The 72,089-nt window shown below is 43.5% G+C and overlaps 1 protein-coding gene across 2 annotated transcripts; it reads right to left on the bottom strand.

Moving 5' to 3' along the window:
• Positions 1-36,807: 36,807 nt before the first annotated feature.
• PPP1R3B (protein phosphatase 1 regulatory subunit 3B) lies at positions 36,808-52,461 on the bottom strand. 2 transcript variants are annotated; one of them, XM_075862298.1, is made up of 3 exons: positions 52,349-52,461; positions 49,403-49,521; positions 36,808-39,735 (listed from the first exon to the last, which is right to left on the bottom strand). In XM_075862298.1, the coding sequence occupies exons 2-3, from the start codon at positions 49,435-49,437 to the stop codon at positions 38,877-38,879; spliced, it is 894 nt and encodes a 297-aa protein (XP_075718413.1). In that variant the 5' UTR covers positions 49,438-49,521; positions 52,349-52,461; the 3' UTR covers positions 36,808-38,876. The 2 variants fall into 2 exon arrangements, with proteins under 2 accessions (XP_075718413.1, XP_075718408.1); XM_075862293.1 differs by lacking the exon at positions 52,349-52,461 and adding an exon at positions 51,799-52,076.
• Positions 52,462-72,089: the final 19,628 nt, after the last annotated feature.

Raw genomic sequence — 72,089 nt, 5'->3', positions numbered from 1 at the left:
ATGAGGTTTGCACACATGTTAGATGGAATTTTGGCCCACTCCTCTTTGCAGATCATCTGTAAATCATTAAGATTTCGAGGCTGTCGCTTGGCAACTCGGATCTTCAGCTCCCTCCATAAGTTTTCGATGGGGTTAAGGTCTGGAGACTGGCTAGGCCACTCCATGACCTTAATGTGCTTCTTTTTGAGCCACTCCTTTGTTGCCTTGGCTGTATGTTTCGGGTCATAGTCGTGCTGGAAGACCCAGCCACGAGCCATTTTTAATGTCCTGGTGGAGGGAAGGAGGTTGTCACTCAGGATTTGACGGTACATGGCTCCATCCATTCTCCCATTGATGCGGTGAAGTTGTCCTGTGCCCTTAGCAGAGAAACACCCCCAAAACATAATGTTTCCACCTCCATGCTTGATAGTGGGGACGGTGTACTTTGGGTCATGGCAGAATTTCTCTTCCTCCAAACACGGCGAGTTGAGTTAATGCCAAAGAGCTAAATTTTAGTCTCATCTGACCACAGCACCTTCTCCCAATCACTCTCAGAATCATCCAGATGTTCATTTGCAAACTTCAGACGGGTCTGTACATGTGCCTTCTTGAGCAGGGGGACCTTGCGGGCACTGCAGGATTTTAATCCATTACGGCGTAATGTGTTATCAATGGTTTTCTTGGTGACTGTGGTCCCAGCTGCCTTGAGATCATTAACAAGTTCCCCCCGTGTAGTTTTCAGCTGAGCTCTCACCTTCCCCAGGATCAAGGATACCACACAAGGTGAGATTTTGCATGGAGCCCCAGATCGATGTCGATTGACAGTCATTTTGTATGTCTTCCATTTTCTTACTATTGCACCAACAGTTGTCTCCTTCTCACCCAGCGTCTTACTTATGGTTTTGTAGCCCATTCCAGCCTTGTGCAGGTCTATGATCTTGTCACTGACATCCTAAGAAAGATCTTTGGTCTTGCCCATGTTGTAGAGGTTAGAGTCAGACTGATTAATTGAGTCTGTGGACAGGAGTCTTTTATACAGGTGACCATGTAAGACAGCTGTCTTTAATGCAGGCACCAAGTTGATTTGGAGCGTGTAACTGGTCTGGAGGAGGCTGAACTCTTAATGGTTGGTAGGGGATCAAATACTTATTTCTCTGTGCACAATGCAAATAAATATATATAATTTTGACTATGTGATTTTCTTTTTTTTTTTATATATAATCTATCTCTCACTGGTAAAATTAACCTAGCCTAAAAATTCTAGACTGTTCATGACTTTGACAGTGGGAAAACTTACAAAATCAGCAAGGGATCAAATACTTATTTCCTCCACTGTATGTCTTATAACCCTTGTAAGTTCATTTCTATACAGCGTGTTGGGCATAGAAGATGTGCTTAAAAATATGTGTGTATATAGTTTGTTATGTTTGTACTGTGATCGTGCTTGGGCAACACTGCGTCGGTCTCACGGTGAGGTTGATAGATGGCTTCATGTAAAGTTTTAACATTTAATGTTAAAGGGCTGAATATCCCGCAAAAAAGAAGTCAGGTGTCTAACTTGATGAGAAGGGAGGATGCTGACTTGGTCTTCCTACAGGAGACACATTTTAAAACCAGTAGGATCCCATCGCTTCATACTAAGCCTTATGATAAATGGTACCACTGCACCTATCATGCAGAGTCCAGAGGCATTTCGATTGCCATACGGAATACTATACCCTTTACTCTTGAAGCCTCGCAAGTTGACCCATTGGGTAGATATATCTTTCTCAAAGGTACTATTTCAAATATGAAAGTTACATTGGTGAATCTCTATGCGCCGAACGTGAGACAGGCACAGTGGTTGATGAAGGTATTACGACTGTTGCAACCTTTCTTTGAGGGTTTAGTAGTAGTGGGAGGGGATTTCAACCTGACATTAGACCCGACTATGGATTCTTCCTCAAAAACATCTCATATTGCGCATAAGACCCTTAGACGCCTTAAAGTTTTGTTAACTAAATTCCAGTTGATAGACGTATGGAGACTTCACCACCCGTCTAAGAGGGATTACCCACATGATTCGTATCGCCGCCTAGACTATCTATTCCTATCTAAACAGTATCTGCCCCAATATAACCAAAAAACACAGCATGGATCTAAAAAGGCTCAGAAAAAGTAAGGTGCGGCCATCAGCAAGCATGTATTCACGTATGAGCCAGATCCTAGGGCGTATACCCATAAAGCATCCAAAGCATAAATATATAACCTAAAGAAAAGGACGCCAAAAGACTGAAAATGTAGAAAAATAAGGAAACACTTTATTTGAGAATAACACATAAATATACAATGATTAAAAAAGAATCCATAAACCAACAGGTAAAAAAGACATACAAGCCATGCAATTTGATGTAATAAATACAGTCTGCATAGACAAAGAGTACTGAAAGCCAAATGGCTTAACCTGGCACTAAATATTTCGGCAAGCCGTATATAAGTTGTGATGAGTACAAAGTAGAAATATATATCATATACAATGGTCAAGGTAAGAGTACTCAAGTACGTAATGACAGCGCCGCAAAAACCATGGGCAATGCTAAAGTATAACATATAAAAGATAGTCACAATAAATAATGACAATACACATACCCATTGAAAGCCCAGGTTAAGAGTGCACAGCGAGATGTCTGCCCCAACACGCGTTTCGGCGCAACTGCCTTCGTCTGGGGGTAGCATTGAACAATGTATGTTCCACTTCTTATAGAGAAACGCTGACCAATCAAGAGGTATCCTAATCAGGGATCCCAGATGTAACAATGTAATAATAATATAACGCCGCATAATTACCGATCGCTTCCTCGAGGTGAAAACAAGATGGCCGCGCCAACCGGAAGCGCCGATCACGAGGGGCCGGAGCCGGATACACGTCACCGCGTCAATAGACGCGGTCACGTGGGTCCGGAGTCCGGCGCGTCATGAGCGGCGAAACGGAGGCCGACCACCTGAACACCAATCAGAGGGAGCGATGCAGCGAGAAAGTGAGTAACCCTGGATACACAATGTTTGTAAACAGCGGCCGTGATCCCTAGTAAGGTTTAAAGCGCCAATGAAGAAAGTTAAATGTGACCCTACTGCAAAGAGACATATGTACATAGAACATTGTTGTAAAAGATATATCACAAAAGTAACATAAGTGCAACAATCATAAGAGAGAGCTTGAATAGACGAGAGAAAAAAATAATGAATGAATGAATGAGTGCAGTGTGCATGGAGGTGAGAATGTGTATGTGATTGATGATGGAAGTGAAAATGACAAGGTGAAAAAGGTGAATGAATGAAAGTGAAAAAAGTGAAAGAAGGAAAAGTAATGTGAGAAACACTTGAATCATAATTGGACCATAAATCCATAATGTAAAAAGAAAACATTGTGTTGTTTGAAAAAGTGCATAATGATGTGCAATAAGTACATAATAAATAATGTGTTTATTCATATACAAATGTCATTATAAAAAATCTTTTTACATGGGTAAACAGTAATAAAACACTTATTGTTATATTTGGCAAAAGAGTGACCTAAGAATATTCACAGAGATAAATCTGCACGCTGATTGGTCAATACATATCATAAGGAGACAAAATCAGTAATAATGTACAGCGACGTCCCAAGAAGTGGAAAACAAGAGATCCAGATATAATGAGAAAGATAACTCATATCGAGAGTCTAATCTGTGAAAAACAAATACAAAATGTTAAAATCACAAAGACACACAAGATCCTTTATCTACAACAATAATAGAATCCAATACCACTAAAAATTGCTGACAGTCAGAGAAATGATGAAAACCCTGCGGTCTCATTGAGACCTGCAGGGTGCATAGTTTGGAGCCTCCAAATCCACTTGCATTCAAGCTGGAGTAGACGTTTTTTGAGATCACCTCCACGCATACCAAGGTTGATATGATCAATGCCCCTGACCTTTAGCATCTTAGAATCACAGGCATGATGTAATCGGAAATGTCTAGGGATTGTCTTAAGCTGTTCAACAATATCTGTGGTTTTTACATTGTCAATATCCCTGACGTGCTCCCTAACCCTCAACCGCAACTCGCGGGTAGTCATACCTACATATATCTTGGGGCATGGACAAAGGGCATAATATATGACCCCCCTGGTGCCACAAGATATGGGCCAACAAATCTTAAAGTTGTGACTGCCACTAGAATCCACAAAACTATCCGAGCGCTCTACATTTGGGCAGCTAATGCAGTCACCACACGGTTTGCAACCCCATTTTGGCCCCTTGGTGCCAAAAACCTTACCAGGTTTAATAGGTGAAAGGTAACTACGTACCATGGTATCGCGCAGATTGGGAGCTCTGCGCGGCGCCATGGCAGGGTAATGAGGTAGCACCTTCAGCAAAACAGGGTTGGTCAACAATATGGGCCAGAATTTGTTCAGGACGCTGCGCATATCTGTCCACCGTGAGTTATAGGTGGTAACAAATCTCACCTTCGATTGTTTGCCAGTTTTTGGGGTAACTTGAAGTAGTTGTTGACGATTGACTTTTGACGCTCGATGCCGGGCCATACGTATACTACGTTGACTGTAACCCCTTTGAGTAAACCTATCTCCTAATTCCTCAAAGCGATACTTGAGATCTTCCTCGGTAGAACAGATCTTCTTGATACGCAAAAATTGACCCACTGGAATCGCATCAATGGTGTGTCGAGGGTGTAGGGAGGTGGCATGCAATAGTGAATTAGTAGAGGTCTCCTTCCGATGAAGATCTGTCTGTAAGAGACCATTACCATCTTTTTTAATTAGGATGTCCAAAAAGTCAATGCTAGAGTGACTCCATTTGCATGTAAGTTTAATGTTAAGCGAGTTGCAATTCAAAACATCAATGAATGAGAGGAGATCATCAGAAGTACCCTGCCAGATCATGAAAATGTCATCAATGAACCGTGCCCAAAAAGGGACACGGCTCATTGATGGCCCATGATCTGACAGAAAAAGGTCCCTTTCCCACAGCCCCAGGAACAAATTGGCATATGAGGGTGCGCAAGCTGCCCCCATAGCCGTCCCCTGGAGCTGTAGGAAAAACGAACCAAATCTTGAGATTTTCAATGGCCATTTGGAACAACAATGCACCACATGGGAGAAAGAAATCGAGTCAATTAAAATCAAGAAATTGATTCGTGATCATGATGATTATACCCAGAAACGGATGTATAGATGGAATCGCCGTACACCAAATTTGAGTGTCAGCCGTTCTCCATCTATTTCTTCCTTATCATCTCTCAGCGATCAGTATGATACGACTATACGTAACACGGGTCCAGGACGTATCAGCACTAGACAGAAACGAAAGGTCAACTACAGTAATTCAGTATATCCGAAAAGGAGGGTTAATAGAGGAGTTGACTATAATTCCAGACAAGCGCACTCTAACCCAATTTTGGAACCCAATTTGGGTCACCAACACCTGAAGGTAATAAACCTCTCTAAACACTCACTTACTTCTAGTGATATGTCTCTGTTGGAAAGGGGGTTGACTTTTTCCCCCGCTTCTTCTTTTGACCATTTCTCAGCAGTAAAAGATTTACAACTATTCGGCAGATCCCTGATTTTTAAGAGGTGGTACTTTAGGGAGGAGGATAACATCTTTACAACTTCACAAGAAAAAGAGACATTGCGTGCGTTGGAAGAATTACTTAGCCAAGAAGAATGTACGCCTAAAGGTAAGATACCGGAGTGTGTTAAGAATAAGTCCACCAAATTTCCCCCTCTTTCTATCTGTCCAGCTGTTGACTTATTCGTGAAGCTTGTCTCCAAAGAATGGAGTACGATATCCAATAAAATTGGCCATGATAATCTGAACCGACTTGAGAGAAAAAGCCTTGATAAAATAAAAGCCTGGGACGATGTGATAGTGAAACCGGCGGATAAAGGGGGCAATGTAGTTCTCTGGCCACGTCAATCGTATGTTCATGAAGCTAACCGCCAATTACGAAATGCCGTTTGCTACCAAAAGCTCACTTTCAACCCCCTGTCATCTTTCAGATTGAAATTTCAGAAGATTCTGCAGGATGCTGTGGAGAATGGTACAATCACGAAGTCTTTATGTGACTCATTATATGTACCGGAACCTACAATACCAACAATGTACCTTTTGCCTAAGATTCACAAAGATGCAAAGAACCCGCCAGGTAGGCCCATTATTTCAGGCACTGGGGGTCTTACTGAAAAGGCATGTAAATGGATCGATTTTCATTTAAAACCTCTGGTTGAGTGTCTTCCATCCTACCTACGTGACTCGGCTGATTTGCTGTTAAAGATTGAGGGGATTCATATGGATCCAGACCACTTACTGGTTACATGCGATGTTGAGTCCCTTTATACCAGCATTCAGCATAGTGATGGCTTGCATGCAGTGAAAAATTTTCTGCAGATGAGTGACATTGAGAGTGAGATTTCTCAACTTATTCTATCACTCTTAGATTTTACACTCAAACATAATTTTTTCACTTTCAATGGTTCGTTTTTCCTACAGCTCCAGGGGACGGCTATGGGGGCAGCTTGCGCACCCTCATATGCCAATTTGTTCCTGGGGCTGTGGGAAAGGGACCTTTTTCTGTCAGATCATGGGCCATCAATGAGCCGTGTCCCTTTTTGGGCACGGTTCATTGATGACATTTTCATGATCTGGCAGGGTACTTCTGATGATCTCCTCTCATTCATTGATGTTTTGAATTGCAACTCGCTTAACATTAAACTTACATGCAAATGGAGTCACTCTAGCATTGACTTTTTGGACATCCTAATTAAAAAAGATGGTAATGGTCTCTTACAGACAGATCTTCATCGGAAGGAGACCTCTACTAATTCACTATTGCATGCCACCTCCCTACACCCTCGACACACCATTGATGCGATTCCAGTGGGTCAATTTTTGCGTATCAAGAAGATCTGTTCTACCGAGGAAGATCTCAAGTATCGCTTTGAGGAATTAGGAGATAGGTTTACTCAAAGGGGTTACAGTCAACGTAGTATACGTATGGCCCGGCATCGAGCGTCAAAAGTCAATCGTCAACAACTACTTCAAGTTACCCCAAAAACTGGCAAACAATCGAAGGTGAGATTTGTTACCACCTATAACTCACGGTGGACAGATATGCGCAGCGTCCTGAACAAATTCTGGCCCATATTGTTGACCAACCCTGTTTTGCTGAAGGTGCTACCTCATTACCCTGCCATGGCGCCGCGCAGAGCTCCCAATCTGCGCGATACCATGGTACGTAGTTACCTTTCACCTATTAAACCTGGTAAGGTTTTTGGCACCAAGGGGCCAAAATGGGGTTGCAAACCGTGTGGTGACTGCATTAGCTGCCCAAATGTAGAGCGCTCGGATAGTTTTGTGGATTCTAGTGGCAGTCACAACTTTAAGATTTGTTGGCCCATATCTTGTGGCACCAGGGGGGTCATATATTATGCCCTTTGTCCATGCCCCAAGATATATGTAGGTATGACTACCCGCGAGTTGCGGTTGAGGGTTAGGGAGCACGTCAGGGATATTGACAATGTAAAAACCACAGATATTGTTGAACAGCTTAAGACAATCCCTAGACATTTCCGATTACATCATGCCTGTGATTCTAAGATGCTAAAGGTCAGGGGCATTGATCATATCAACCTTGGTATGCGTGGAGGTGATCTCAAAAAACGTCTACTCCAGCTTGAATGCAAGTGGATTTGGAGGCTCCAAACTATGCACCCTGCAGGTCTCAATGAGACCGCAGGGTTTTCATCATTTCTCTGACTGTCAGCAATTTTTAGTGGTATTGGATTCTATTATTGTTGTAGATAAAGGATCTTGTGTGTCTTTGTGATTTTAACATTTTGTATTTGTTTTTCACAGATTAGACTCTCGATATGAGTTATCTTTCTCATTATATCTGGATCTCTTGTTTTCCACTTCTTGGGACGTCGCTGTACATTATTACTGATTTTGTCTCCTTATGATATGTATTGACCAATCAGCGTGCAGATTTATCTCTGTGAATATTCTTAGGTCACTCTTTTGCCAAATATAACAATAAGTGTTTTATTACTGTTTACCCATGTAAAAAGATTTTTTATAATGACATTTGTATATGAATAAACACATTATTTATTATGTACTTATTGCACATCATTATGCACTTTTTCAAACAACACAATGTTTTCTTTTTACATTATGGATTTATGGTCCAATTATGATTCAAGTGTTTCTCACATTACTTTTCCTTCTTTCACTTTTTTCACTTTCATTCATTCACCTTTTTCACCTTGTCATTTTCACTTCCATCATCAATCACATACACATTCTCACCTCCATGCACACTGCACTCATTCATTCATTCATTATTTTTTTCTCTCGTCTATTCAAGCTCTCTCTTATGATTGTTGCACTTATGTTACTTTTGTGATATATCTTTTACAACAATGTTCTATGTACATATGTCTCTTTGCAGTAGGGTCACATTTAACTTTCTTCATTGGCGCTTTAAACCTTACTAGGGATCACGGCCGCTGTTTACAAACATTGTGTATCCAGGGTTACTCACTTTCTCGCTGCATCGCTCCCTCTGATTGGTGTTCAGGTGGTCGGCCTCCGTTTCGCCGCTCATGACGCGCCGGACTCCGGACCCACGTGACCGCGTCTATTGACGCGGTGACGTGTATCCGGCTCCGGCCCCTCGTGATCGGCGCTTCCGGTTGGCGCGGCCATCTTGTTTTCACCTCGAGGAAGCGATCGGTAATTATGCGGCGTTATATTATTATTACATTGTTACATCTGGGATCCCTGATTAGGATACCTCTTGATTGGTCAGCGTTTCTCTATAAGAAGTGGAACATACATTGTTCAATGCTACCCCCAGACGAAGGCAGTTGCGCCGAAACGCGCGTTGGGGCAGACATCTCGCTGTGCACTCTTAACCTGGGCTTTCAATGGGTATGTGTATTGTCATTATTTATTGTGACTATCTTTTATATGTTATACTTTAGCATTGCCCATGGTTTTTGCGGCGCTGTCATTACGTACTTGAGTACTCTTACCTTGACCATTGTATATGATATATATTTCTACTTTGTACTCATCACAACTTATATACGGCTTGCCGAAATATTTAGTGCCAGGTTAAGCCATTTGGCTTTCAGTACTCTTTGTCTATGCAGACTGTATTTATTACATCAAATTGCATGGCTTGTATGTCTTTTTTACCTGTTGGTTTATGGATTCTTTTTTAATCATTGTATATTTATGTGTTATTCTCAAATAAAGTGTTTCCTTATTTTTCTACATTTTCAGTCTTTTGGCGTCCTTTTCTTTAGGTTATATAAGTATCTGCCCCAAGTTTGTTCCTCCTCAATCGGGAACATTACCATTTCGGATCACGCTCCAGTCTGTGTAAAATTCACCTTAAAAGAATTGCCTGCCAAAGGGTGGAATTGGAGACTTAACGATACTCTACTAGAAAATTCTAAAGATGTAGCCTCATTAGAGAGTAAACTGATGGAGTTTTTTACATTCAATGACGATCCTCTTATTTCACGACCTATACTCTGGGAGACACACAAGGCATTTGTGAGGGGGGAACTTATTGCTTTGGGATTACGTGTAAAGAAACAGAGGTCGCAACTTATAAATTATGTTTTGAACCAAATCTCCTCCCTAGAAAATGTGCATAAAAGATCGCAATTGAAATCAGTTCAGACAGAACTCCAAAATCTCAGACAGAAACTGAAAAATATCCTGAACGTACGTGCCGCTAAATCCCTTCAATTACTTAAATATAAGTCATATGCTCATGGGAATAAAGGGAACAGGATGATGTCGAACCTTATTAAACAACAAAGGGGGAAAATATTTATCTCCTCTATTAAAGACAAATTGGATAGGAAAATTACGAAAACTGCCCAAATAGCTCAAGAATTCCGGAAGTATTATTGTGAGCTGTATAACCTTCAAACAGAATCTGCTCAGTCTAGTGAGTTTTCACATGTTGATGCCGTACGCAATTATTTAAAGTCCATCGATGCTCCTTCTTTGACAGAAGAGGAGCAATCTTCTTTGGTGGCACTGTTCACTTTAGAGGAACTAGAAAAAACCTTGATGTCTATTCCGAACGGGAAAAGTCCTGGGCCTGACGGGCTCCCTATCATTTATTTTAAAAAGTTTAAACAAACCTTGTTATCTTACTTTTTATCCGTCTGCAATGATATTTTGAAAGGTTCATTCTTCCCGGCCCAAACACTGGCAGCCAACATCACGATATTTCCTAAAGAAGGGAGGGATCTGGAAAGGTGTAGCAATTACAGGCCTATCTCCCTATTAAATGCGGATTTAAAATGGTGGGCAACAATACTAGCGACACGAATTAGTTCCTTTCTTGCCAAATTGGTAGGAGTAGAACAGGTGGGATTTGTACCAGGGAGGGAGGGCAAGTTTAATATTACAAGAACCATACATGCTCTATTTTTTTCAAAACAACATAAGATACCTCTGATGCTGCTTGGCACAGATGCAAAAAAGGCCTTCGATTGCATTGATTGGACATTCTTAAAAGCTGCTCTTAATAAATTTGGTTTCCCGCAACAATTCATAGATGCAATTTTTTCGTTATACACGATCCCCACAGCAAGAATTCAAGTGAATGGCACCTTTTCAGATTCTTTCCCTATCAGGAATGGAACACGTCAGGGATGCCCTTTATCTCCTACCTTGTTTATACTGGCAATGGAAACATTGCTATTAAAGATACGACAAACTCCCACCATTAAAGGCCTTAAGGTGGGAAATTTTGAACATAAAACCGCAGCTTTCGCCGACGACTTGTTAATGTACATAACAAACCCCTTGGACGCTCTCCCACAAATTCTACAGATCTTTGAGGATTTTGGCCTGGTCTCTAATTTCAAGATCAATTATGACAAGTCGGAGGCGCTTAATATTACACTTCCTCAATGTACGTTTCTAGCTGTCAGTACTCAATCTCCTTTTAAGTGGTCTGAATTGAAATATTTGGGATTAAAAATTACAGCAGACCCAAATATGCTTTTTGATAGAAATTATAACCCGATATACTATAAAATAAAAGAGTTCTTAACGAAACTTAAGGTCCCATATATGTCGTTGTTAGGCCGTAAGAACCTCCTTACCACATTTGTTCTCCCTCAGGTTCTCTACATCTTACAGTCCTTGCCCATCGATATACCCACATTTTATTTTTCTAGGTTTCGACGATTGCTCATGGAGTTCTTATGGAATAAAAAACGTCCTAGACTCGCATATACGCAACTCATACGGAAGAAGGGTACAGGAGGGATGTCAATTCCTGATCTTTCTAACTATTATAGGGCCATACAATTAGGGAGATGGACACAATTAGCTAACAACAATATCTCTCTTCCACATGTGGATATAGAAAGGTACTTACTGGGTAATGGTCTAAATTCTTATCTATGGGTAGTGACATGACCAGGGGGCTGATCAGAGTATGCCAAGCCTCTTCGGCATTACACTTACACGATAGTGCGTTCTCGATGCTGATGCCTCTTTCCATATTACCTTGTCTTGTCAATAAGAAATGTACTCAGGTACTGGAGACATGGTCACAGCTTCATTCACTAAAAATAGCTAGACTTTATGATACAGTTGAATTGCCTTCATTGGAACAACTACATAGAGAAATGCACATTACACAGCCTAATGCCCTGCAGATGTTAGATTTTTCATCTACGTGTCAGAAGTTGATGACATCATTGGAGGTTCGAAAATCGGACCCAACTTGGTTGGAAAATTATACTTTGTTGCCCACAACCCCTAAAAAATATCTTTCCAAGATATATAAGGAGCTGGTTACCTCCATGTCAAAATCTACCCCAGGCTTTATTCTCGCTTGGGAGAAGGAACTAGGTTGTATCTTTTCTGAAAAGGAGAGTTCTAGCATTCTGCGACATGGTTTCTCCAGGTGTGTTAGAATGCAAGAAAATTCATACAAAACACTTACACGATGGTACAGAACTCCTGAATACTTACATAACATTTCAGTCTCTCCAGTGAATACTTGCTGGAGGTGTGAGAAGGAGGTAGGAAACATGTCCCATATCTGGTGGTCATGTATGAAGGTACAATGTTTCTGGAGGGAGGTTGAAGCGTTAATTTTAGAAGTGTGTTCTATTTCAATATCGCTCACGAGGGAACTGGTACTACTTTGGTTGCCTCAGGGATTTTTCTCCTTCTTCTAGAAATCTCCCTACTTTTATAATATCTGCAGCTAAATTACTGATCCCTTCTAAGTGGAGAGAGACTTCTCCCCCGTCACGAGCTCACCTCGTGTCGAAATTACACCAGATTTGCCGGTTAGAAGAGCTGGCTGGATGGGAAAATAAAAACAGAGGCTCTTTCCTGAAGGTTTGGCAGCCCTGGTTAGACTATAGGGATAAGGTTTAGATGTGAGGGAGGATATTCGAAGCTTGTATAGATTACTTCCTAGACCGGGGCAGTTAGATAGTGATATTTATTATTACACCTCAGTACTTTGGTTAATGGTGATATGAGAATCTGCCTGAGATACGATCACAGTGGTTTCTTTGTTTGTGTGTCAGTTCAAATGTATGTCCTGGAAATAAGTAGACGAGCATTCTGAAGAATTGATGCTATACATTAATAACAGATGTCATAGTATGTGAAATTACATGTTGTAATAAGATGTGAGTGTCCACTGATAAACAGTGCTACTGTACTATGCATAACTGCTGTCTTTCATATGTACATCACTGTTTGATATTGATTCTGTGTCTACTTTAATAAAAAGAGTTTATACAAAAAAAATAAAAAAATTATATATTATATTTCACCTGCTGAAAGCAGGTTATCTTGATGTTCCTCCGTATAACATTTTTCCCCTGTCTGTTCTTTTACACCAGGTGTCTTCCAATATGAAAAATGTATTAGGTATTAATATATCTCTATCAATATCACCCCTTCAGGGTAATAGATCTCTGGTTCCGATGAGTGACCTTCATGTGTGCTTGTGCTGGAACAGATTTGGTATTAAATGCTTATCAGACCTATTTGTTAAAGGTGGAATAAAAACATTTACTCAATTGCAAACGGAATTCAACCAACCTAGGGGAGAACTTCTGGCATACTATCAGGTTAGATCCGCAGCAAAGGATATTGCTAGTATAAAAAAATTGAACTATGGAGAACCACTTTTTGACAAATTTCTTAACTACATGCCGGCATCCTAAGGGAAGAAATTACTACAAAATGAAGTCATAGTCCAGCATTTCTACAAACTCAGCTGTTTATATGTCATCGAGCATACTACACTCCTGTAATATTATTGAAAATAAAATACTAAAATTATGATAAAAGTTTGAAGTGTTTACGTGATAAAGCTGATCTCATCCATGTTGTGGCAGTGCCCCAAGCTATATAGTTTATGGGAACTAGTAATTGACAATATCAACTCAATTTTTTCACTTAAGTCATTGTAATTCTTTCTTTTATCCACACATCTGTACAACACGCTTTGTACTGTGCTCGTAAATGAATAGCAAAATATTGGATGTCTAAACACGTACCTACTGTTGTTGAATGGAAAAATTATATGTGCAAGACATTGCGTTATGAAAAAATTTACTATTCTACGAGTGGAAAACTTGCTTTTATTCTTGCTAGTTGGAAACCCTTCATGGATTCCCTCCCTCAATACAAGAAAGTGCTGTTTGATTGGCCGTTTGATTGAAATTTGTTTAAAATTTTGTTACTCTTCTCTTTTTTTTTTTCTTTTCTTTGTTCTCTCTCTTATCTCCCTGCGATGTGGAGGGGGGTACTGTTAGGGTATATATATTAAATAAAATAAATAAAAAAAAAAAAAATTGTCAGAAAACCTTGCATCCAGCCAAGGACCAGCTGAGTAGTGAAGGCGCGATTGGTTTAAATGGATTCCCAGCATTTAAGATTTCTTATTTCTCATGCACCATCTGCGTCGCTCCGCCGACAGACAGCTGGGACGCTCGCACCAGCGTGACGCTGCAACCTCTGGACGCTTGGAACCTCTACGGTTTAAGTCCATGAGGCCTGGTTTTCTTGAAAAGGGGGAATCCTCACCTCTAATATTGTGTCCATAAACCAAAAAACCAAAAGGGAGTAGGATAGATAACAGAGGTGGAATCCTCATCTTTTATAACTACACTGTATCTTTAGGGAAAAAAGACGGAAGGAACTCACTCCCTTCTAAGGAAAAAATGTAAAATATACTCCCATCCAACTGTGAAGGAAATGAAAAAACACAGTGTGCTACTGGACTGGTGGGTAGTTATATGCAGGGATGAGCCACCATTTATTGACTAATTAAGAGCTTTAATCTATTTTAGGAGGCTTTATTATCTCCTATTTGACAGTGTGAGTAGAATCATTATTTTTCTTGGTGTGCTGCCATAGGATGTAAAAGAAAAGATGATACACGCTGAAAAATCCCCGGCAACGCGGTGAGCTCAATCCTCCCACACCACCTATTCTGGATTATATATTACTTATGTTATATGTATACATTAGATTATATATTCACATATAATGATACACCTGTTGTTAAATTTTGATCTATATTGATTCGATGTTAGGGGTCACATGATGGTTCTCCACTTTACATGGAGTAACTGTGTCACATTTAACTGCTTGATAAACGCCAGACCATGTATATGAGACGAAAAGTCGATGCGATTATGTTTTAGATGTTGGTCCAATATATATTTTTCTATACCATGTTGGCTGTAGTCAACAGGGCTTGGATGATCAATATACTTTCAAGACTATAAAAGTTCATGGCCCAGAGGAGGTTTCAACTGCAGAGGAAGAAAGCCGAAATTGTAAAGATGCCAGCCAGAATAGCAGTATTCTCCAATACTGCGAAAAGGGCTCTTTGGCTGGAACGTTGGTCGGAAAAAAAACATTTCTTTAAAATCGAGGTTATGCAACATCCTCTTCAAGAGTCATTTGGTCTTTGGCCTAGAATTAAAAAAATATTGTAGAAGGCCTCAGACAAGAAAAAAGGATTTCAAGAGAAAAAAAAACCAGCAAGCCATCATAAACTTGAAATACCTGAACAAGTTAACAACCTACAAGAGATTTTAGATGTAGACTATTGAACTAGCCGTACATCTCATCAAAAATAATTAATGGTCACGTGCTGTTGGATTCCAAAAAATTAGAGATTGTTCCTTATAGGAGAAAGAAACATTAGAAAAAAAGTAACATTTCTTTATCCCTGCTGAAAAAAAAATCTCCATCCAAGAGGCCATGACAGTCCTAGGTCTTATAGAAACTTCCAGACAAGATCTATGTGGCAAAAAAACTTTAACACACTTGTAAGTGTTTATTAACACAATCCACAATCCAATAAGGTGTGCAACATTTTGACTCGCACAGGAGTTTTTGTCAAGCATAAGTATGCTTGAGAAAGACCCCTGTGCGGGTCGAAAACATTGCACAAGTTATTGGATCGTGCTAATAAACACTTGAAGTTTTTTGCCACATGGATGCTGGCGTGAAGTTTCTGTCACGTAGGGTGCGTGGACCCACTGGGCCGTACCGCCTTAACGGTATGGCAGCTGGCCAACAGGACACAGGTCAAAGTCTATAGTTCGTATAGGTGTACCTGTGGTAGCTTCAGACAGTAGCAAGGCAGGCTCGGATGAGACTTTGGCAACAGGCGGACACCAGGCATGGTGTAACAGGACAGGTGTGGAAAACAGCACAGCACAACTCCAACTCAATACGGCACTTCACCAGGATAGCACGGGATACAGGTTACAGGTAGCAGGAATGGGAGACTATAAGAGGGGTCAAGCCCCCTAGTTCTCTGCCTGAGCGTTGTTGTGTTCCATATAGTTTGTCTCTGTAATGGCCTCCTAGTGTGTTCCCTGTTCCAGTCCCTGTCCTTGTACCTCTACCTGTTTCCAGTTCCTGTTCTTAGCAATCCATACATTCCTGGTCTAGCACTGAGCTGTGTCAAAGTCGTGCTGCGCTACATCCACGTCTGACCTGCTTCACCTCGCATGACGTCCGCCTGCTACCTAGTCCCAGCCGAGCCTGCCCCGCTGCTGTCTGAGCTGCCAAAAGTACCTACAGAACTATAGACATTCACCTGCTCCCTGTTGGCCAGCTGCCTTACCGCCAAGGCGGTACGGCCCAGTGGGTCCACAGGCCCTTCGTGACTGTACGCTCAGGTCATGGACCCCGCTGGTCGATTCAAGACTATGACAACGTCACAGGAGATGCGAGCGGATATGCTGGACCAACTCCTCCAGGCGTTGAACATTTTTGCACGTCGGCACAAGCTGCTGTTCCTCCTACTACACCTCCTGGCAATGTGAATCCTCAGTCTACACCTCTTGGCAGTATTAACCCACGTGTTTCTTTGCCACTTCCTGACCGCTATGATGGAGAAGCAAGTACCTGGCATGGTTTTCTTAATCAATGCCAGATCCATTACAGCCTGTATGCTAGGACTTTTTCGTCTGATGGTGCCAGGGTCGCTTTCATCATTTCTCTCCTCACCGGCAAGGCTCTTGCATGGGAGAACCCTATCTGGGAGAGACAAGGACCAGAGACCCGCGGCTTCCCTGCCTTCCTCCGGACTTTTCGCATGGTGTTTGAGGAGCCTCGACGGGTCTCATCTGCAGCGGCCTCTTTGATTAACCTGCGCCAAGGAGACACCTCCGTGAGTGAGTACGCCATCCACTTCCGCACCCTGGCGGGAGAGCTGTTGTGGAACAATGAGGCTCTGGTGGCCGCATTCTGGCATGGACTATCTTCCAGTTAAAGACAAACTTGCCGCCCGGGATCTGCCGTCTACCCTGGATGACCTCATCCTTCTGTCTGCCCGGATTGATATATGGATCCGTGAACGCCTCCAAGAGGTTCAACGGGAGGGAGCCCTTCCTAGTCTGGTCCATACTTTGCAGCAACCCCTGCTGTCCTCAGATGTCGATCCTCCTAAGAAGTCGGTAATAACGGACCAGTGTAAGTTATCTACCCAAAAGATGCAAACGCAGACGCACATCTGGACTTTGTCTTTATTGCGGTCTCGATGGTCATCTTGTGCGCCTGTGCCCCCAAAGATCCCAAAACCTGGGGTTGCTTGGAGTGACAACCTTGGGTAAAGATAGACTTCTGTCTAAATTGTCCATACCTGTGACCATAGTGTCCGGCGAGAAAACGCATCAGGTCTCTGCGTATCTGGACTCTGGATCTGCTGCTAATTTTATCCGCAGAGATCTGGTGGACCTTCTGCAATTACCCACCACCCTTCTGGAGAGGCCGTTGACAGTTGCTTCAGTAAATGGACTACCTCTGCCAGACCCTGTTATAGCTGTGACCAAGCCGCTGAGGCTCCAAGTGGGAGCTCTTCACTCCGAACTTCTGTCTTTCTATGTCCTGTCCAAAGCTGTTAACCCTGTGTTGCTGGGCCTGCCTTGGCTCCGACTGCATGCCCCAGTTCTGGACTGGAATTCTAGAGAGGTTCTCCAGTGGCGCCCTGAGTGTCAAGGTCATTGCTTGGTGCGGATTCGTTCGGCTCAGCCTTCGCTGCCTTTGTCATTCGCAGGATTGCCGGGTTATTATGCTGCCTTTTCGGATGTCTTCAGCAAGAGGGAGGCGGAGACATTGCCTCCAGATCGGGTGTATGACTGCCCTATTGAACTGATTCCTGGTGCATCCCTTCCCCGTGGTAGGGTATATCCTCTCTCCTTGCCAGAGACTCTGTCCATGTCCTCCTATGTGAAAGAGAACTTAGAAAGGGGCTTCATACGGAAGTCTTCCTCCCCGGCAGGAGCCGGGTTCTTCTTCGTCAAAAATAAAGATGGCTCTCTTCGTCCTTGCATCGACTACTGTGGTCTCAACCAGATCACGGTGAAGAATAAATATCCGTTGCCACTGATCTCCAAACTGTTTGATCGTATACGTGGTGCAAATTTTTTTCTAAACTAGACCTGCGTGGGGCTTACAACCTAGTCCGGATTCGCCAGGGTGATGAATGGAAGACTGCATTTAACACCCGTGATGGACACTATGAGTATCTAGTAATGCCCTTCGGTCTGTGTAATGCTCCCGCGGTCTTCCAGGAGTTTGTGAATTACATTTTCCGTGACCTCCTCTATGTTTGTGTTGTGGTCTACCTTGATGACATCTTGATTTTCTCCCCAGATCCTATTATGCACCAGAGACATGTCCGCCAGGTTCTGCTATGGTTAAGGGAGAATCGTCTGTACGCCAAGTTGGTGAAGTGCGTATTTGACAAGGATGCTCTACCCTTCCTGGGCTACATCGTCTCGAATCGTGGTTTTCGAGATGGATCCTGAAAAGGTAAAGTCTGTCTTGGAGTGGCCACGCCCTCAAGGCTTGAGGGCCATACAGCGCTTTTTGGGATTTACTAATTTTTACAGGCAGTTTATTCCGAACTTCTCCTCACTGACTTCTTCCATCTCTAACCTTACTAAGAAGGGTATGAACGCCAAGGTGTGGACTGCCAAGGTAGAGTACGCATTCAATAGCCTGAAGAGTGCCTTCACGTCAGCCTCTATTCTCCATCATCCAGATGTCTTTCTGCAGTTCTCGTTGGAGGTGGACGCATCCTCTGTCGGTGCTGGTGCACTCCTGTTCCAGAGAGGTCCCAAGGGCAAGTTAAGGGTATGTGGATACTTTTCCAAGCTCTTCTCTTCCGCAGAACGTAACTACTCGATTGGGGATCGGGAGTTACTGGCCATCAAATTGGCTCTGGAGGAGTGGAGACATCTACTAGAGGGCGCAGCTCATCCGATCTTGATTTTTACAGACCACAAGAATCTGACCTACCTCCAGACGGCCCAACGGCTGAACCCTCGTCAGGCCAGGTGGTCACTGTTCTTTGCAAGGTTTCAGTTTGAGCTTCATTATCGCCCAGCCGACAAGAATGTGAGGGCCGATGCCTTGTCCAGGTCTTTAGAGACAGAAGACACCATAGAGAGTCCACAGAACATTATCGATCCATCTTGCATTGTCTCGGTCAATCCCCTGCAAATTGGGGACATTCCTCCAGGGAGGACTTTTGTGTGCCTTGTTGATCGTGGAAGAATCCTCCGCTGGGGACACTCCTCTAGACTAGCAGGTCATGCGGGGTTGCATAAGACCCGGGATTTGATTGCTCGTCATTTCTGGTGGCCCACACTGCCCAAGGATATTGTGGACTTCGTTTCTTCCTGTGGTGTATGTGCAGCCAACAAGGCCACCCACTCTAGACCTGCTGGTCTGTTCCAGCCTTTGCCTGTGCCCAATGCTCCCTGACAGCATATAGCGATGGACTTTATCACGGACATGCCTCTCTCTGCTGGTTGCAGTGCTGTCTGGGTGGTGGTGGACCGATTTTCGAAGATGGCCCACTACGTTCCTCTGACCGGTCTTCCTTCTGCTCCTCAGTTGGCCAAGTTATTTACCTAACAAATCTTCCGCCTGCACGGCTTGCCTCAGCATATTGTGCCTGATCGGGGGTTTCAGTTTACCTCGAGGTTCTGGAGAGCCCTCTGCGGACTTCTTGGCATGAAGTTGGACTTTTCCTCTGCCTACCATCCTCAGTCTAATGGTCAGGTTGAGAGGATCAACCAGATTTTGGAGAACTACCTACGCCACTTCATCTCCAAACAGCATGATGACTGGGTGCAGCTGCTCCCATGGGGGGAGATCTCCTACAATAATCACACCAGCAAGTCAACTAGGAATACTCCGTTCTGCATTGTCTACGGCCAGCACCCACGAATTCCTCTGCCGGTGCTTGATACTTCCGAGGTACCTGCAGCTGACTCCACGTTTAGAGACTTTTTGCAGGTCTGGTAGCAGACTCGATCCTCCATCCTAATGGCAGTGGACCGCATGAAATGGAAGGCTGACACAAGGAGAAGAGAGCCTCCTAGGTTTCTTCCTGGCACTAAGGTCTGGCTGTCGTCCAGGAATATCCGACTGAGGGGGCAGTCATGTAAATTTGCCCCCAGGTTCCTCGGACCATTCGAGGTCCTGCAGCAGATCAACCCTGTCGCCTACAAGCTTCGTCTGCCTCCTACCCTCAGGATTCCCAACTCCTTCCATGTTTCCCTCCTGAAACCAGTGATCCTGAACCGCTATTCCAAAACTCCCAGCCCTGCGGTTGCCTCCAGTGGCCCTTCGGACATCTTTGAGGTCAAGGAGATCTTGGACACCAAGAGAGTGAGAGGAAAGACTTTTTATTTGGTGGATTGGAGGGGGTTTGAAGAGAGGTCTTGGGAGCCAGAGGAGAACCTCAATGCCCCTACTCTTCTGAAGAAGTTTCTCTCTCGCTCTGGTCCCAAGAAGAGGGGGCATAAGAGGGGGGATACTGTAATGTCCGTGGCTGCGGGCTGTCAGCTCCAACCTCCCCCTGACAGCCGCAGCCACGAGTGTCACGTTTCTGTGAGATTTACAGCAAGGTAAGCGTAATCTCGTTTTAAATGACAGTTTACAGCGTAATCTCGTGAGATTACGCTTGCCTTGCTGTAAATCTCATAGAAACGTTAGCGAAGTGTCAGGATTCTGAATAGACATCAAGTCCTGGCTGGAGGTCATGTATATTCACTGTCAGGACACTGCAGTAACGTTAGTGTGTGTGTATGTGGCTGCACATAGTGATATAGCTATATCGCTATGTGCTGTGTAAATGAATTGGGAGAAGTGTATGACGCTGATTGGTCAGCGTCATACACTCCTCTGTACAATGCCCACTTGGCCAAAAAGTAAAACACGCCCAGATGTTCATTAAGGAACTCATTAGCATAAAGCTAATAGAGGTCATAACTCCGTCAAAAATTATTGTTTTTCTAAATAAAAAACACTGCTGTAATCTACATTACAGCGCCGATCATATTATGTACAAGATAGGACACTTATAATGTGGTGACAGAGCCTCTTTAAGTACCACCTTGCTAGATGGACATTGTCACCTTTCATGGTGTTTAACCAAAATAAAGAGTGATGGTTGGAAATTAACACAAATTATTTGCCCTGTAAATAATAACGCAAACTCTCTATGGCCCACTTGATGGCCAAACATTCCTTTTCTATAGTAGAATATTTTTGTTCTCTGGGGAGCGATTTTCTACTAATATACAGAATTGGATTTTCTTCTTCATTCTGTTCTTCATTCTGTACTTTTTCTGAGGCATTAACCTGGATTGAAATGGCAGAGAAAAGTTTAGAGTACTTAGAACGGGTGCAGTACAAAGTTTCTCTTTTAGGCTGTGAAATGCATTTTCACAATCGGATGTCTACTCAACGGGGTTCCTTTTTGTTTTCTTAGTAAGATTACTTAATGAGGCTGCCACATTGGAAAAAATTTGGAATAAATCGGCGGTAATAGCCAGCCAGTCCTAAAAACGATCTTACTTCCTTCTTTGTTTTTGGAATTGGGGCATCCTTCACTGCTTTGACCTTGGACATTTCTGGTTTAATTTTCCCACCACCTATAACATAGCCAAGATAGGATGTTTCTTTCTGAGCTTTTGTGCATTTGGCTGTGACCAAGTCCCCATTACCACTATCTAGGGGTCCGTTAGACCTTGGCTTTTTTGCATTTATATGATTGAAACATTTTTGGGGATTTGTTTTACTATCCTTGGCCACCTGCCTTTCATTTTGTATTTTTGCTGATTTTATTACCTTTTTACAGATTTTATTAAGCTCTTTATATTTTACAAAGGCTACAGATGTACCCTCAGATTTGTATTTTTCAAATGCCCTTTTTTTGTCATGTATTGCCCTTTTTACAGAAGGTGTAAGCCATGTGGGGTTTAATTTTTGTCGTTTATACTTGTTACCTATAGGAATAAATTTTGCAGTATAATTACCCAAAGTAGATTTGAAAATCTCCCATTTATCATTTGTACCATTATTTGACATTAGTTCTTCCCAGTCTATATCCTGAATTGCAGCCCTCATCCTGGTGAAATTAGCCTTCTTAAAATTAAGTGTTTTTGCCCTCCCAGCCTGTGTTTGTTTTTTACAGTATAGGTAAAATATAACTATATTGTGATCACTGTTACCGAGGTTTTCACTAACATTGACATGCCCAACAAGCTCTGCATTATTAGAAATGACCAGATCCAACAGAGCTTCACCTCTAGTCGGGTCTTCCACAAACTGGCCCATAAAATTTTCCTGCAACAGGTTGAGGAAATGTTTCCCCTTTTCAGTTGAAGCCGAACCATGACACCAATTAATATCCCAGTAATTAAAATCTCCTATTATCACTACAGTACCCATCTGTGCAGCCTGCTCCATCTGTTTATATAGCTGTTATATTGGGGGGTCTATAGATTACACCAAAAGTAATTTTTTTCAGTGTTTACCTCCCTTTGTAATTCCACCAACAAGGTTTCAACCTCCTCCCAATCTTCACCCTCTAATGTCTCATTCACACTCGCCTTCATATCGCTTCTCACATACAGATATACACCACCACCTTTCCTATTCGCCCTGTTTTTCCGATAAAGTGTAAAACCCTGTAGATTTACAGCCCAGTCATGAGAAGAGTCTAGCCATGTTTCAGCAACACCAACTATGTCTATATTTTCTTCCAGTACCAAGGCCTCCAGCTCCCCCATTTTGCTTGCTAGACTTCTTGCATTTGTGAACATACACTTTAACTTGCTTTTAAATGTTTCACTTTCAGTATCAGAAATGTGATTATTTGACATTATTTGGGCTTTTTTATTTTCACTGCTGTTTTGTAACAAAAGGATCTCCTTATCTTGTTGCCTAGTCCTCTCCCCACCGTCTGTTTCTCCCCCCACCAATTTAGTCGGACCCCTCTCTAACCTAACTACCCCTTTATTTTCTACATTGGCCTCCCTCCTCAGCCCTAGTTTAAATACTCCACCACCCCAGCTAGAATTCTCTCCCCCAGCACAGCGGACCCCCTTCCATTTAGGTGCAAATCATCTGCAGAATACAGTTTGTACCCCGATGAAAAGTCAGCCCAATGCTCTAGGAACCCAAAGCCTTCTCCTCTACACCAAGACTTCAGCCATGCATTTAACTCCCTAAGCTCCCGCTGTCTTTCCTGTGATGCGCATGGCACAGGCAGTATTCCTGAGAATACAACCTTGGAGGTCCTTCCCTTCAGCTTGTAGCCTAGTTCTTTAAAATTATTCTTAAGGCTCCTCCACCTACCATTTATTCTGTCGTTGGTACCCACATGGATCATCACCAGCCCCTCCCAGCAATTTGTCCACCCGTTCCACAACATGCCAAACCCTGGCACCAGGGGTACAGCAAACCATTTGGTTGAGGCGGTCTTGGTGACAAATTATTCTATCCGTCTTCCTGATTATAAAATCCCCTACAACTATCAATTGTCTTGGCTTACCTGCATTACCATCCTGCCGACTACTAGCTGGGCTGTTCTCCTGGCTGTTAGGGAGATCAGTATCCACTAGGGCTGCCATTTCTGAGACTGACACCCTCGCATCATCACCCAACTTGGCAATTTTGCTTGGAATGTCATTAACAGGATTGGCCTTCCTTTTCTTTGACCCCTTTCTACTGCCCCTAACTACATTAACCCAGCTACTTTGAAAGTAATGGACAGATGTTTGCCGACGTATTGGAGCCGTTTTTTCAGACGTAATTCGAGGTGTAAAACGCCTCCATTACGTCTGAAAATAGGTCGTGTGAACCCAGCCTTAGGGTATGTGCACACGGTAGCAGGCTTTTACGTCTGAAAAGACAGACTGTTTTCAGGAGAAAACAGCTGCCTCGTTTCAGACGTAAATGCTCCTCCTCGCATTTTGCGAGGCTTCTCTGACAGCCGTAAATTTAGAGCTGTGCTTCATTGAGTTCAATGAAGAACGGCTCAAATTACGTCTGAAAGAAGTGTCCTGCACTTCTTTTGCCAAGGCTGTATTTTTACGCGTCGTCGTTTGACAGCTGTCAAACGACGACGCGTAAATGACAGGTTGTCTGCACAGTACGTCGGCAAACCCATTCAGATGAATGGGCAGATGTTTGCCGAAGTATTGTAGCCCTATTTTCAGACGTAAAACGAGGCATAATACTCCTCGTTTACGTCTGAAAATAGTTCGTGTGAACCCAGCCTTAGATGGCCAAGTACTGAATCGTACTCGACTCATCCCAGTATCTCTGGCGGCAGTGAGAACCGGGGCAATAATAGGGGTTAGTGATAGCCTTGTTACTGGCTAATGCTAAGCCCCAGCCTTAGTAATTGAATGCTGTCAATCAGACAACTGCCATTACTAAGGGCATAATAAAGTATTGAAAAAAACCAGACATAAGAAATTTTTTTATTGAAATCAAAACCTCCCGCATGCAACCCTCTTTCACAATTTTTATTATTTTTTTTAAAAAAAGTACATCATTGAAGTAGTCCAATGAATCTACGACGTTGTCCAAACGGTCCAGCGGAACCTACCAAAAAAAAGTTAGTAGTATAAAAATTTTAAAAATTTAAATTTGCCACAATAGAAACTAGAGGTCAAGGAAAAATAATTCCCCTTCATGTAACTCGGCTTCCTGTCAACTGAAAAGTCATCCATCAGAGGGAAAAATGTTTCCCCATGGTGGAGTTCAAGAAAGTCTAATTCCCAGGTGAGGCTTTCTTCAAGAAAATGTTTCCGTTGACAGGTAGCAGAGTTCTTCCGTAGCGGTGTTAGGGGGCAAACTCACCAATTGCCCAGTGCCCCCAGAATGGGCCGCTACTCTTGGAACAGGGATATGTGCTTGCCCCCCCCAGACTAACCCCTGGCCATTGGCTCCCTGCTCCGCCGTTTGCTCTTGTAGGCCCCAGCCTGGTTTAGGCCTGAGGCCTACAAGAGATCGGGAGCACACTGATGACATCAACTGCCCGGCACGATGATGTCACTGCATCATGCCATCCACGCCGGGCCACTGAACTCAGTTAGAAATCATAAGTCAATTAGGTAATAAAAAGGGGGCATAGAAGATGTGTTAAACCATTTTCAGTGATAATGCTGCGTTGCTGATCTATGATACTAAAGTAACACAGTAACTAGAATTCTTTAACTGGTTGCCGACACAGGACGAGAATGCTCGTCCTGAGCGGCGACTACTTGGCGCATTAGAACGAGCATTCTCGTCCTGTGTGACAGCTGTCTGTGCGTGCGATCGAGAGTGGGGCAATGGCTGTAATACACAGCCACGGCCCGCTCTAACAGTGGAGAGAAACATCTTCTCTCCGCCGTTAACCCTTTGAATGCCGCGATGAAAGCTGATCGCGGCATTCAAGGAGAGGGGACAGCACTTATGAGTTATGAGCGTCGGGATGCAAAGAGGGAAATATCAAAAAATTGCTCTGTCCTCAAGGCCAAAATTGGCCGTGTCCTTAACCCCTTTAGGACAAAGCCTGTTTTGGCCTTGTGGACACAGATGATTTTTTCAAATCTGGCATGTGTTACTTTATGTGGTAATAACTCCGGAACGCTTTTACCTATCCAAGCGATTCTGAGAATGTTTTCTCGTGACATATTGTACTTTAGGTTAGTGAAAAAATTTGGTCGATAAATTCAATATTTATTTGTGAAAAACTTCACATTTTCGCAAAAATGTGCAAAAATTAGCATTTTTCTAAATTTAAATGTATTTGCTTGTAAAACAGATAGTAATATTACACAAAATAGTTACTAGTTAACATCCCCCATATGTCTACTTTATGTTTGCATCATTTTTTTTCACGTACTTTTATTTTTCTAGGAGGTTACGAGGCTTAGAACTTTAGCAGCAATTTCTCATATTTTCAATAAAATTTCAATAGGCCATTTTTTCACGGACCAGTTCAGTTCTGAAGTGGCTTTGAGGGCCTTATATATTAGAAAGTCCCCATAAATCACCCCATTTTGAAAACTACACCCCTCAAGGTATTCAAAACCATATTCAGAAAGTATTTTAACCCTTTAGGCGTTTCACAGGAATTAAGGCAAAGTAGAGGTGAAATTTACAAATGTCATTTTTTTTGCCAAAATTCATTTGTAATAAAAAAAAATCTGTAACACAGAAGGTGTTTACCAGGGAAACGCAACTCAATATTTATTGCCCAGATTCTGCAGATTTTAGAAATATCCAACATGTGGCCCTAGTGTCCTAATGGACTGAAACACAGGCCGCAGAAGCAAAGGAGCACCTAGAGGATTTTGGGGCCTCCTTTTTTTAGGAATATATTTTTGGCACCATGTCAGGTTTGAGGAGGTCTTGAGGTACCTAAACAGTCGAAACCCCCAAAAAGTGACCCCATTTTGAAAACTACACCCCTCAAGGCATTTTTCTAGGCTTATACTTAGCATTTTGACCCCACGGTTTTTTGCAGAATTTAGTAGAATTAGTCTGTGAAGATGAAAACCACCTATTTTTCTGTGGAAACATAGAATTATTTCATTTTTACAAGGAATAAAGGAGAAAAAGCCGCCCAACATTTGTAAAGCAATTTCTCCCGATTACGGCAATACCCCATATGTGGTCGTAAACTGATGTTTGGACCCACAGCAGGGCTCGTGGAGGGAACGAGGGCCTTTTGGATTTTGGAGCGCAGATTTTGCTGGATTGGTTTTCAGTGCCATGTCGGGTTTGCAACGCCCCGGAGGGACCAAAACAGTGGAAACCCCCCAAAAGTGACCCTATTTTGGAATCTACACCCCTCAAGGAATTTTTCTAGGGGTATAGTGAGCATTTTGGCCCCTCATGATCTTTTTTAGAGCTAAGGTGACCAAAAAAACAGTGATTTTGGCTCTTTAAATTCTTTATTTATTACAGCGTTCACCGTGCGCAATAAATTACGTTTTAATTTATTCTGCCAGTCGGTACGATTATGCCGATACCATATGTGTATAGTTTTTTTAAAGTTTTGCAGCGTTTCTATAAAATTATTTATTTTCTGAGACACGCTATTCTGAGCCGTAACTTTTTTATTTTTTCGTCAAAAAAGCTGTGGGAGATCTTGTTTTTTGCGGGACGGGTTGTAGTTTTTATTGGTACCATTTTGGGGTAAATGCGACTTTTTGTTCACTTTTTATTCTATATCTTGGGAGGGGTGGTGACCAAAAAATAGCGATGCTGACAGTTTTCCGTTTATTTTGTTTGCGGCGTTCACCGTGCGGAAAAATGAACATTATAGTTTCATAGTTTGGGTCGTTACGAACACGGTGATACCAAATATGTGTACTTTTTTCTAACGTTTTCATTTTTTCCCTATAATAAATGACTTATTATAGGAAAACAAAACCTTTTATTTTTACACTTTTATAAAACATTTTTATTAACTTTTTTTTTACTTTTTACACTTTCATTTTTTGACATGCAGCTCTGATCGCTGCAAGAATACATTACACTACCTAGGTAGTGTAACGTATTCCAACTGTCAGTGTGACGTCACATCAGCAGAGGCTGATCCTCATAGGCTGACATACATGGCAGACTTGGGGGCCGTTCTCTGGCCCCCGGGTGCCATCACAAGCATCAGAAGCCCCCACGATTGCATGGGGGCTGCTGGTGCGCTACAAACCCGCTACATGCGGAGATCGCAATCGAGCCCCGCATGTAACGGGTTAATTGCCGAAATCAGCGGCGATGGGCCGCTGATCGGCAACACTGGGGTGTCAGCTGTCGGGGACAGCTGATCTCCAAGTTCCCGATGCACACTGTCGCCGACAGTGTGCCATCAGGAACGACACAGTGACTTCCTGTCACTCTGACAGGAAGCCTATCAGGACCAGCCGAAGGTTGGTCCTGATGGGCCACCGTCCATGGCAGACCCGGAAGCCATTGTTTGGCTTCCGTTTGCCATAGTAACTATCGGCAAACCCCGCGATTTCGGACCGGGGTCTGCCGATATGTTAGAAACCCCCAAAATTCGGCGATTGATTCGGCAAAGGACCGCTGGCCGGCAAGAGGGGAGTGTCAGCTGTCGGTGACAGCTGACCTCCCGGTTCCCGGTGCACACTGTCGCCGACAGTAACCTCCCGCAACGACGGACAGTTACGTCCTGGTGCGGGTAGGGGTTAAGGGGTTAAATATTTTCTATACCTCAAACAGCACTTTAGCAAATAAACAACAAATGTTTTCCTATTTAAAAAAAATTATATATTGCGTGTTTGTTGTGTAAAGCTAGTAATGAGAAAACTCGTATAGATTGGGGGGGGGGGCGTCTTTTTATAGTTCGCAGAGGGGCAAGCAGCAGAGGGGCTAGGTTCACCCCTGCAATTATCGGCAATGAGCATTTAATGGACACCTTTGCCTGATAATTGGCTGGTGTAAAAGGGCCTTTAGGAACGCTTCTAAGAACACAGGCTACGTCGATTAAGCAAGCAATCAGTCAGGTTACTCTTTCATAGGGAAAGAAGCTCCTGATGAGAAAGGGCAACTGCATACCTCAAACAGATTTGTAGGGCAGCTTCGTGGTCAAGCATGTATATGCTCGCAAGACACTACAAGCTTGACATTTTACACAATAACGAGTTAGCCTTTGGATGTAAAGTCCTTCAGGCATTTGTTCCCACCTTAAAAATATTTGGTACTGTCATCATGGGTAATTGGATTTCTTGGATGTTTCCATGACAGCAACCTTACTTGAGTAATTTTCCTGGTTATGTGATAGACATACAGTTGCTGGGATTGTTAGGGTATGTGCACACGCTAGCTTCCTTTTACATCTGAAAAGACAGACTGTTTTCAGGAGAAAACAGCTGCGTCGTTTCAGACGTAAAAGCTCCTCCTCGCATTATGCGAGGCGTCTTTGACGCCCATAATCTTGAGCTGCTCTTCATTGAATGCAATGAAGAACGGCTCAAATTACGTTGCAAAGAAGTGTCCTGCACTTCTTTGCCAAGGCAGTCAATTTACGCGTCGTCGTTTGAAAGCTGTCAAACGACGACGCGTAAATGACAGGTCGTCGGCACAGTACGTCGGCAAACCCATTCAAATGAATGGGCAGATGTTTGCCGACGTATTGTAGCCGTATTTTTAGCCGTAAAACGAGGCATACTACGCCTAGTTTACGTCTGAAAATAGTTCGTGTGAACCCAGCCTTAGGAGACAGAACTCTGATTCACAATCTGTAACCAACGATTCCAGTACCTGTGTCTCCATCACATGACCATGGACAGAATGTTATACACTGGAAGTAAACAATGAATGTACCTTCTGAATAATGACAATCAGAGGTCCTGAAAACCATGAGTAATTAATACAGAAAGTATACTGGAAAAATGTATAATTAAAAAAAAATGATACATTTTGCTGAAACCATCGAGAATAAGACCCCATGCACGGAACCGTAAAAATAGTTTGTAATTGCGGACCGCAATTACAGACCCATTTACTTCTATTGTCCACTGACAACTTCCCGTTTATTTACAGGAAGGTGTCCGGGCCGTAGAAGTGTACCGCAAAAGATAGGAAATGTCCTATCTTTTGCTTTTTACGGTCTGTGCTCTCATACTTTGTATGGGAGCACGGGCCGAAGATACCGGCAGCTGCCCGCTCCCGCAATCACGGGTTGTGTTTACAGGCACAGCCATGTGCCTGAGGCCTTAGGAATCAATTCCATCCAAGCTATTATGGAGATATATATATATATATATATATATATATATATATAAATACATATAAAAAAAAACACAAAAGAAATCCACTGTTTTCTATTCCCCTCCATTTCCATTTATTGATGTACTATTCAAGATACCTACAATAGAGCACCTGCACACGGGACCGAAAAGGATTTTCCTTCTGATCTGCGCACAGAAAATCTGCAACGTATTACAGTACCAGCCATGTGGATGATACTTGAAATCTCATCCACATGCTGCTTAGCATTTTCTGCCAGAATATCAGAGAGAGAGAGAGAGTGTGTGAGAGAGAGTGTTTGAGAGAGAGAGAGAGAGAGAGAGAGAGAGAGAGAGAGAGAGAGAGAGTGTGTGTGAGAGAGAGAGAGTGTGTGAGAGAGAGTGTGAGAGTGAGTGTGTGTTCTAAGGTCCCCATACACACTACCGTAATTTTGATCCACAACTACAGACCGTAATTGCAGATCAAAATACTGGTCCATTCATTTCCATGGCGCATGGACACCTTCACGTATGCTTATTGGATTTATGGCCGTAGAGAGCATCTGTAAAAATCTGGGCGCAGATTTTGACAAAGAATCCACGTCAGAATCAGCACCAAATAACATTCAAAACCACCTTCCATTGCATGTCAATAGGAGGTGGAGGAGTTTATTAATCTGCGGTAGCTTTTAACCACTCACACGAAAAAAAACAAAAAACAGCATGTTCTTTATTACCGTGGTTCTGCCTCTGACCTCCCATTATAAAAAATGCTTGCTTCGCGCAATGGCCACGGGTGAAAACCGCCGCAAAAACCACAGCAACAAAAGGAAGGCATTTTGAGGATGATTTTTTTTTTCTGCCTGCAGATTCCCCTGTGTGAACAGGGCCATACTGTCTATTTTGAAGACTGCAGCGCATCAAATACTATTTTTAAGATGCCACACACACCTGGTAGGTATATTTATGTACACAGCAGGCACACAGACCACAAATATGCAATGGAAACCATACCCTATCTGTATATGCCGATTCCTTTTCCAAGCCCAATGTTCTGCTCTAGATGTTGCTTATCCATTTTAGATTCAAAGGGTTACAGGTCTATATGTTGCAATATTGTAACTGTCAGGCCATGCCCATTAAATGATAAAAAAAAACAAATAAAAACTACATTTAGTGTATATATATATATATATATATATATATATATATATAATATATGATCAGGCCAGTAACTTCCAGCATTAAACGTATTAACAAAAAGGTTATTTATCCATACTAATGTTCATTAGTAAACACTATCTGGTAGAATGGAACTTGTTTGCAGTGACCGTACCATAATTTATAAGGGGGCCTCGGTTGCAGATTCTGACAAAAACAATAGCGCAGCATGTTTCTGGTAAAACCACAGATTCCCTGACAGGACCCATTTAGCGCACCCAGACGTGCTATTATGTCCAGGTGCGGGTGGTAATGTTTGGAGCGCGCTCCATATGCTGCAGGTGTCAGCCGTATTTTACAGCGGACACCCAGGAGCAGCGATCGCGCTGTTCCTGACTGTTTAATCCCTCAAATGCTGCGGTCAATTGCGACCGCAGCATCTGAGGCATTGAACAGAGGGATCAGCCCCCCCCAACATCCCATCGACACACACAAAGCAGGTCAGGGGGTGACAACTGTTGTTATGGCAGCTGAGAGGCCTAGTGAAGGCCCCAAGGGCTGCCTTCACTCTGCCTTTGCCACAGGCAGGCCTTAACAAAGGCCTGTAAAAATGACGATGTACTGCAATACTTTAGTATTGTCCCCTACAGGGTGGAGGGAGCTAATAAAGTGTGTGCAAAAGAAAAAAAAAAAAAAGTTTACACCGCGTTCCAAATTATTATGCTAATTTTATTTTTCGCTGATTTTCCTAAATAGTCGATGCAAATGACAGTCAGTATAATCTTCAAGCCATCAATCGTTGGAGTATAATGCAAATTTTATTGAACAAATCTCCTAATGATAACAGGAGTTAGAAGTAAAAAACTCAAAATGCACAGTTTCAAATTATTATGCACAGCAGAGATCAAAACATTTTAAAGGTTGTAAAGAGGACTAACATGGTAATTTGTTGAATTTGCAGCATCAGGAGGTCATATTTACAGAAATCAAAAGCTCTTTCAATCTAAAAAAAACTTAACAGGCCAAGTTACATGTTAACATAGGGCCCCTTCTTTGATATCACCTTCACAATTCTTGCATCCATTGAATTTGTGAGTATTTGGACAGTTTCTGCTTGAATTTCTTTACAGGATGTCAGAATAACCTCCCAGAGCTTCTATTTTGATGTGAACTGCCTCCCACCCTCATAGATATTTTGCTTGAGGATGCTCCAAAGGTTCTCAATAGGGTTGAGGTCAGGGGAACATGTGGGCCACACCAAGAGCTTTTCTCCTTTTATGCCCATAGCAGCCAATGACACAGAGGTATTCTTTGCAGCATGAGATGGTGCATTGTCATGCATGAAGATAATTTTGCTACGGAAGGCACGGTTCTTCTTTTTGTACCACGGAAGAAAGTGGTCAGTCATAAACTCTACGTACTTTGCAGAGGTCATTTTCACACCGTCAGGGACCCTAAAGGGGCCTACCAGCTCTCTCCCCATGATTCCAGCCCAAAACATGACTCCGCCACCTCCTTGCTGACGTCGCAGCCTCGTTGGGACACGGTGGCCATTCACCAACCATCCTCTACTCCATCCATCTGGACCATCCAGGGTTGCACGGCACTCATCAGTAAACAACACGGTTTGAAAAATAGTCTTCATGTATTTCTGAGCCCACTGCAACCGTTTCTGCTTGTGAACATTGTTTAGGGGTGGCCGAACAATAGCTTTATTCACACTTGCAAACCTCTGGAGGATCCTACACCTTGAGGTTCGCGGGACCCCAGAGGCACCAGCGGCTTCAAATACCTGTTTGCTGCTTGCAATGGCATTTTAGCAGCTGCTCTCCTAATCCTATTAATTTGTCTGGCAGAAACCTTCCTCATTATGCCTTTATCTGAACAAACCCGTCTGTGCTCTGAATCAGCCACAAATCTTTTCACAGTTCGATAATCACGCTTAAGTTTTCTTGAAACATCCAATGTTTTCAGATCTTGTCCAAGGTATTGCACTATTTCACGCTTTTCAGCAGCAGAGAGATCCTTTTTCTTTTCCCAGATTGCTTGAAACCTGGGGCCTGCTTAATAATGTGGAACGTCCTTAAGTAGTTTCTTTGATTGGGCACACCTGGCAAACTAATTATCACAGGTATCTGAGATTGATTACAATGATCCAAAGAGCCCTAAGGGTATGTGCACACGAGAACGGTCTTTTACATCTGAAAAGATAGACTGTTTTCAGGAGAAACCAGCTGCGTAGTTTCAGACGTAAAAGTTCCTCCTCGCATTATGCGAGGCGTCTTTGACACTCGTAAATCTTGAGCTGCTTTTCATTGACTTCAATGAAGAACGGCTCAAATTACATTGCAAAGAAGTGTCCTGCACTTCTTTGCCGAGGCAGTCATTTTACACTTCGTCGTTTGACAGCTGTCAAACGACGACCATAAATGACAGGTCGTCGGCAAACCCATTCAAATGATTGGGCAGATGTTTGCCAACGTATTGTAGCCCTATTTTCAGACGTAAGGTTGTCGTTTTTACCGCATGGTGAAAGCCGTACAAACGAAACCCAAAAACCATTGAGGAATTGCAGATTTTTCAAACTTCAGCCTGCAAAGTGTTTTTTCAGTTTCCCAGTACATTATATGGAACTATAAATGGTACCAAAAGAAAACTACAACTCATCCCACAAATAAAAAGCCCTCACACCACTAGTGACAGAAAAATAAATAAAAATAAAAAAGTTACAGCTCTTGGAACGCGAGGCGTGAAAGACGAAAATAAAAAAATTGCTTCATCCCGAAGGGGGTAAAGTCAATGGGTTCTGGCAACTGCCTTTGTCCATTTTGCAGAGAATGGCAAGACGAACATAGGTGTGAACATAGCCTTTAATATACTTTGTGTTTCACTCCCTCACCACTTTCAAGATCTGTTTGCGCTCAGTAGAAAAAAAAAAAAAAAAAAAAAAGGGAACATTCTAGTTTCCATAACATCCTAAAATCACTTATTAGGGTATGTTCACACACAGTGTTTTCAGACTTAAATGGGGCACTTTACGCCTCGAATTATGCCTGAAAAACCGTCTCCTTTACACCTACAAACATCTGCCCATTGCTTTCAATGGGTTTTACGGTGTTCTGTTCCCACGAGGTGCAATTTTACGAGTCGCTGTCAAAATAAAAAGACGCCCGCGAAAAAGTGCATGTCACTTCTTGGGACGTTTTTGGAGCAGTTTCATTGACTCCATTGAAAAACAGCTCCAATAACGTCCGTAAAATATGCAGCGAAAAACGCGAGTTGCTACAAAAACGTCTGAAAATCAGGAGCTGTTTTGTCTGAAAACAGCTCCGTATTTTCTGACGTTTTTGGTCACTGCGTATGAACATACCCTAACTGAGTGCTTACTACAAATATATACAGGCTGATTAGCTCACATAGGATTGCCTAGACTGCATAAAATGAAGTGTAAAAGTTTTAGACTTCCTTGGATAAATTCAGTTTTGGCTTAATTATAAAGAAAAAAAAACAAAAAAAAAAAAAAAAACACACGAAACACCTTAATGTATTGACTGCAAATTCAAAGTGGGACTTTAGGTCAGTATGTGCTTACATTCACTGATGGATATTGAAAAAGTAGTTAAAACAAAGTACAGTATATTAGTGTTATATAAGGTCACTATTATTTTTTTTAAAAATAAGTCCTCTATAGCACCAGTGCGTATGGTTAATTTCAAACATTGGAGAATGTAAAATGACTATCTGCAAAATGGATTCCTATACTGTGGATCTGCTAGAGTAGCAACGGTGTCATTCTGACATCCTGAACAGAACTCGAGCCTCTGGCCACATGCTCAAATGTGAACCTTCTGTAAGCACTTGAGCTAAACCGTTTGGCTCAGGAGAGGTTTAAACTCATCTTGGGGGTCAACATTACTTATTTAGGCAAGATTAATTTATTATAAAAAAAGTGAAAGAACTTGTCCAGGATTAGAACCTGGCTGCTTTCCTCCAAAGACAATACCACACCTGTCCATTGGTTGTGTCTGCTTCATTAAAGTGAATGGGGCTGAGCAACAATACCACACAACCTATGGAGTGCCACGGTTTTTGGAAGAAAGCAGACATGTTTTTCTAATCCTGGACAACCCCTTTAATTTTGGACTTTCTGCACCTTGGGTGACATTTTTCTCAACTTCATCCTAGGACCTGCCCAAAAAATAGCAAATGTCCCACTTAAAAAAAAAAAAAAAAAAGACCCTGGGAGACAGGTCACAATATCCATTTCTAAACCTTGGTCCTAATGGACATTGTTATTTTATGATGCCGGTTGTAATAAGCCCTCAATCTGCTATAGGACGATACTGTACCTCAGAATTCATATGTAGGCAGTTTCTTCTCATGCATTCCTCTATTATACATTAAATTAGATCGATCTATACAGTGCTATAGTTTTTTTTTTTTTATCATAGCATGCCAAGTCACATTATATTAGAGATATTTAACCCTAGAAGCATAACATGGAACGCCTACAGGGCCATAATAAGGACCTACAGGAACTCCATGTGTTGCCCTACAGTGGCCACCACGTGCCACGTGTATGGACCCATATTCTCAGCCCCTGCTGCTCTCACCGATATGCAGATGACCAAATAGACACGCTGTGGATTTAAAATTCTGCACCGCAGGTCAATTCATTAACGTTTATGCTGCATTTTTCCCTCAGCGTGGGCATGACTCATCTACTTTGCTGCTACTTTAAACGCTGCAGGAATTTCCACACAGAGTTCCGTTGTGGAAATTCCAAAGCATTTACGCTATGTAGGAACCCGGCATAAAGAACAGAATAATGCATCTACTTTCTGGTGTCCTCTCCTGTGTTTTTTTCCCCTCAGTTTTTGAGCTAAACTATACAAAAAAAAAAAACAAAAAAAAACACTGCACTTGCAATCTTGCCCTAAAGGTGTATTTACACACAATTTGTTAAATATCGTACTGAAAAATCGGCTTCAAAAAGAGCAGCCACAGCCTAAGGTTATGCTCACATCACATTTTTTGCATAAGTTTCACTTATACGTTAAACATAGCCTGTGACGGACCCCAACAAGGGTGTCCATCACCCATAGGGTATAACGTCATCTGTTTAATGGATACATCATGAAAAGCTCATGATGTATCCATTTAATGGATGCCTGGGGTGGATGCCATACAGTGGCATCTGTCACCCATGGGCTACCATGTTAAAGAGGCTCTGTCACCAGATTATAAATGCCCCATCTACATAATCTGATCGGCGCTGTAATATAGATAACAGCAGTGGTTTTTATTTTGTCACCAATCACCGTCATACACGTCTCATTGTTCCAGCCCAGTGTGATTGTGCAGTGAAAGAAGCTGGGCTGGAACAATGAGAAGTGTATGACGCTGATTGGTCAGTGTCATACACTCCTCTGTAAAACACACAGTTGATAAGTAAAAACACGCCCAGTTTGTCATTAAGAAACTAATTAGCATAAATCTAAAATTGCTCATAACTTGCTCAAAAATTATCGTTTTTCAAAATAAAAACCACTGCTGTTATCTACATTACAGCGCCGATCAGACTATGTAGGAGATAGGGCATTTATAATCTGGTGACAGAGCCTCTTTAAAAACACACTTTTATTTACTGGATTCTGCAGGATACAATAGTGTGGTCTAATAAGCGATTCAGTCCAGTTTTTTGCAGTATCTGAACATATGGACAAAATGTGATGTGAACAGAGCCTTATTCTTTTAAAGTAATCTGAAAAGTTGTCATTAGTTAAGACAATCATTGCTAAACAGGTTATACCAGCTGAAAAATTTGCCTAAAGTCTCTTTGGAGCAAACATCTTCGTGGTGCCCAACTTGTGTATTTAACCAGGGCTCCCAATGAGCGTAGATTTTTTTATTTTATTTTTTTAAACAGTTAAGTAACACTGCAAACTGTTCCTCAAACACACATTACTTACCAGGAAATATTACATCACACGAAGCCTCATTCTTACACATTAAAAACATAACAGGCTGTTCCTTTAAACGCTTTACCTTTATTACAATTCACTTTAAAAACCACAAAATTCTAAAAATAGACAAATCTCAATTTCACTCGTGCTTATAAAGTGCATATGTTGTCCCCAATGACTTGTGTACAAAAGTTATTTTCTTAAAATACCAACATGCAGAAAAATTAGAAAAAGGCACTGTCTGGGTAGAGCTAAAAATATCTGCATACAAAGATTTGGAGAAAGGCTAATAGAGTATGGTCGTTTCCCACTGCCCGATATGCCAACATTTTTCGTGAGTACCTGGAGAACTTCTCACAAAGAGGAGCTCAGAGAGAGAGAGAATGGAAAGAGGAGTGGGGGAAATACTTCAGTCACTAAAGGTGGTTAATGGAGAGAGGGTGAAGCTGGCCAGTCACGAGATCATTTTTGGGTCCCGCTAATTACAACAGGATTCGGTAACAATATATAAAAGTTGCAAGCCAAACCCTCTATGTCACCTTAAAACACATACATGTCAGTTTCATGTAAGCTAAATTGCATAGAATTCAGATGTCATTTATAAAATAGTAAGTTAGTATTTTGGAAAAAAAAAAAAAAAAAAAAAAAAAAAAAAAAAAAAGAGAAGAGAAAAATTGTGCCAACATAAAATGACAAAAAGGTTATTTTCAGTCTGTCAAAAAAAAAATAAAAAAAAAAATATCTTCCTCTGACCTTACAAAAGGGGGATTGCAGAGGGTAGAAAATGAAAAAAATTATGCCACCACACTGAAATCCATTATCAGACGCTGCCCCACTATTCGATGAGGATGCTCGTGTTTTTTGCTATACCTGCTCAAGATATAAACAAGCCAATCCTACCAGTGTCACCTGTGTACTGGTCTTCATCCAAAGAGGACAACACCACACAGAAGGACGCCCATTTCTCTTTTGAATTAGGCAGGCACAAGAACATAAATTAAAAGCAAAAACAAAAAACCTATCTACACCAATGAGTTTTAAATTAAGTGGACACCAGCATCCACCCAAGAGTATATATATAAAATAAAAAAAAAAGTCAAATATATCAGCTGCTGAGTTACACCAGTAACGGAAATATATTCAAAATTGCTAAACACGGTAGCATATATGTGCGAGTGTGTAGTGGGTGGTCCAAGATGAATAAATTAACCATTTAGAAGGGTTGTACAGGATTAGATGACATGGCTGCCTTCTTCCAAGGATAGCCCTACATTTGTCAATGGGTTGTAGTATTGCAGGTCACCCTCATTGACTTTAATAGAGCAGAGCTGAAATCCACACAACCCATGGACAGGTGTGGTGCTGTTTTTGGAAGAAAGCAGACATGTTTTTTCTGATCCCGGACAACCCCTTAAAAAAAAAAAAAAGCAACAGCTTTCTAAGTGACATGACAAAAACAATTCATGTAATGCGAGAACAGATAACGAAAGACAAGGTTTACAGAACTAAGAAGTACCCTGATCTGCCAAACCCAAAAGTTAAAACACAAATCTACACTGTAAAATGTCTTATTCCAGCACCATTATTGGACGTGTTATAAGAACAGGTGCAGCGTGTGTGCGCGTAGGGAGGGGCTGTGCAAATAAACGTTTAATAACTCGGTTCCAGCAGACTATAAAACATTTCACCTGAGCAGGGTTGGGAAAAATTGGCAAATAAGTTACATTAGATTCTAAACTTCGAGCTAATAAGTATGTAAAGCAGAACCATCTTAAGAAGTTTTGGTGCAGTATCTACATTACTTTGTCATGCACATTCCACTAGAACGTCTGATGTAAAGAATCCCACACATTTCTGTATCTTCAGGACAAATGTAGCAGCTTTTGTGGGTAAGGGGCGGGGGGAGATTAGCAGCATTTTCTAGCTTTTACCCCATAACTTACACAAAAAGTGCCAATTTGGACTTGAAGGATGCCAGTGTTTTCCTTTACAGGGTACCAAAAAGATTCCCATAACCTAGTATAGGTTCTGAGTCCTGACTAATGCCATTAAGACATTCACGTTCCATCCCAAACCTACAGTGTCGGAACGAACTCCACTACAGCTAGCGGGATATTTCCAGTTTATCCTATATTAGTAGTAAGGTCCTTGCTTGTCAAACCCAGAGTAGCTGGACCATTCTGGAAATATACCATATGAACACCTGGGACTCCCAAACTGATCTAGAGAATGACTATAATCAGAATCACAATTGCGGCTCTGAAAGTCAGAACGAATTATTCTGTAATTTTGTCCTTTATTGCTGTCCCAGTAAGTTTTCTCATTGCATTCAAAGTAAACTGCAAATTCTATCCGCTCTTTTGGGTGGATGTCATCTGGCAGGACAACATCAAAAGAAAAAGTGTCCCGGTCAGATCCAGCATAGGTGTCTTTAACATATTGGCATTCGTGATCTGTAAAAGCTCGCCAAGAATTACAAGTCATTCGTATCGTGACACATTTCTGAAAAGAGAGATTCTTGACTTTTACAGTGCCAACAAGCGATCGCTCTTTGAGCATACAATTTTCTAGACACACATAGTCTGTCTGGAGACGGTTCCTGAAATCCAAGTAGTCTGCCGCAGGCTGGGCAAAGTCCAACACTAGATGCTCTTTCTCCACAGTAGTCAGGTTGACTATGTTGTCTATCAATTCGGTTATGTTGAAAGGGATTTCCAAAGGATCATCAAGGTCGGAGTACACCTTCACCATGGTCAGGGCTAAACCCCTGCTGTCGGCAAAGGAAACCTTTTTTTTAACTTTATTCTCCTGGTTGTTTATCTCTGTGAGCAAGGATTTGTCATTTGGTTGGATGCATGGTCTCAGAGGCTTGTTTGGTTTAGGCGTTACTCTGCACTCTAAATGGTCTCGTTTCAGTCCTGGCGAATGCAAATAAAACTTCATGGCAATATCCAAAGCCATGGTTGGCTTATGTGGAAAGAAGTCCAGAACGCTAGAAAAAAAAAAAAAAAAAAAAGTTAGCTAGAATACTTTAAATAATATTTCACTCTTGGCAAAATACGAAGTTTCATTTAAATATAGTTCGAATTAGTCACCAGTCCTTCGTTGCCACATCTATGTGCATGCCCGCTTGACAACCATCAAGTAAGAAGTCCTGCCAACCACAGGCCACTGCTGTGAGGTGACCTCTATATACTGACCCTCAGAAAAAGCATGGTGAACAGCAGCACACGTCTCCCAAATTTCAATCAATATGTTCTTTTATTGGTCAAACATCCAGTAAAACAAGGGCAACGTTTTGATGCGTGACAAGTGGAGGGTCTTCTCAAGCAATACCATACACCGGACAGTAACAACGCTGTCATTCTCCTCCATGCCAGTTATAGTACTGTGGACAGGGGGGGGCAGACCTGCGCTTCTGCTACTGAAGCGCCTCTCACAAACACTATAGTCCGGACAGCAGCAGAGCTTATCACAGTCTCTTCCATGCGCTCCGCTGCTGCAGGTAGTGTATAGAGGCAGGGAGACCTTCCTGACGTCACGATGGGGGCGTGCACATCTGATGTCCGGATGGGGCCACCACCCACCCATACTCATATGCGGTAGAATTCGTACACTGATACATTCAAACGGTGTACGGATTTCTGCTAGCAACAGGAGAAATACAAGAAATAAAATGTGGTAGAAAAGTGTCAGTGACTATTTAAAACACAACACAAAAAGGAGCCCAAATTCATTAATAAAGTATATTACATAATATATTTATATTACACATGCTGCTAGAAAATAAAAAGTTGATCGAACGTTTAGTTACGCCTAAATGACCAAGCATTCTTTTTTACTTTTCTCATCTTCACATTCCAAAAGTTAGAACTTTTTTATTTTTCTATCACATAGCCGTATGAGGGCTGGTTTTTTGCAGGACGAGTAGTATTTTTCAATGGCACCATTTTTGGGTGCATATATTATAGTAACTTTTTTTGGGGGAGGGAATTGAAAAAACCAAAACACGTTATACCAGAATTGTTTTCCACGTTTTTAATTCACTCCGTTCACTATGCAGCATAAACATGTTACCTTTTTTCTATAGATCGGTACGATTATGGCGATAACACGTATAGATTTTACTACGTTTGATTTAAAAAAGTTTTTTTCTTTTATTGTGCAAAGAAATTCTTGCATCACTGCATTCCAAGAGACGTAACTATTATTTTTTCGTTTATGTAGCCACACGAGGGCTTGTTTTTATGCAGGATGAGGTGTAGTTTATCGCTACTATTTTGGGGTACTTGGGACTATTATAATTTTTTGGGGGGCGGAGCAAAAAAAAAAATCAATGTCGCTGTTTTTTTGTACGCCGTTCACGATGCGGTTGGATTAATGTGCTAACTATTTTTCATGTCGTTACGATTTCGGGGATACTATATGTGCACTTAACTGTTTTTTTTACACTTATTAAAACCACTTTAGATGGGAAAAAATGGTTTTATTTTTACGGCTTTAAGGGCCTTATATATTAGAAAGTCCCCATAAACTACCCCATTTTAAAAACTGCACCCCTCAAAGTATTCAAAACAGAATTCAGAAAGTGTCTTAACCCTTTGGGCATTTCACAGGAATTAAAGAGGCTCTGTCACCAGATTTTGCAACCCCTATCTGCTATTGCAGCAGATCGGCGCTGCAATGTAGATTACAGTAACGTTTTTATTTTTAAAAAACGAGCATTTTTGGCCAAGTTATGACCATTTTTGTATTTATGCAAATGAGGCTTGCAAAAGTACAACTGGGCGTGTTGAAAAGTAAAAGTACAACTGGGCGTGTATTATGTGCGTACATCGGGGTGTTTTTACTTCTTTTACTAGCTGGGCGTTCTGACGAGAAGTATCATCCATTTCTCTTCAGAACGCCCAGCTTCTGGCAGATCACGCTGTGACATCACTTCCCCAGGTCCTGCATCGTGTCAGACGAGCGAGGACACATCGGCACCAGAGGCTACAGTTGATTCTGCAGCAGCATCAGCGTTTGGAGGTAAGTAGCTACATCGACTTACCTGCAAATGCCGATGCTGCTGCAGAATCATCTGTAGCCTCTGGTGCCGATGTGTCCTCGCTCGTCTGACACGATGCAGGACCTGGGGAAGTGACGTCACAGCGTGATCTGCCAGAAGCTGGGCATTCTGAAGAGAAGTGGATGATACTTCTCGTCAGAACGCCCAGCTAGTAAAAGAAGTAAAAACGCCCCGATGTACGCACATAATACACGCCCAGTTGTACTTTTACTTTTCAACACGCCCAGTTGTACTTTTGCAAGCCTCATTTGCATAAATACAAAAATGGTCATAACTTGGCCAAAAATGCTCGTTTTTTAAAAATAAAAACGTTACTGTAATCTACATTGCAGCGCCTATCTGCTGCAATAGCAGATAGGGGTTGCAAAATCTGGTGACAGAGCCTCTTTAAAGCAACGTAGAGGTGAAATTTATACATTTCATTTTTGCCAAAATTCATTTGGAATAAATTTTTCCCTGTAACACAAGGTTTTACCAGAGAAACACAACTGAACGTTTTTAAAAATATCCCACATGTGGCCCTAGTGTCCAAATGGACTGAAACACAGGCCTCAGTAGTAATGGAGCACCTAGTGAATTTTTAGGCCTCCTTTGTATTAGAAAATATTTTAGACATGTCAGGTTTGAAGAGGTCTTGTGGTGCCAAAACATAGGAAAAACCCTCAAAAACTCACCATTTTGGAAACTACACCCCACAAGAAATTAATCTAGGGGTATAGTGAGCATTTTGATCCCACAGCTTTGCCAAATCTCTTTGAATTAAGCCATAAAAATCTAAAATTATTTCCAATAAAACATACAAGGTTTTCATTTTTACAAGGAATAAAGGGAGAAAAATACCAACAAACACCAACCAAAAAAGTTGTTCCATTTTCTGATGTGAGGCACGAGGTGTGATGAATTTTGAATGTGCCTCACATTAAGGCCAGATTTACACGTGAGCGTTTTGCGTGCTCAAAGGTACTTAACAGCTCCGTGTGTCAGCCCCGTATGATGCGTGGCTGCGTGATTTTCATGCAGCCGCCATCATTATGACAGTCTAAACAGAAAAGCACGTGGTGCTTTTCGGTTTTCATTCATACTTTTAACTGCTGTTGCGCGAATCACGCGCGTCACACGCAAGTGCTTCCGTGTGCTGCGCGTTATTTTCACGCACCCATTGACTTCAATGGGTGCGTGATGCGCAAACAACGCACAAATATAGGACATGTCGTGCGGCCCCATTGACGAACATAGGTCCGTGCGAGGCACGTGAAAATTACGTGCGTTGCACGGACGTATTACACGTTCGTGTAAATAAGCTCTAACAGTATCGAACCCCATCATGTTTCCCAGTCATAATGGGTTAGTGTAAGATACATGATGGGGTTAATTACTATTAACCTCTCAACGCCGAAAGACTGATATATCCGTCCTCTGCAGCTGCTAGTTCGCGCAGGACGGACAGATATATCCGTCCTGTGATGGTGCGGGTACTGACGGTGTACACACGCGATCAGCGGCAGGAGCATGGCTGTTATACACAGCCTGGCTCCTGCCGGAATCGAAGCGCGCTCCGATTCTGGCAGTTTAACCCATTAAATGCTGCTATCAATAGTGACAGCGACATCTAATGTGTTTGACAGAGAAAGGGAGCTCCCTCATCCCATCGGCGCCACTGCAAACAAATCGCGGGTCGCCGTTGTGTTTCCATGACAGACGGGGGCCTAACAAAGACCCCCAGGTCTGCCTTCAGCAAATGCCTGTTAGGCGATGCCGGAGGCATGACCTAACATGTTGCCTGTCAGTTTTACACTGACAGGCAATAATGCTTTGGTATACTAAGTATACCAAAGAATTATATATGCGATCAACAGATCGCATAGTGAAGTCCCCTGGTGGGACTACAAAAAAAAAAAAAAAAAGAATTTAAAAATAACATGTTCACTTTATTCTATGGGTCGGCACGATTACGGGGACACCAAATATGTAAAGGCTTACTAGGTTTTTACTTTATTTTTAAACTTTAATGTACTGGCATATATCTACATAGGCAGTTGTTAGGAGATACCCAAGTATGCCCTAACAGGAAATATGGTAAGACAGCCCTGGGGTCCTTCAATGGACCCTGGGCTGTTTGCCCATATATGGTATGTCCCTCAATCGCGTAACAGGGATTCCTGTGACGCGATCCAAGAGACACCCCCCCTTCTCATTTTCCTCTTGAATGCTGTGGTCAGCTTTGATCGCTCCTGCCAATAAATGCGCGCACGGTCAGCGTGAGGTGATGCAGCCGGCGCTGCACTAATGAGCGGCAGTTCAGGCACTAAAGACAAAACATGAGGGTGTTTTGCAGTGCGCCTGCCACGTTCGGCCTTCAGTGCCACAGCTCATTAGTGCAGCGCTGGTCGCAATGCATCATCCTGACGACGCGCCCTTGTCAGGACTCAGGAGTGGGGCAATGGCTGTACCACGCAGCCGCACAGATTAGTATCGAAATACATGAAATAACGGTATCGAACCGTTTGGGGGTGCACAGTATTGACATTTCAATCGTGCATCCCTACCCATATGTGGTAATAAACTTATGTTTGAACACACGGCAGCCCTCAGAAGGGAAGGAGCGCCATTTGGCTTTTAGAGCTCAAATTTTGTTGCAATGATTTTCGGTGCCATGTCGCATTTGCAAAGCCCCTGAGGGGAAAAAAAAACGTGGAAACCCCCAAAAGTGACCGAATTTTGGATACTAGACACCTTATGAAATTTATCTAGGGGTATAGTGAGCATTTTGACCCCACGTGTTTTTGCATTAGAAATTAATGCATAGCAGATGGTGCAAAGTAAAAATTTACATTTTCCACTGATATGCTATTTTAGTGCACAATATGTCATGCCCAGTTTGTGCCACTGAGGACAAATACCTCAAAATGTTAAGCGGGTTCTCCCGGGTATTGCGATGCCATATATGTGGATGTAAACTGCTGTTTGGGCACCCTATAGGGCTCAGAAGGGAGAGAGCGCCATTTGGAGCACAGATTTGTCATGGTGGTAGTTCTGTTCAGGTTTTAGAATGTGGGGGCATATGTAATCTGTGCGGAGTACATCAGGGAATAATAAGAGGGTATATAATAATGGGGTAAATAAATAATTCATAGATATGTGGCCAGTGTCTCCCTGATAAATGCTGCCCACCCTGCACATTTTGCATCGCCATATTCTGGGAGCCAGAAATTCATTTTTTTTTTCTCCACCAGAGCCATGTGAGGGCTTATTTGTTGCGGGACAATCTGTAGTTTTCATTGGTACCATTTTGAGGTACATGCGATTTTTTTTTCATCACTTTTTTGGCAAGCAAGGTGACCAAAACCAATCAATTCTGTTTTTTGTTTTTTTAAACAGGGCTATGAATGACATTTTACGTTATTCTGTGGGTCGATACAATTATGGCGATACCATATGTATATAGTTTTTTGATGTTTTGCAGCGTTTGCACAATCAATAAAATCACTTTTTAGAAAGAAAAAAATATATATATTGTGTGACTATTCTGAGAGCCATAACATTTTTTATTTTTCATCAAAAAAAGCTGTGTATTGTATTTTGCGGGATGGGTTGTAGTTTTTATTGGTACTATTTTGGGGTACATGCGACTTCTTGATCACTTTATTCTATATTTTGTGAGGCGGTGACCAAAAAAATAAATAGCGATTCTGGCATGGTTTTTAATTTATTATTTTTACAGTGTTCAGCATGCGGGAAAAATACGATTATAGTTTCATAGTTTGGGTCGTTACGGACACGGCGATACCAAATAGAAGTACTTATTTTAATGGTTTCATTTTTTTCTATAATAAAAGAGTTATTATAGGAAAAAGGGCAGTGTGTTCTTTAACTCTAAACTTATACACCGTTCGTTATTCAACATTTTTATGAACTTTTTGCTTTGTTCCACTAGGGGACTTTAAGGCCTGCACTTCTGATCTTTACTCTAATACATTGCACTACCCACGTAGTGCAATGCATTAGAGCTGTCAGTTATTCACTGACAGTGAGCCTATTATGCCCCGCCTCTAGATGGGGCCTAATGGGATTCCATACTTTGCTTAGGCAACCCTGCGATCACATCGCAGTGATGCCGATAGTCTTCAAACCACTAAGATGCCGCGATAGCTTTTGATTGCGGCATCTAAGGGGTTAATGCCAGGGATTGAAGCTAGCTTCGTTTCCTACCGTTACAGTAGGGTGTTAGCTATAACATACAGCTGACACCCGCGGCTGATGTTGCAGGCTCAGCTTCTGAGCCTGCGCCATCTTGTTTCTGGGAACGATTGTTGGCATGGCCTCCGGCTGGTCCTAGTAGGCTTCCTGTCAGGGTCACAATGACAGAATACATTACACTATGTAGGTAGTGTAAAGTAATATAGCAGCCATCAGTGCTGCAGTTCTTCAAGTCCCCTAGTAGGACAATAAAAAAACAAAAAAAAACAAAGTGTACAAGTAAAAGTTAGAAGTCAAACAAGAACTGCTTTTTTTTCCTACAAGTTTCATTTTATAGGAAAAAAAAAAATGAAAAACCATTTAAAAAAAAAAAAAAAAAAAAAAAAAAAAAAAAAGTACATATTTGGTATCACCGCATTCGTAATGACACAAAACTATTTTTTTGCGGTTTTCACCCTGCGGGAAAAACATTAAACAATGTCAGAATCGCTATTCAAAATATAGACTAAAAAGCGATTAAAGTCACATGTACCCCAAAAGAGTACCAATAAAAACAAGCCCTTAGGCCCCATGCACACTACTGTAGATTAAGTCCGTAATCACGGACCCATTCATTTATATGGCCGATGGACACCTCCCCCTATATTTACAGGAATGTGTCCGTGCCATAGAAACTTTCCGTAAAAAGTGGGAAATGTCCTATTTTACGGACCGTGCTCCCATACTTTATAGTGGGAGCACGGCCCGTAATGCAGACAGCTCTCAGCGCCCTGCTGTGCCCATTATTGGTTGTGTGCATGGGAGACAAAAAAAAGAAAGTGATTTTATTGTGCAAACACTGCAAAACAAAAAAACTATATACATATGGTATAGCCGTAATCGTAAATAAAGAATAAAGTAAAAAGTCATTTATAGTGCACAGTGAACGCCATAAAAAACAAAGAATTTAAAATTCCAAGATCACCGTTTTCTGGTCACTTTCGCCCTTTAAAAAAAAATAAAAAATAAAAAAAGGGATCAAAAAGTTGTATTTACTAAAAAAAATTGTACCAATAAAAACTACAGCTTGTCCTGCCAAAAATAAGCCCTCACACCGCTCAATCGACCAAAAATTAAAAAAAGTTGTTGTGGTGAAACATTCTCTTTTTAACAAATCGTTTTTTCTTCGTAAAAAGTAGTAAAATATAAAAAAACCTATATAAATTTAGTATCAACGGAATCGTATTGAGCTGCAGAATAAAGTGAAGTTATCATTTTTACCACATGGTGAGAGCCATAAAAACAATGGCATAAATCGCAGTTTCCCAATTTCAGCCTACAAAGAATTTTATTTTCCGTTTCCCAGTACATTATATGATACTATAAAAGGTGTCAATAGAAACTACAACTCTTCCTACAAAACATAAGCCCTCACACCCCTATTGACAGAAAAATCATGGCTCTTGGAAGGCAGACCGTGAAAAAACGAAAAAGCAAGAAATGGATTAGTCCTGAAAGGGTGAATTAATTTCTAATAAAAAAAGCATTTTCCACACGTGGGGTATTGCCGTACCTGTGAGAAATTGCTTTACAAACTATTGGGGTGCTTTTTATCATTTATCCCTTGTGAGAATTAAGATTAAACATTTTATTGTCAAAAATGTTGATATTAATGGTCACTGCCTAATTCCACAAAAAACCTGCGGGGTCAAAATACGCACTACACACAAGATAAAATGTAGTTTCCAAAATGGGGTTATTTTGGAGGGTTTCCACTGTTTAGGCACCACAAGACCTCTTCAAACCGTGCACGGTGCCTAAAATACATTCTAAAAAAAAAAAAAAAAAAAAAGCCTCAAAATCCTCTAGGTGCTTCTTTTCTTCCTAGGCATGTGTATCAGTCCATTAACGCACTAGGGCCACACGTGGGCAAAAATCGCAAAATCTGGCCATTAAATATTGAGTTACGTTTCTCTGGGAAAACCTCTACAGAAAAAAAATAATAAAAAATGCATTCCAAATGAATTACGGCAAAAAAAAAAAAGTGACAGTTATAAATTTCACCTCTACTTTGCTTCAACTCCTGTGAAACGCCTGAAGGGTTAAGAAACTTTCTGAATGCGGTTTTGAATACTTTGAGGGGCACGTTTTTAAAATGGGGGTTTGTATTGTGTGGGCCCCTCAAAGCCAGTTCAGGACTGAACTGGACCATGAAAAAAAATAAAGCCTTGACATTTTCATTTGAGAAATTGCTGCTAAAGTTCTAAGACTTGTAACGTCCGAGAGACATAAAAAGGCGTTCAAAAGACGACACCGACAGATGTAGACATATGGGAAATGTTAACTAGTAACGATTGTGTGATATTGCTATATGTTTTACAAGGAGATACATTTAAATTTAGAAAAATGCTAATTTTTGCAGATTCTCAAAATTTTGGTGGTTTTCAAATTTCTCGACCAAATTTTCTCACTCAAAGTCCAACATGTCACGGGAAAACAAATCTCAGAATCGCTTGGATAGGCCAAAGCATATCAAGCATCAGACTGTCATATTTGACCTTTGTCTACCATCTTTTTGCTTTCCTTTTTTTAGTTGGCTCCCATACCCGCATCAAAATGGAAACACTTTTCAATGGAGGACATTTATTTTTTCTAACACGCTGGAAAATTTGATAGAAGCCCTTCATATTTAGCCACAAACGTTAGCTTTTTTTTCACCCCCTTCAATATGCTGTCAAACGTTTGCATATCCCTGCCATTGACTTGCTGTGAAAACATATCTTAAGCTCTACATTTTTTGTGATTCTGAAGAGTAGCGGGACACAAGTGAACAATAGAAGCCTATGAATTAGTTATAGGTCAGCCATGTTTATAGGAGAACTGAAGAGGACAGTCTCCTTTAATCACGTCACCGGAATACCAGTGACACGATCAGAGACTGTGGGGAGCCCTCTAGTCAGCCCTGTGTTCCTAAGAGACCCCAGGGCTGTCTGTTCTGTATGTCTGCTGTTAGGGCGCACCGTGGGGTGTGTGTGGGGGGCATATATAAAGACTGGCGTTTCAGCTCTTCTCCAGTAAAAAGTTCGAACGATAAATTATCCAAGAACCCAAAGCAATAGGCCAAAAGTCAAACGCTGCTGTGAACCCAGCCTTAACATGCCTAGTGTAGAGTGTACACACACACACACACACACACACACACACACCTTTTAAAATCAGTTAACTAACAAGTTTCAACCTGCTATGAAGGGTCATATGTACAACCGACCTAGAGTAGCAGGAAAAGTCGAGATAGCTTTTTGCATGGGTTCAAAGAAAACTTTTTTTTAAAATAAATATATATCCGTGATAGACTGGAAGTTAAGGAAAAGGGTGGATGAAAGAACAAAGACGGGGCTGATTTTTCATGTTTTACCTGGTTGAGTTCATCTGTGAAACGATCCTGGGCATTTAGCACAAATGGAAAGAAGAGTCGATAGAAAAAAAAAAATCCTAGCCAGGATGGATGGAAAGGAAAGTGCAGTGGTGCGTTGTCTGTAAAGAGAAAAAGCGGAAATTAACACAGCACGTATACAGGAACACACCCCTCATCTGATGGGAGATGTAAATGTTCAGCGCTCACTTCTAGATTTGAACGGGATGTCACTGCCACCTAGTGGAAGCCATGCTCACCCAAAGGCTGCACTAAAGCACATAGTAACAAGGGTCCTGCATAATGCTAGGTATTACAAGAGCCTAGTTAGTGCAAAACAGGGTCACAATGCAATGTTTATCCTATTCAGGTCAACAAGAGCCATGCACAAGCACATATGGATCAGACCCCCTAGTAGTGGAAGCAGGACAGACTGAATAGACTATGTGGGAGAATGGAGAACCTGCAATCTGGACTACCAAACTATTAGGAAATCAAATATCCCGCTGCCACATTTACCCTATGAGGGTCAGCGATTATTAATGCAATGTCAACTAACGCTGGCAGACCCTGCTGATTTTGGTACAATCTAATATGTCCAGTGGGTAAACACGGCTGTTCCCCAGCATCTGCCATTGGGGGGAGGGAGACAAACAAGAACCCCCCCCCCCCCCCTTAAGATCAGCTGCTGCCAGGAGACCAACAATTTATAAGTGGGAAAGTCCAAAGGTGACAACTTTTTTAAACTATATCCCCAAACACAAATTGCATGGTTGGGAATGAGAATTTTTTTTTTTGTGCAAGAGGTTTCTAGCCTCCCATAGAAAATAGTCTCTGTCCACAAGCATCACCTGTGTCAAGATGAGAATCCGTGGCTGCGACACATCTCATAAGGCCTTATTTACACAAACGTATGCGTTTTGCACGCGCAAAAACGCAGCATTTTGCGCACGTTGCAGTTCCGTGTGTCAGTGAAGGGTGCGTGGCTGCGGGATTTTCACGCATATGCCATCCCTAAGACATGTAGTTTTGAGGTTTAGAAAAAGAAATGAAGGAAGTGCTTTTATTTTTTCCTTCAATTCTTGATCTACTGTTGCGCAAATCAGGCGCGACACACGAAAGTGCTACCCTGTGCTGCGCGTGATTTTTACGCACCCATTGACTTCAATGGGTGCGTGATGCTCGAAAAACACCCAAGTATAGGACAGGTCGTGAGTTTTACGCAGTGGACACACGCTGCGTGAAAATCACGGTATGTGTGAATGGCCCCATTGACTAACACAGGTCCGTGCGACGCGCGTGATTTTCACGGACGTTAAACGCGTTTGTGTAAATAAGGCCTAAGTTATATCCACAGTTGTTACATTTGAGAATTTAGATTTGTGAAGAATCAGAAGCGGAATAGAAAGGTCACGTTGGCTGGCACACCATGCTACCCACTATATACTTTGCCAGTGTGTACAACACAAATTAAGAACTGAAATACTCAAAAGGCATTTATGGTTCGTTGCCAGGGCTCAGGAGTTGACAGGTGGGTGTAATGCCACTGCTTGACCACCCAGACAGCTCTGTAAGGCCTGGGCTTCACCAACACATCTTGTAGTACCACTGATTGCTTTGTACTGTGGAGTGACAGCTACAATCTACAAGATCACATACAATTCAGTGGATTCCTTTACACTGCAGCTCCATCGTTAAAATCAGTTACAAAGTCTTAGTGTAGCCAAGGCCTAAGGACAGGGCTTGGAATACTTGGCTTCCTGGGCAGAAAGTTGACCTGTGCGATGTGAACACCTATGAGTGCACCAACAAGAAGCGCATGGACGGCTGCATTATTAAAACTTTGCTCTTAGGAGAACGTGAACAAGTTTACAACTTGACCAGGCAGAGGGACTGGCAAAGACAGTTCTAAACCTACTTGCCAATGGAGTCCATGGAAATCCAGGTCTGACAAGATCAGACTAGTTGAGTATTGGCGACTAAGCCAGCCATAAATGCACGGATTCACTTACAAGGCCAGCAGCCCGTAGGAAGACCGTGTACACACACGATCATCCAATCAAAATCCACGACCACTATGCCTCAATGACATATCGCAAATCAATGTCACGATTACACTATTGTAATGCGCACATCGATCGTACCTGAACAGTCTGCCAGCACATCATCATCATCATCAGTATGAGAGCACTGGTTACAGGAGGGAATATACTATACATCGCCTACAAGGTGTCCATCCCTATATGATCGGGGACCGTCTAGCCTTCAGCTGTTCTCAACTTATACAAAGTTTGCCGCGGCATCTTCGAGTACTCTAAATACGAAGAGGTTTATGGATTTGCAGCAGAAAAAGACGAGGGTCCGTACAAGTGAGCGGGAGACCATACCACACCGCATACCTGAAGTGTTCCCTCTCAGAGCTGCAGACTATAGTCCAGTGGCGGTAAGGCTGAAGCAGTACGGACGGGGTAATGTGCTGCAAGCGGATGGATTCCCCATATCGTCTGGCCGGCGCCACACATCCGCTCACCACCGGCTACTCAGCCCACTAGACCGGCGTTGAGCTCCCTCATTGTTAAAGAAGCCGGCGTTCCGTCCCACTCCTCGCTTCACGTGAACTGGTGTGTTCAGCCAATCACAACTAGTCAGGCAGAAGCCACCAGCCAGTAAAGAGACAGAAGCGGTGCATCGGGCTGCACGTGATCGCCTGCTCGACGTTAGTGCTGGCGAGAGATAGGGTACAGAGGTACATGTGGGAAAGAGGGCATTGGGGGAGGGGTACTATAAGGCTGACCGATCTAGACATGTGGTGAGTTGTCAGAGCAGGCTATTAATGCGCTGTTACATGAGGTGACAGCTCGTCACTACGTTCTACTACCCTTTGCATTATATAATGGGCAGGATAAATGTCCCTTCAGACCTGCGGTAATTAATACTGATATCACTTACGTTAATACCAGGTTATTTCTCTAGTAGCCATTGCTCATGTCTGCTAAAGCAGCCCATAGATATATGCATCGTCTGAAGATTCATTTTCCCATACATGCCGTCTTCCAACATGACATTCCAAATACCAGCTGTATATTCATATTGACAACCAGACTGTGCCCGTTGGTGTGAGTGCCCCCATGCACAGTGCCCCTGCTAGAGCGTGCCCCTGCTAGAGCGTCCCCCCATGCACAGTGCCCCTGCTAGAGCGTCCCCCCATGCACAGTGCCCCTGCTAGAGCGTCCCCCCATGCACAGTGCCCCTGCTAGAGCGTCCCCCCATGCACAGCGCCCCTGCTAGAGCGTCCCCCCATGCACAGCGCCTCTGCTAGAGCGTCCCCCCATGCACAGCGCCCCTGCTAGAGCGTCCCCCCATGCACAGTGCCCCTGCTAGAGCGTCCCCCCATGCACAGCGCCCCTGCTAGAGCGTCCCCCCATGCACAGCGCCTCTGCTAGAGCATCCCCCCATGCACAGCGCCCCTGCTAGAGCGTCCCCCATGCACAGCGCCTCTGCTAGAGCGTCCCCCCATGCACAGCGCCTCTGCTAGAGCGTCCCCCCATGCACATCGCCCCTGCTAGAGCATCCCCCCATGCACAGCGCCTCTGCTAGAGCGTCCCCCCATGCACAGCGCCTCTGCTAGAGCGTCCCCCCATGCACATCGCCCCTGCTAGAGCGTCCCCCCATGCACAATGCCTCTGCTAGAGCGTCCCCCCATGCACAGCGCCCCTGCTAGAGCATCCCCCCATGCACTGTGCCTCTGCTAGAGTGTCCCCCTATGCACAGCGCCCCTGCTAGAGCGTCCCCCATGCACAGCGCCCCTGCTAGAGCGTCCCCCCATGCACAGCGCCTCTGCTAGAGCGTCCCCCCATGCACAATGCCTCTGCTAGAGCGTCCCCCCATGCACAGCGCCCCTGCTAGAGCATCCCCCCATGCACAGCACCCCTGCTAGAGCGTCCCCCCATGCACAGTGCCCCTGCTAGAGCGTCCCCCCCATGCACAGCGCCTCTGCTAGAGCGTCCCCCCATGCACAGCGCCCCTGCTAGAGCGTCCCCCATGCACATCGCCTCTGCTAGAGCGTCCCCCCATGCACAGCGCCCCTGCTAGAGTGTCCCCCCATGCACAGCGCCTCTGCTAGAGCATCCCCCCATGCACAGCGCCTCTGCTAGAGCGTCCCCCCATACACAGCGCCCCTGCTAGAGTGTCCCCCCATGCACAGTGCCTCTGCTAGAGCGTCCCCCCATGCACAGCGCCTCTGCTAGAGCGTCCCCCCATGCACAGCGCCTCTGCTAGAGCGTCCCCCCATGCACAGCGCCCCTGCTAGAGCGTCCCCCCATGCACAGCGCCTCTGCTAGAGCGTCCCCCCATGCACAGCGCCCCTGCTAGAGCGTCCCCCATGCACAGCGCCCATGCTAGAGCATCCCCCCATGCACAGCGCCCCTGCTAGAGCGTCCCCCCATGCACAGCGCCTCTGCTAGAGCGTCCCCCCATGCACAGCGCCCCTGCTAGAGCGTCCCCCCATGCACAGCGCCTCTGCTAGAGCATCCCCCCATGCACAGCGCCCCTGCTAGAGCGTCCCCCATGCACAGCGCCTCTGCTAGAGCGTCCCCCCATGCACAGCGCCTCTGCTAGAGCGTCCCCCCATGCACATCGCCCCTGCTAGAGCGTCCCCCCATGCACAGCGCCTCTGCTAGAGCGTCCCCCCATGCACAGCGCCTCTGCTAGAGCGTCCCCCCATGCACATCGCCCCTGCTAGAGCATCCCCCCATGCACAGCGCCCCTGCTAGAGCGTCCCCCCATGCACTGTGCCTCTGCTAGAGTGTCCCCCCATGCACAGCGCCCCTGCTAGAGCGTCCCCCATGCACAGCGCCCCTGCTAGAGCGTCCCCCCATGCACAGCGCCTCTGCTAGAGCGTCCCCCCATGCACAATGCCTCTGCTAGAGCGTCCCCCCATGCACAGCGCCCCTGCTAGAGCATCCCCCCATGCACAGCACCCCTGCTAGAGCGTCCCCCCATGCACAGTGCCCCTGCTAGAGCGTCCCCCCCATGCACAGCGCCTCTGCTAGAGTGTCCCCCCATGCACAGTGCCTCTGCTAGAGCGTCCCCCCATGCACAGTGCCCCTGCTAGAGCGTCCCCCCATGCACAGCGCCTCTGCTGGAGCGTCCCCCCATGCACAGCGCCTCTGCTAGAGCGTCCCCCCATGCACAATGCCTCTGCTAGAGCGTCCCCCCATGCACAGCGCCCCTGCTAGAGCATCCCCCCATGCACAGCGCCCCTGCTAGAGCGTCCCCCATGCACAGTGCCCCTGCTAGAGCGTCCCCCCCATGCACAGCGCCTCTGCTAGAGCGTCCCCCCATGCACAGCGCCCCTGCTAGAGCGTCCCCCATGCACAGCGCCTCTGCTAGAGCGTCCTCCCATGCACAGCTCCCCTGCTAGAGCGTCCCCCATGCACAGTGCCCCTTCTAGAGCGTCCCCCCATGCACAGCGCCTCTGCTAGAGCGTCCCCCCATGCACAGTTCCCCTGCTAGAGCGTCCCCCATGCACAGCGCCCCTGCTAGAGCGTCCCCCCATGCACGGTGCCCCTGCTAGAGCGTCCCCCATGCACAGCGCCTCTGCTAGAGCGTCCCCCCATGCACAGCGCCTCTGCTAGAGCGTCCCCCATGCACAGTGCCTCTGCTAGAGCGTCCCCCCATGCACAGTGCCCCTGCTAGAGCGTCCCCCATGCACAGCGCCTCTGCTAGAGCGTCCCCCCATGCACAGCGCCTCTGCTAGAGCGTCCCCCCATGCACAGTGCCTCAGAGCGTCCCCCCATGCACATCGCCCCTGCTAGAGCGTCCCCCCATGCACAGTGCCCCTGCTAGAGCGTCCCCCCCATGCACAGCACCTCTGCTAGAGCGTCCCCCCATGCACAGCGCCCCTGCTAGAGCGTCCCCCCATGCACAGCACCTCTGCTAGAGCGTCCCCCCATGCACAGTGCCTCTGCTAGAGCGTCCCCCCATGCACAGTGCCTCTGCTAGAGCGTCCCCCCATGCACAGTGCCTCTGCTAGAGCGTCCCCCCATGCACAGCGCCTCTGCTAGAGCGTCCCCCCATGCACAGTGCCTCTGCTAGAGCGTCCCCCCATGCACAGTGCCTCTGCTAGAGAGTGCCACCATAAACCCTGTGGGATGAGTTGTATTTTTACATTTCACCATTTTTGGTTGTATATATTATATTGATTAAGGCCTCATGCACTTCCATGATTTTCGGTTTGACCGGCCGCAGTGTCACCCGCGGGCCGCCCGCAAATCGTGGGCCGTGTCCATTATTTTCTAGGAGCCTAGACCGCAGAACACGGCCGTAATAAGACATGTCCGTTCTTTTTGCAGTCCAAGCTCTGCGGCAATGCACGGACTGTGGAAACCACGCTCGTGTGCATGGGCCCATAGAAATGAATGGGACCTCCATTCACCCAGGGATTTTCGGGAGAATTGCGGCCGCAAAAGCACGTTCGTGGGCATGGGGCCTTACTTTTGATTACAGGCACGGCCGTGTGTATGAGGCCTTATCCCTTGCTATGAAATAATATATTATTTACATGTTTTAAGTCAAAGAAGGTCTATACAGTCCAGGTAAATAATTGCGAGTGCGTAAAATGAAATAACCTTTCTCCTTGCTTTTATGGTGAACCGAAGCATAGGTCTTGTCAAACATGGCTAGACTATAATCTATTTTGTATCTGTTATACAAACATTACATGTAGACATTATGCAACTGTGATCTGGTTTAATAATTAACTACACAAAGATTCCTCCAGCTATTAATGCTGTCAATTTAGAACTGTAGCAGACTGGAGTGTGTGTGGCAATAATAATGAGCACAATGCCGCACTTCTGCCAGTCATTTCGTTACTAGAACATAAATTTTATTACAAGTGAATCTAATGGGGCAGATGTATGAAGACAGAGTTAGAGGAAGCAACATAGTGTGCGCTGCAATCCCCTACACAAGTATGCCTGTTGTGGAATGCACTCTTTTTCAACAAAAATGTATCTCAAGCATACATTATACCATCAGGTATAACTATCAATTAATCAGAATACCAAAAATATACCTGATATACAAATAACGTCAATAGAAAACGAAATAACAAATATAAATCTTTATTATCCCATAAGGGAAAAATTACCCACAAAATACATACATTTAAAACACAAATAATTAAATACACCCCGGATTGGAATGTCCAACATATCCCATAACAATAGCCATGAAATATTACAATGTTGTAATGCTATAAAGTATTGCCTGAAGATCAGAAATCTAGAATGATCAACTAGCTATGGCATGAGTATTTCATATAACTCATATGTGGATATGTAGAGCCACATCAATATCTGAATTGGCTATTTATTTACCTGGGGTGGACATGATGAAAGCTACCCAATCCGAGGACCACCTCGACGCGCGTTTCGCTTCCTTCGTCAGAAGGTGAATATGCTAGTTGTTTCCCCTCTTTAAGTACAGGCTCAAATGAGGTGATGTTAATCGGTGCATGACAGATCACGCCCATCTCCATGCGTCAGACCATCCGCGTCACGGCCGGAAGTTGTACCTGGAAACCAGGACTCGTTCTCAAACCTAATTGACAACTTCCGGTCTGGCGCATAAGAGATCACGCGACCCGCACGCGCTCGCATCAAGTACCCAGTGAGTAAAACAAGAATCATATTATCAGTAGAGGGAAAGTGTCATCTATAGTATCGATTTATAAAGCGCCGAAAACCCATATACATAGATACAGAATTACTTAATATATATCATTGTGCCTATATCTACCCATAACACAGGAATGCTAATAATTAGCTCTAGAAAAATGCATAAATAAATAAATAAATATCCAATCCATGACTGTATAAATACTTCAATAGCTAACTTATATGTCCAAATTTCTATATACAGTCCCAAAAATAATCAACCAAACCATCACTAAAACCATCACTAAACACTGCATCACCTATTGTTCCATATAAAATAAATAGATATGAATAATTACCATAGATATACCAATATTAAACATTACACCGTGTGTATATATATATATATATATATATATATATAAAAACCCAAAGTAATAAGAGGACCATCAAATAACCAGACCAGACCCACAATCATTATAATAAATATAAAGTGCACAAGTGTAAGTCAATGGGTTCGTGGATGATCATCCCGATCAGAGAACCAACCTGCGCCCAGGAATTACGGGCTCCGATCAAGATGAGCATCCCGGATCCATCGATAACGTGAATAATATTTTATACACATAACATAAAAATCTCATAAAAGTACATGTGCAAACTATATAGTGAGATTAGAACAATATTCCAGTTCATATAATAAAAATACAAATTATATATTAAAAATAAACACATAATATCAGAACACCAATATATGTAGTTCATCCTAAAAGTGAAACACACAGTGTATACAGATAAGTTATACATATATATAGAAACTACATACACATATACAATAAAAATACATTCTACATTAATACAAAGACCCTAAAATATAAATACAAATAGAGACTGACAAAATATTACACATACAGCCAAAATAAATACATTAGCCCAATTATATCAACACTTAACAATATATATGTATATAAATCTCCCACAATCTCCATATTATATTAAAGACTAACAATATAAAAAATATATCTATATATAAATATATCCACTACCCATATCACTACATTTATATACACAAAAAGACATATTTATAAAAAATATATATATGGACAGCCATGTACATTTTCCAAAACTTCATATCATTTATATGTAGTCATTAGCACTGTTCCGTTTAATTCAGAATCTTCTGTGTTCACTTTTTACAAAAATCCGATAACTTGACACTAGCAACAAATAAAAACAGCATTAGTCCTAAACAAAATAATTACAAAAAGGATGCAAAACTTTGTGATTCATTCAAGCCCTTTGGGGACAATGTATCTAACGTGACAATCCATTTCATTTCCTTTCTTAAAAGGTTTTTCACAATATCCCCCCCACGGTTTCCAGCATAGATACGGTCAATTCCCTTTACTTTCAGCATTCTCCAATTACTGCCATGAAACTCCTTGAAATGCCTTGCAAGAGGTTTACTCCTATCACCAAAAAGGATATCATCATCCCCACATATATTGGTGTACTGATATTATGTATTTATTTTTAATATATCATTTTTATTTTTATTATATGAACTGGAATATTGTTCTAATCTCACTATATAGTTTGCACATGTACTTTTATGAGATTTTTATGTTATGTGTATAAAATATTATTCCCGTTATCGATGGATCCGGGATGCTCATCTTGATCGGAGCCCGTAATTCCTGGGCGCAGGTTGGTTCTCTGATCGGGATGATCATCCACGAACCCATTGACTTACACTTGTGCACTTTATATTTATTATAATGATTGTGGGTCTGGTCTGGTTTTTTGATGGTCCTCTTATTACTTTGGGTTTTTATATATATATATATATATATATATATATATATATATATATATATCTATATACACGATGTAATGTTTAATATTGGTATATCTATGGTAGTTATTCATATCTATTTATTTTATATGGAACAATAGGTGATGCAGTGTTTAGTGATGGTTTTAGTGATGGTTTGGTAGACTGTAGACGTTGATACTGGCGTTTTGCGGGTACTATTTAATGAAGCTGCCAGTTGAGGACCTGTGAGGCATCTATTTCTCAAACTAGAGACTCTAATGTACTTGTCTTGTTGCTCAGTTGTGCAGCGGGGCCTCCCACTTCTCTTTCTACTCTGGTTAGAGCCTGTTTGTGCTGTCCTCTGAAGGGAGTAGTACACACCGTTGTAGGAAACCTTCAGTTTCTTGGCAATTTCTCGCATGGAATAGCCTTCATTTCTAAGAACAAGAATAGACTGTCGAGTTTCACATGAAAGCTCTCTTTTTCTAGCCATTTTGAGAGTTTAATCGAACCCACAAATGTAATGCTCCAGATTCTCAACTAGCTCAAAGGAAGGTTAGTTTTATAGCTCCTCTAAACCGCAAAACTGTTTACAGCGGTGCTAACATAATTGCACAAGGGTTTTCAAGTGTTTTCTAATCATCCATTAGCCTTCTAACACAGTTAGCAAACACAATGTACCATTAGAACACTGGAGTGATGGTTGCTGGAAATGGGCCTCTATACACCTATGTAGATATTGCATTAAAAAACAGATGTTTGCAGCTAGAATAGTCATTTAGTACATTATCAATGTATAGAGTGTATTTCTGATTACTTTAATGTTATCTTCATTGAAAAAAAACTGCTTTTCTTTCAAAAATAAGGAAATTTCTAAGTGACCCTAAACTTTTGAACGGTAGTGTATTTAAAAAAAGGCCCAGACAAAATGTGGAATTGTTATCAAAGACTGCAAAAAAAGTCTAAATGGCATAGAGAACCTGTGATGACGGTGTTTATAGAATTCAAGGTAACCTGACATATCTGAGTGGGAATGTAAGCAAAATTACCTACCCATATTGTTGCTCCTGCACCGTGGAGACACCAACCCGACGCGCGTTTCGGCGGGATGCGACCACCCCCGGACTAAGGCATCCCGCCGAAACGCGCCTTCAGAGATGAGAGGGAGATCGGTGGGGGAGAAGGCAGCAGGAGCCGAGAGAGAGAGGCAGAAAGACACACAAAGACACTGTTGCATCTTCTAGCAAGTGTTCTATTTTATCCCAGTGCTGGATTCACAGTTAGGCCTCGTTTACACGAGCGTGATATACGTGCGTGCGACGCGCGTGCTTTTCACGCGTGTCGTACGCACCTATATTGGTCTATGGGGGCATGCAGACAGTCCGTGAGTTTTGCTCAGCGTGAGTCCGCTGAAAAAAACTCACGACATGTTCTATCTTTGTGCGCTGTTCGCGCATCACGCACCCATTGAAGTCAATGGGTGCGTGAAAACTACGCATGCCGCACGGAAGCACTTCCGTGTGAACTGCGTGATTCGCACAACAGCTGTCAAACTCTGAATGTAAACACGTAAACCACATGCTTTTCTGTTTACAAACATCCAAACAGAGTGTCATAATGATGGCGGCTGCGCGAAAATCACGCAGCCGTGCATCATACACTGATGACACACTGAGCTGTTAAGTGCCTTTTGCGCACGCAAAACGCCGCGTTTTTTGCATGCGCAAAACGCACACGCTCGTGTAAATAAGGCCTTATACTGCTCATTTCTGCTGTGTGATTTTCACTTCCTTATGTGTGCTGTGTATGGGACAAATGATAGCAGCTAGGCGCCATCCACTAGCTCAGGAAAAACTGAGAACTAGACATAGAGCCTGCAGAGGGGAATGTCATATATTGGCCAGAAATAGTGTTATTCGTCATGTACATACATTTGACAGCTTATTATGAAAAGTCACCTGAAAAGTTATGTATGCTTCCACACTAGCATCATGGCTTCTATTTATAATGGAGCCATGACAGCTATGCCAGGATAGATTTTCAAATGGATGTAGGGGATCCCCTTACGAACCCATTGACTCTAATAGGGTTCTTCAGGTTTCCTGTAGTTTTAATGGCAAGAATAGAGCTGCAGACATAAACATACCAGAAAGATAGGAAGAAACACCAATGGAACCAAGGAACTGTACTAGAAACAAAGCCTAACATAAATAGTCTGGACAAACAAAAAATAAATATTACCAAAACATTTAAAAAATACATTGTTCACAAAAGAAATTATTAAAAAAATTATTTACATTTTTTATCCTCTGATTATGCTCCTTTAACCCCTTAATGACCAGCCTATTTTAGACCTTAATGACCAAGCTATTTTTTACGTTTTTGAATCGTCGCATTCCAAGAGCTATAACGTTTTTTATTTTTGCGTCGACATAGCTGTATAAGGTCTTGTTTTTTGCGGGACAAGTTGTATTTTTTAATAGCACCATTTTGGGGGACATATTATTTATTGATTAACTTTTATTAACTTTTTTTTTGGGGGGGAATAGAAAAAAATTAGAAATTTCACCACTCTTTTTTGTGTCCTAAATCTACGCCGTTTACCGTGTAGTATAAATAACACAATAAGTTTATTCAGCGGGTTGTTATGATTGCAGCGATACGAAATTTGTATAGATTTTGTATGTTTTACTACTTTTACACAGTAAAAACGCTTTTTTTTCAAAATTATTTGTTTTTGTGCCTCCATATTTGAAGAGCCGTAAAGTTTTTACTTTTTCGCCGATGCAGTTGTATGAAGGCTTTTTTTTTTGCGGGAAGACTTGTAGTTTTTATTGGTACCATTTTGGAGTAGATGCGACTTTTTGATCACTTTTTAATCACATTTTTTTAAAGTCAGGATTCACAGAAAACAGCAATTTTTCCATAGTTTTTTATTTAATTTTTACGACGTTCACCGTACGGGTTAAGTAATGTAATAGATTTATAGCCGGGGTCGTTACGGACGCGGCGATACTAAATATGTGTAACTTTTTAACTGTATTTTGGTTTTTTAATAGTAAAGCAGTTTGTAAGGGGAAAAAGTGTGTTTTTCATTTTATTTTCAAATTTTTTTTTTATTAACTTTATTAAACTTTTTTTTTTACTTTTTTACTAGTCCCATTAGGGGACTTCACTATGCGATCCTCCGATCGCTATTATAATACACCGCAATACTTTTGTATTGCAGTGTATTACTGCCTGTCCGTTTAAAACGGACAGGCATCTGCTAGGTCATGCCTGCGGCATGATCTAGCAGGCATTCATTACTGGCAGACCTGGGGGCCTTTATTAGGCCCCCGGCTGCCATGGAAGACACAGAGACTCGGCGATCGTATCGCTGGGTGTCGGTGGGAGAGAGAGGGAGCTCCCTCCCTCTCTCCAAAACCACTCGGATGCAGTGCTCGCTATTGAGCACCGCATCTGAGGGGTTAAACGGGTGAGATCGATACTGATATCGATCTCACCCGGCAGAGCAGGGACTCTCCCAGCCCTCAGCTGCCTCTAGCAGCCGAGAGCAGGGAGATTTGACAGCTCCCTGCTCTGTTTACTTATTACGTAAAAAGTCTATGGCATCGGAATAAGGCCTGTTAGTGACCGACGTAAAAAGACTATGGGCCGGTCACTAACGGGTTAAATAAAAATCTGTTGTTTTTCCAACATTATTTAATAGCAAAGTATCCCTGAACTCTACATATGTGTTATTTGGCTGTCCTCTGTTGTTGCAAATATTACACGTGTTAAAATAGCAGTTAAATTCCATAGCCTTAGCATTTCACAATAATTTATCTCTTTTAATGCTGGCAAACATGTCCACTTTTGTAATGATTAGAAAAAACAAAGGTACATTGAACTTGCCTGTGCCAGCCTTGTATATTCTTTATTCACAACATTGACTGGGATTCTGTGGGATATGTGTGGTTGTATTTATTAAATGTATATAGTTCTCATGTTGTTTTAAAGATACAGCAATTAATAAAGCATATGGGAGACCTATCCTGAAGAGACATATACATCGTTTTAGCCTTTCATCTCCTAACCTTATTTTTTATACATAGGCTTTTTAGAATTTTCCACATATATTATATGGCAATTCTTCACCATCCCGCACTGTTTTAGGGTCCAAAATCCAGCTTTTCCCATGTTTCTTCCACTTTCACTACCACTCTCCTCAAACCAGAAAGTGAAGTAGCACACAAGAATGCTCTATGTAACTAATGTCGGCATCTTGGAATGCAAATCACTCCTGCATATATACCCCACATCTCAGCTGTCACCATATTATATAAACCAGGAGCGTAGCTAGGGGGAGGCAGGTGGGGCATGTGCCCTGGGCGCAACTGGTATGTAGGGAAGAGGGGGAGCCGCAGAGCAGCCGTAGCAATCCGCTGCTGCAGCCGTCCGACATACAGGGCGCCTATTAGCAGCGATCAGCAGTTTTGATATGGCTGCTCGGCCGCAGTCCCATCCTCCCATGGCCCCCTGCTTCAACGGGGCCCGTGTCGCATGCACATTCCATTTGTGGGCCGCGCTGCACGGGCCCCCTCATGCCCGGTGTCGTCGCTAGTACCGGAGCCGTTGCTAGCGACTGCTACATTAAATTGCATCTACGTCCTCAGGACGCAGATACAATTGAATATTATGGTGGAGCAGCTCCCTGCTCCGCCATCACTAGGCTACAGGCCGCCTTAGGCCTGCAGCCTATAAGACGCCGGGACAGAGTCCCACCGCAGGCCAGTGTGATGACTTCAGTGGATCACGCCGGCCTACGCAAGGGTCCCGCTTCGGCGTGAAGCAGGGAATGGGGCTAGATAAGTATGTTTTTTTATTTCTTTCTATAAGGGGGTGATATGTGGCACCATCTGCAAGGGGGTGCTATGTGGCACCATCTGCAAGGGGGGCTATGTAGCACCATTTGCAAGGGGGCTGTGTGGCACCATCTACAAGGAGGCTGTGGCACCATCTACAAGGAGGCTGTGGCACCATCTACAAGGGGGCTGTGTGGCACCATCTACAGGGTGGGCTGTGTGGCACCATCTGCAAGGGGGGCTATGTGGCACCATCTCTAAGGGGGGCTGGGTGGCACCATCTACAAGGGAGGGCTTTGTGGCACTATCTACAAGGGGGGGGGGGCTGTGTGGCACCATCTACAAGGGAGGCTGTCTGGCACCGTCTGCAAGGGAGGGCTGTGTGGCATTGTCTACAAGGGGGGCTGTGTGGCACCATCTGCATGGGAGGGCTGTGTGGCATCATCTGCAGGGAGGGCTGTGTGGCACCATCTATAGAGGAGGGCTGTGTGGCACCATCTACAAGCTCCCTGCTCCGCCATCACTAGGCTACGGGCTGCGTTAGACCTACAGCCTATAAGATGCCGGGACAGGGTCCCAACGCAGGCCGGCGTGATTGCATCACTGGATCACACCGGTCTAGGTAAGTTTTTTTTATTTTTTATTTCATTCTACAAGGGGGGGGTGACGACTATACGGCACCATCTGCAAGGGGGGCTATGTAGCAACATATACAAGGGGGCTGTGTGGCCCCCATCTACAAGGGGCTGTGTGGCCCCATCTACAAGGGGGGCTATGTGGCACCATCTGCAAGGGTTGGCTGTGTGGCAACATCTACAAGGGGGCTGTGTGGCCCCATCTACAAGGGGGCTGTGTGGCCCCATCTACAAGGGGGGTGCTGTGTGGCACCATCAACAAGGGGGTGCTGTGTGGCACCATCTACAAGGGGGGTGGTGTGTGGCACCATCTACAAGGAGGGCTTTGTGGAACGATCTACAAGGGGGCTGTGTGGCACCATCTACAGGGGGGGCCTCTGTAGCACCATCTACAAGGGAGGGCTGTGTGGCACCATCTGCAAGGCGGGGCTGTGTGGCATAGTCTACAGGGGGCGCTGTGTGGCACCATCTACATGGGAGGGCTGTGTGGCATCTGCAGGTGGGCTGTGTGGCACCATCTGCAGGGGGGCAGTGTGGCACCATCTACAAGGGAGGGCTGCCTGGCATCATCTACAAGGCGGGCTGTGTGGCACCATCTACATGGGAGAGCTGTGTGGCATCATCTGCAGTGAGGGCTGTGTGGCACCATCTACAAGGGGGGTGCTGTGTGGCACCATCTACAAGGGGGCTGTGTGGCACCATCTACAAGGGGGCAGGCTGTGTGGCACCATCTGCAAGGCGGGGCTGTGTGGCATCGTCTACAGGAGCACTGTGTGGCACCATCTACATGGGAGGGCTCTGTGGCATCTGCAGTTGGGCTGTGTGGCACCATCTACAAGGGAGGACTGTGTGGCATCATCTACAGAGGGTTGCTGTGTGGCACCATCTACAAGGGGAGGCTGTGTGGCACTATCTAAAAGGGGGGGCTGTGTGTAGCGCTGTCTACAATAGGAGGCTATGTGGCATTATCTACAAGAGGGGCTGTGCCTTCCTTGGCTCCGACTACATGCCCCAGTCCTGGACTGGAATTCTGGAGAGGTTCTCCAGTGGGGCCCTGAGTGTCAAAGCCGATGCCTGGTGCAGATTCGTTCGGCTCAGCCTTCGCTGCCTCGGTCATTGGCAGGATCGCTGGGTCATTATGCTGCATTTTCGGACGTCTTCAGCAAGAGGGAGGCGGAGACATTGCCTCCACACCGGGCGTATGAATGCCCTATCGAGCTGACTCCTGGTGCATCCCTTCCCCGTGGTAGGGTATATCCTCTCTCTTTGCCAGCGACTCTGTCCATGTCCACCTATGTGAAAGAGAACTTGGAGAGGGGCTTCATACGGAAGTCTTCCTCCCCGGCAGGAGCCGGGTTCTTCGTCAAAAAGGATGGTTCTCTTCATCCTTGTATTGACTACCGAGGTCTCAATCAGATCACTGTGAAAAATAAATATCCGTTGCCGCTGATCTCAGAACTGTTTGATCGTATACGTGGTGCCATAATTTTTTCCAAACTAGACCTGCGTGGGGCTTACAACCTAGTCCGGATTCGCCAGGTGATGAATGGAAGACTGCATTTAACACCCGTGATGGACACTATGAATATCTAGTAATGCCCTTCGGCCTGTGTAATGCTCCCGCGGTCTTCCAGGAGTTTGTTAATGACATTTTCCGTGACCTCCTCTATGTTTGTGTAGTAGTCTACCTTGATGATATCTTGATTTTTTTCTCCAGATCCTGTGACTCATCAGAGACATGTCCGTCAAGATTTGCTGCGGTTAAGGGAGAATCGTCTGTACGCTAAGTTGGAAAAGTGCGTGTTTGAAAAAGATGCTCTACCCTTCCTGGGCTATATCGTCTCGAATCGAGGTCTCGAGATGGATCCTAAAAAGGTAAAGTCTGTTCTGGAATGGCCACTCCCTCAAGGCTTGAGGGCCATACAGCGCTTTCTGGGATTCGCCAATTTTTACAGACAGTTTATTCTAAACTTCTCCTCACTGACTTCTCCTAACTCTAACCTAACTAAGAAGGGCATGAGCGCCAAGGTGTGGACTCCTGAGGCAGAGTCCGCATTCAATAGCCTGAAGGTTTCCTTCACGTCAGCCTCTATCCTCCATCATCCAGATGTCTCTCTACAGTTCTCGTTGGAGGTGGACGCATCCTCTGTCGGTGCTGGTGCACTCCTGTTCCGGAGAGGCTCCAAGGGGAAGTCAATGGTATGTGGATATTTTTCTAAGCGCTTCTCTTCCGCAGAACGCAACTGCTCGATTGGGGAGCGGGAGTTACTGGCCATCAAATTGGCTCTGTAGGAGTGGAGACATCTACTAGAAGGCGCAGCTCATCCCATCCTGATTTTTATGGACCATAAGAACCTTAACTATCTTCAGACGCTATCCACTATCCTTTTTGCCATGATTAAGAGCAACACGCTTGCTCGAAACGCGTAGGCCAAGGTCATCCAGCCCGCTATATATACACCCTGAGACTGCGTCTCCGTGTAACTTTTAACCATTTTTTCAATAAAATTGGGAACAATTTTCCTTTTTAATCAAACACAGCGCTGGATTTTCTCTTTCTTTTTCCTGATATCTTCAGACGGCCCAACAGCTGAACCCTTGTCAGGCCAGGTGGTCACTGTTCTTTACCAGGCTCCAGGTTTGAGCTCCATTACCGCCCGGCCGACAAGAATGTGAGGGCCGACGCCTTGTCCAGGTCTTTCGAGACAGAAGACACCATGGAGATTCCACAGAACATGATTAATCCGTCTTGCATTGTCTCTGTCAATCCCCTGCAAGTTGGGGACATTCCTCCAGGGAGGTGTTTTTGTGCGCCTGGCTGACCATGGAAGAATCCTCCGCTGGGGACACTCCTCTAGACTGGCAGGTCACGCGGGACCCATTACACTCGGGATCTGATTGCTCGTCATTTCTGGTAGCCCACGCTGCCCAAGGACATTATGGACTTTGTTTTTTCATGTTCAGTATGTGCAGCCAACAAGGTCGCTCACTCCAGACCTGCTGGTCTGCTCCAGCCATTGCCTGTGCCCAATGCCCCCTGGCAGCATATAGCTATGGACTTTATTACGGACCTGCCTCTCTCTGCCGGATGCAGTACTGTCTGGGTGGTGGTGGATCGATTTTCTAAGATCGCCCACTTCGTTCCTCTGACCGGTCTTCCTTCTGCTCCTCTGCTGGCCGAGCTGTTCATCCAATACATCTTCCGCCTGCACGGCTTGCCGCAGCATATTGTGTCTGATTGGGGGGTTCAGTTCACCTCGAAGTTCTGGAGAGCCCTCTGCGGACTCCTGGGTATAAAGTTGGACTTTTCCTTGGCCTACCATCCTCAGTCCAATTGTCAGGTCGAGAGGATCAATCAGTTCTTGGAGAACTACCTACGCCACTTCATCTCCAAACAGCATGATGACTGGGTGCAGTTGCTTCCGTGGGCTGAGTTCTCTTATAACAATCATACCAGCGAGTCCACACAGAAGACACCATTCCTTATTGTCTTTGGCCAGCACCCACAAATTCCACTCCCGGTCCCTGTTACATCCGAGGTGCCAGCTGCTGACATGGCCTTTGGGGACTTTCTGCAGATCTGGCAGCAGAATCGATCATCCATCCTGCTGGCGGTCGACCGCATGAAGTGGAAGGCGGACACAAGGAGAAGAGAACCCCCTCAGTTTCTTCCTGGCACGAAGGTCTCGCTGTCCTCCAGGAATATTCGACTGAGGGTGCAGTCGTACAAATTTGCTCCCAGGTTACTCGGTCCCTTCGAGATCCTGCAGCAGATCAACCCTGTCGCCTAGAAGCTTCGGCTGCCTCCTACCCTCAAGATTCCCAACTCCTTTCATGTTTCTCTCTTGAAGCCAGAGGTTCTGAACCGCTTTACCAAGACTCCAAGCCCTGCGGTTGCCTCCAGCGGCCCTTCAGACACCTTTGAGATCTTGGACATTAAAAAAGTAAGAGGAAGAACCTTTTATTTAGTAGATTGGAAGGGGTTTGGTCCAGAAGAGAGGTCCTGGGAGCCAGAGGAGAATCTCAATGCTCCTACCCTCATTATGAGGTTTCTCTCTCGTTCTGGTCCCAAGAGGAGGGGGCGTAAGAGGGGGGATACTGTAACGTCCGTGGTCGCTGACCACAAACTCCTTCCATCCAGTCGACGCCCTTCTCTCAAGAGATGTTTGCACGTACGGCCGTCCTGCTCCACTGTGACCACCAGTGTGCGCTCACGAGCTCAGTCCAGACTTGAGAAGCCAGAGCACAAGCATATTTGTGATTGAGCTAATTGGTCCAGAGTACCCTGGGCTATAAGAAAGTTCCAGCCCCATCCTCCCACGCCTGAGCTTTGTTGTTGTATTCCTAGTCTGTCTTGCAAATGGTCCCCTAGTGTTTCCTGCTCCCAATGTTTCCTGTTCCTGTAACCTGTATCCTGATCTAGTGCCGTGCTTAGCTGTAGCCGTGCTGTGCTGTATACCATGCCTGTCCTGCTTCTCCACGCCTGACGTCTACCTGCTGCCTAGTTCCTGCCAAGCCTGCCTTGCTACTGTCCGAGCTACCACAGGTACCCTATATAAACTATAGACTCTGACCTGCGCCCTGTTGGCCAGCTGCCATACCGCCAAGGCGGTACGGCCCAGTGGGTCCACGAACCCTACGTGACAGCATGTTGGATTTGTCAGAAGTGTCTGGCGGCAACTTGTCTCCTCTGTTCTAGGCTTAAAGAGAGTGTCCAGGCAGGGGCGGTTTTTCATACTGATGACCTATCCGAGCACCAGAAGAAATGCAGTGGTCAGTGTCCTAATCAGATGGCTCCGGTCACATTATTGCGCCGGTTCTTCAGTACTGCAGCTCTGATCAAGTGACAGGAGTCATCTGCTTCTGGCACTAACCACTGAATAACTTCCGTTGCATGGAGGCAGCAGGAACAGCTATTCTGTGGATAGGTCATCAGTATGAAAAACCTCCTCCTGCCTGGGCAACCCCTTTAGGTGTACATATAAAGCCTAAGTAAGCCCTCTAGAGCCTTGTGATTTGGGGATGCCAATCAACAGGAAGCCAGAAATCTCATGCAACAATGTTCTCATGGCATGATGTAATTGGAACTGTGATTTTGTATTTCAAAAATCTGAAGCAACATTGAAGTTTTGTGACCTGTGCTGAGGCTTCATGCTTTTAAATGTTCACAAAACTACTGCCTATACATTTGCATATATCTGCTAGTTACATACATAGTTACATAGTACGATCGAAAAAAGACATATGTCCATCAAGTTCAACAAGGGATGGGAGAAAGGGAAGGGATGGGAGAAATTATAGAACTTTGTTTTACCCCTATTGATCCAGAGGAAGATTTAATCCGATTTACTAAGTCTTAGCAATACATTAGTCTAACGATTGCTGGTTCAAGTCCCCTAGGGGGGCTAATGAAATGTGTAAAAAAAAAAGTTATATAAAGGTTTTAGTAGTGTAAAAAAAAAAATTATATATTAAAAGTAAAAAAAAAACCTTTTTCCTCTAAAGTAATGTAAAAAAATTTAAATAAACAAAATTAGCATCTCCATGTCCGTAAAAGTCCGAACTATTACAATGTACCATTATTTAACCCGCACGGGAAACGCCGTAAAAATGTAAACCGCCAGAATCTCAGTTTTTTGGTCACTTTATATCCCATAACAGATGAAATTAAAAGTGATAAAGAAAATCTAATGTAGCCCAAAATGGTACCAATAGAAACTACAGCTTGCCCTGCAAAAAAATAAGCCCTCATACTGCTCAATGAACGGAAAAATAAAAAAGTTATGGCTCTCAGAATGTGGTGAAAAAAGCACAAATTTTATTTTTAACAATTAGTTTCTTCCTTGTAAAAATAGTAAAAAAAAAGTATATAAATTTGGTATTGGCGTAATCGTATTTACTGGTAGAATAAAGTTAACATGCCATTTTTACCGTACAGTGAAAGCCAAAAAAACAAAACCCCTCAAAATACTGAGGAATCACAGTATTTTTCTATTCCACCCCACAAAGAATTTCCTTCCAGTTTCCCAATACATTATATGGAACAATACATGGTGCCGTGAAAAACTACAACTCGTCCTGCAAAAACAAGGCAACGTATAGCCTTATCAACAGAAGTATAAAAAAGTTATGGCTTTTGGAATGTGGAGAGGAAAAAATGAAACCGAAAATCCCAAAAATGGCTGTGACGGCAAAAGGTTAATGACCTTCTATATTTGCTTTGTTTTTGCCTCTGTAATGGCCGCGGTCACAGACCGCCGGCATCTCTTACCCTCTAGCGTCTGCGACCGCAGACCGATGAACTCCAGCCATTGTCTCCCTCTTTGGAGATGCCAGCACACGCGGCTGCTCTGCACCACTGTCCTTGCTAGGGTGCACACCTATAGGCTATATTCACACAGTTTTTTGCAGGCAAAATTTCTGCCTAAAAATTCCGTTTGGAAGTTTGAGGCACACTTTCCTATACCTGCACGCCGATTTTCGCTGCGTTTTTCGCCTGCGGCCATTGAGCGCCGCGGACATAAAACGCAGCAAAATACGCTTTCTCTGCCTCCCATTGAAGCCAATGGGAGGTCAGAGGCGTATACGCCTGAAGATAGGGCATGTCCCTTCTTTCTCCCGTGAGGCGATTTTACCGCTCGCGGGAGAAAACCGCCCCCGCCTCCCATTGAAATCAATGGGAGGCATTTTCTCTCCTTTTTTGACGAGTTTTGCGGCGCGGTTTCTGCGTCAAAAAACTCAGTGTGAACATAGCCATATAATGCCAACGCACCCTGGATTATAAAATGAGCTCTGCCCTCTTCCTCCTTGCCTGAGCGTTGTTGTGTCTGCCCATGTTCGTTATTGCAAATTTTCCCTTAGTTGTATCCTGTATCCTGTGTTCCCGTATCCAGTAATTGTGTTTGTTCCGGTGCGAAGTATAGTGTCGGAGTCGAACTCATCATCTGTGCCAAGTCTCTGCCACGCCAAATGTCTATCAAATCTTCTACCCAGGTACTCTTGTCTTAAAGACTATTATTGACTGTTGTTTGGCCAGCTGCTACCCCGCTACGGCGGAACGGCCTAGTTGGTCCACATACCCCATAGCCGTGACTGCCTCTCTGTCTTTCAGCAGCCACATTTATTATTTTTATTTATTCATTGACGTGGCTGTATAAGGCCTTGTTTTATGCGGAAGAAATGTTATTTTTTTTCTTCGTGGTTTGGAGGTAGAAAAATTTTACTTTGTAAGTTATATAATTGATTTTTGCGGCAAATTATAGGAAAAAGCGATTTTAAGCATTGCTTTTCTTGTTTATTTTTTATCCCGTTCACGTATCACTTTTAATAACCTATTAAAATAATTCTTTAAGTTATTACGCCCATGTATATACCTAATATGTGTAGGTCACATAGATACCTAATATGTGTAGGTCACATAGATACCTAATATATGTATGTTTTTTGTTTTTATGTAATGTATGGGCAATAAAATACATTTTACGCTAAATAATGACTTTTTGTTTAAACATTTTTTTATTTTTTTATTTATAATTTTTGTTTCATTTTTCTTATCCCATGAAGAGAGAACTTTATTTACAATTTTATTTTTTACTTTTAATGTATTAGGATACTCTTCTATGCTACTGCATTATTCAGTACTGTGAAAAAAATTGATCCAGGTGTAAACATGCCTAACGTACAATTCTTTCTACTTTTGCAATAAATATTGCTTAATTTCCTGATGACTGG

This window comes from Rhinoderma darwinii, chromosome 1 (genome assembly GCF_050947455.1).
Source record: "Rhinoderma darwinii isolate aRhiDar2 chromosome 1, aRhiDar2.hap1, whole genome shotgun sequence".
Lineage (NCBI taxonomy): Eukaryota > Metazoa > Chordata > Amphibia > Anura > Rhinodermatidae > Rhinoderma > Rhinoderma darwinii.
The sequence above is the reverse complement of the archived record's forward strand: the minus strand, read 5'-3'. Positions and strand labels throughout refer to the sequence as shown.

Excerpts from the sequence above, each read along its gene's own strand:
- PPP1R3B (XM_075862298.1), bottom strand. The coding sequence starts at position 49,437 with ATGCCCAGGATCGTTTCACAGATGAACTCAACCAG. Across the intron at positions 39,736-49,402 it reads TCACAGATGAACTCAACCAG|CGTTCTGGACTTCTTTCCAC; the intron begins GTAAAACATGAA and ends TTTTTTTTCTAG.